The sequence below is a fragment of the Leguminivora glycinivorella genome, chromosome 17, assembly GCF_023078275.1.
Source record: "Leguminivora glycinivorella isolate SPB_JAAS2020 chromosome 17, LegGlyc_1.1, whole genome shotgun sequence".
In the NCBI taxonomy this organism is placed as follows: domain Eukaryota; kingdom Metazoa; phylum Arthropoda; class Insecta; order Lepidoptera; family Tortricidae; genus Leguminivora; species Leguminivora glycinivorella.
Window position 1 is genome coordinate 19,962,727 of NC_062987.1, and position 56,842 is coordinate 20,019,568.

Sequence of the window (56,842 nt, forward strand, 5' to 3'; positions counted from 1 at the left end):
GACTTTATCTGACTATACGGAGTTAGTCTTTTGCTAAAACTTTAAGTTTAGTTAAAAAAAAATACCTACGGCTTTGTTGGAGTAGGACTGGGCTGGTCAGGGTCTGCTGTATGTGATGACTTTTGGGACAAAATAACCACGAAGTTGTAACTCCTTGAGTCTAATCGGGGATACGGGAGACCATATAGGCATGGCGGGATAACAAGCGCGGATTCAGCTTCGTGCCCAGGGGGGGCACGTGGTAAAGGGACCGGGGCCCCAAGGGGGGAGTCACGTGGTCTATTTGTATGGCCAACCCAGGCTCTGGTGGGGTCATGGACCCCCATGATTCCTTCTGGATCTGCGCATGCGGAATAACTTGGACTTCTTTTTGAGTGGATAGACCGAACAATTAACAGAAACGAATGGCAATTTGGGGGCGGCCATTGCTCAGCAGTGGGATACAGTGGAATACTTTATATTATTTTTATAATAAATATCCCAAACACACGAATTCGTTTGCTATTCATAGCAAAAAAAATAAATCACATTATAGTATTTTTCCCTCACTAGCTCGGAAACACGTCTTTTGTCCTTTAATACCAGCGGGTAAAAACGTATTTTATCCACTAGTGCATAAAGTAATTGGACCTTGAATATAGTAAAATTTTCTGCTTTAACATTGATAAAAGTGGATGTATTTAGAAGATGATTTACCCCCTGTGGAATTACTGGAAGCAGTGATAAACGCGTTTTTTTACGTTGTAATATCCTCGCTATAGTGAGGGGAAAAGTTTTGTATTACAATAATGGTGCAAATGTATTTTACGCTCGTGTAAGCGAAAACTCGCCAAGTTCAGGATTCTATAGCAGAAACCAGGAGTTAAGCGGACTTTTTCACTTGCTCGTTTTTCTCAATTCCACGCTCGGCGTTAAAATACAACTTTGCCCCCCTTGTATAACGAATAACTATTATGCAACAGGCGTTTAAAGGAGGTCAATAAAGACGAGTGGCGTGGGTAACAATTTGAGGCGAAGCCAAAAATTGTTATTGAGACTCCAAGAGTATTTTTTGACCTAGCGCAAAGTTTTCTTGAGTATCTTTCGTGAAATTCACACTGTTTCCTTTATTTTGACGCAAATGTTTGCACCGTCAGCTCAGCTGCCCAAAGCCTTCCCGCGCACGCGCACAGTATCGGGCAGAACAATGCGTTGCCATGGTTACGGAGCCAAACAATGCGTTTTCAGTTTTTTTCGGATACTGCGCGCATGCGCTGAAAGCCGTCGGACGCTGGCTAAATAGACTTGCGTAGGGTTTTAAAGATCTATGCACGACCCTGTAAATGACGAATAACAGTTCGGGAGTAGAAAAAACAGTTTAAGTAGGTCCTTACTATTATAATCAGGACACATCAGAAAATTTTAATGATACCAAAGGATTAATTTTACATAATATCATCCGCATCAGATTAAATAAGTACTTAGAATCATTAACAGTCTTTAATCCTATATTTTGGTTAATTAACATGTTTTGGAAAATCAACTTGAAATATTTAAAACGTTATGTTTGATAATGATACTCTTGCGTAACCTTCGCTAGATATATTGCCACGAAATTCATTGTCATGTTACATTTATATTGTGACTACATTTTGCCCGCGGCTTCAGCTCGCGTTAGAAAGAGACAAAATGTAGCCTATGTCACTCTGGGATAAGCTCGCCTTTGTATATGTGTACCTACAAATTGTATATAAACTTTTGTACACAATAAAGTGATTACTACTACTACTACTACTACTACTCTACTCTCCATACCTTTAACTATCTCCACTTAAAAAATCACGTCAATTCGTCGCTCCGTTTTGCCGTGAAAGACGGACAAACAAACAGACACACACTTTCCCAATTATAATATTAATATGGATAAACGTGAAACAACGTAACGAAATTGTTTCGAAATTTTTTGACCCGTTAACAAGTAAAACTTAAAAAAAATATTGAATTCAAACCTTTATCGCCATCCGATAGTCCTAAAAATTTTGTGCAAAAAAAAGCAAATGATAATTCACAGGTGGTACTTTTGAGACCTGTGCCAAAGGGTTTTCCCGTGAAAACACTAATTATCCACTGATACTAGACATCTCTGTCAAATGAAAATAACCTTTACCTTTATTTCAGTCTGCACCATAAAAACCCACACTGTTCCAAACGGAGTATGTGCCAGTAAATTGAAGTAGCTTACATGGGCAACAGTGCCGGCAGTCCTGGCCAGTATTACTTCAACACAGGCTGGTTCGCCCTTTGGGCTCAAGGCGGCTGGCAGTGGGATTATGACTATGAAATACTGTAATAATATATAAAAGTAACATTATAAGCTTTTATTTTGATTTCACGTTTCATTTTAACACTAAACTGTGCAAAATCCACTCTGCGACCACTGATACGCCGGGTCAATCTCTGAGAATATGCTTCCTTTCAAGCATTTTCTATTTCCAGAAAAACGGGTTTGAATCCCAGTAAGGGCATTTATTTGTGTGATGAGCACTGAGTCATGGATGTTTTCTATGTATTTATCTATTTATGTATTGTCGCTTAGCACCCATAGTAGGTATGTACAAGCTTTGCTTAGTTTGGGGCTAAGTTTGGGCTAAGTTGATCTGTATTTGTCCGCAATAATTATTACTTATTTTATTTAAGATATATAGGTAAAATTTAAATTATCCTCCCTCAGTCCTCTTGTACAATTTTTTGTACCTATTTAAACTTTGGTAAAGTAACAAAAGGTTCCAAACTCAAAACAAAACAAATGCTGCCAGGACGGTTATAAGAGCTATGCAATTGAAACTTTTGTAGTTATTACTCTGAAAAATTTTTGAACACGTAACTCAGACTCAAGGTTGGTTCCAAGAAGGTGAGAGTAAAGTGGTAGATAGCATGGTATGGGCATATAATGCGGAGGGATGAAACCAATGTTATAAAACGAGTGGTAAATATGAAGGTGGATGGATACAATGGTAGTGAAAGGCCTAAGAAAAGATGGAAGGAATGTGTGAACAATGATATGAGAGTGAAAGGTGTTAGTATGGAAATGACGGCTGATAGAGAGAAATGAAATGGAGGAAGATGATTCGCTGCGCCATGATCTCAAACAATGGGAACGGCAAGGGAATGATGATGTTGATTACAAAAAGAAGATGACACGCTTCATTGATAGGTAGATAGGTCTTTGTGGCTTCGTTTACGGAGTTCGGGGGCGGGTATTATACGGAAGTTTGGATATAGTCAGAATGTGACATTTGGTAAAATCAGAGATTATAGATTTAGTATATATCCATCCCATACAAAAAAAATGCGACCGCCTAAATGCACGGCAAATGTAGATGGCGTTACTAAAAATTTCGTCCTTATGTTAAAACAACCTGGTACCTTTATACACTGAGAGAAATTTGTGATTCGCGTAATTTAACAAGTTCGACTTGTTAGTGGCTTTATCGGTTTGAATCAGTACTAAACGTATGTTTAAAACAATATGTGTCAGGTTGTTTTTATAAAATCGACTTGTTGATTCAAATATATTGCCGATTCAAATGACAAGTAGCTTGTTGTTTGAACCAAAGAGCACGTAGGCGCTATTTTAACCAAAAAACTTGTGAACGAACATGAAAACTGATTGTTTTTTCTCTCAGTGTACTGCCACACCGGATTTAATACTCGATCCTCTTTGGAAGTGGGAACTTCAAGCTTGGCAGCAGATAATATGCTACAGATACAACCTGGTACATTTTACTTAAGAACACCACATTTATACCCTATCGCGCATAATCAGAAGAAACCTTCGAAGTACCCTGTTTTTAAATCGTAAAATGAAAATGTCATTGTTGATTTATTTCCAGTAAAGATTGTGAAATATTTTCCTACTTGGAACGTTGTAGAGCTTCTGAGAATATTTGCTTTAGAAATAAATTCTTGATGTAAAGTTTCTGAACTCCTGTTGGGAAATCGACGATTCTAAGTATTTACTTTGAAGGGAACTTTCTAGGTTAGATGTCCGTTTTCAATTTGCTGAAAACAAATCAAAAAAATAAAAATAATATGTATTGCTAAATTTTACATATTAGAATAAAGTAAAATTAAACTGAGTAAATCTAAAATTAAACTTAAAATAAAAAATTAAACTAAATAAATCTAAAATTAAAAGTGCAAAATAAATCTAAAACCGGCCCTCTGTGGCATAGTACCGAAGACCTGGCATCATTTCCTCGCTGATTGTCAAGCTTTCAATACGCTGAGCAAGGAAGCTGCCAGCTCTTCGGTCTCCGGCGGGGCGTCTCTTTAGTCTCTTCGATAAATCTTTGAAGAGACTCAGAGCGCCAGGGCCCCACGGACCAAGCTGGTCTCGACGCCGAATGGAATAAAAATATATTCAGCGCCGAGACCGCTGTATTTTCCGACCTTCATTTTCTCGGCCGCATATAATAGTTATTTGTTATACAAGGGGGCAAAGTTGTATTTTAGCGCCGAGTGTGGAATTGAAAAACGAGCAAGTGAAAGGATTCTATAGTTGAACCACGAGCGAAGCGAGTGGTTCGAGAATAGAATCCTGAACTTGCGAGTTTTTTAACACACGAAAGTAAAATACATTTGCACCCGAGTGTAACACAAAAACTTTCCCCTCACTATAGCGAGGAAACTACAACGCAAAAAATGCGTTTATCACTGCTTCCAGTAGTTCCACAGGTGGTAAATCATCTTTATTACTTGATTCACCTACTTTTATCAATTTTAAAGCAGTTGATTTGACTTTATTCAAGGTCAAATTACTTTACCCACTAGTGGATAAAATGCGTTTTTACCTCGCTGTTATTAAAGGACAAAACATGTGTTTCCGAGCTAGTGAGGGGAAAAATATATTCAGCGCCGAGACCGCTGTATTTTCCGACCTTCATTTTCTCGGCCGCCTATAAAATAATATTGAAGGATGGGAAGGATATTCGATCGTGTTTTAATTTATTGTTCTGTACTTCTTTTGTAATGTACTATTATGGATTTACATTGAAATCGAAATCAAGCATCTACAAGTGTATTTATATAATTATATAGGTAAGAAACTAAGACTAAGCTTAAAAGCTAGCTTATAATTATCTAAAATTGGAAGGTCGGATGGCAGTTTTCGTAAACTAGGTAGTGCCTACGCCAAATCTTGGGATTAGTTGTCACAGCGGACCCCAGGCTCCTACACGAGCCGCTGCGAATGCCGGGATAACGCAAGGAGGATGATAAATTATCTAAAATAGGCCCTTGAGGCATTGTACAAGTTCACATCCCGGCCCCGTAGCCGAATTTCACCTGTGCGACGCGAAACGCCACCGAAACGCCGCAGAAATGTAGTCTGTCTCTGTCACGCCAATACGCAAGAGCGATAGAGATAGACAGCTACGAAAGAGATATTATCGTGAGCGTTTGTACATTCGGCTACGCACACTGAGGTATCATTCTTATTTCTAACAACACAGTACAGAGTTGTCCACTGGCTAAAAAAAAACTAAATCAAAATCAGTTCATCCATTCGAGAGCTACGATGCCACAGACAAACAGACAGACAAACAGACAAACAGACAGACAGACAGACAAACACAGAGACAGACACGTCAAACTTATAACACCCCTTCGTTTTTGCGTCGGGGGTTAAAAAGGAGGCGGCACACATGCGTAATAGGCTACTTTACTAATCAAATCACATTCTTTTTAAGAACTGTCAAAACGATTCCCTATTAAGGAATTAATAAGAAAACGAGTCACGACCAATTTATAATTATCTGATACTTTATTTCGCGCATGATATAATAGTACATTACGATACAAGTGCGTAAAAAAGGAAGTTCGAAACGAGTGGCGATAAATTAAAACACGACCGAAGGGAGTGTTTTAAATCGACACGAGTTACGAATTTCCTTTTCGCACGTGTATCGTACGACGTTTTTCAGTACAGATGAGCTCTCCAAAGTTTCAACCTAGCAGATAATGAACCACTTCTCGCACTAGTGCGTAAAAAAAACACCATCTGTACTGAAAAATAATTTTATTTTTAGTATAAGCATAAATTAAATATAACAAGATCATACCATCCCATACATTAAAATGCGACCGCCTAAGACCGCGCTTACACTCCACCACACATAGATGGCGCCACAAAAAAATGTCTTGTAGCTTTCGATTATAGTTGTAGATGGCGTTAAGTGTCACTTTTGACATAGATTTACGGCTCGGAATTGACACTTACGGCCCAGCCACGACATTGGTCTAAGCGTGACAGCGGTGAGCGGCAGCCATACGAGCGAATGAAAAATCCCATCGCTGTGTCTCGCTCCAATGTATGGCCGCCGCTCACCGCTGTCGCGCTTAGCCCAATCTCGTGGCTGAGCCGTTAATGCCAATCTACAAATAATCGGTGGCAACAAGGCATTTTTTGTGGCGCCATCTATGTGTGGTGGAGTGTAAGCGCGTTCGTAGACGGTCGCATCTTAATGTATGGGATGGTATGATCTTGTTATATTTAATTTATGGTATAAGAAAGTTCCCTATAAGTATCTTGTTAGTTATAGAAAGCAAGAAAGTAACGTGGGGTTGGGGTGGTAATCTGCGCGCCTGCGCTCTGCAGTTCCGCAATTACCATGGCAAGACATGGACAAACAAAACTTGTCTCGCGTTTTTCTCTTTGGTAATTCCTTTAAAATATTACAACATAGTTTGCTATGTTTCCGTGTCTGTGTAAATGTATTACGTACAATACTTTTATCTATCTTTTCTCCTACAGGTTGATAATGATAACTCAGTCTACGTTTTAACTATACAAACAGGATAAAATACTTGGACTTCCCATTTTAGATTTACTTACAAAATTCGGGCATTTCCGAGCATAAAATATATTACTTTACGTCATAATATATTAAGATAAGCGTCAGAATTTAAAATCGTGTATAATTGTCCGCTGTTTATTTACGAGATACCGCGTGACTAAAATATACAAATAGACTTATCTCGGGTTTATACTATACTACTGCACAATATAAAACTATTATCACCCGGCAGTTCTCCGCTAACACCATAAGTTCATCGCACGAAGCAGAAATGCAGAAAATGGAAACCCGAGGAGGGCGACGTAGACCGACCCTGTCAGATATAAAAGAAAATGAATCCGAAGATGTCACCTACGACGACCTTTTGTCATCAGCTGGCGAGTTCGGCCTCTATCAGAAGATCCTGTTCATATCGACTTTTCCCTTCTACGCTTTCGGAGTAGTGTCGTATTTCCAACAGTTGTTTATAACTGAAGTTTCGCCGAACCATTGGTGCAATGTCCCCGAGCTGGCGAACCTGACTGCGTTGCAGCGGCGAGCGCTGGCCATCCCCGCTGACACGGACGCCAGGTTTGGCTACTCGCAGTGCTCGGCGTACGTCGCCAACTGGAGCGCCGAGCTGGTCGCCGGCCGCACCGCGCCTGACCCCTCCTGGCGCACCGAGCCCTGCCGCCACGGCTGGGAGTTCAACTCCACCGAGATCCCCTACCCGACCATCACCAGCGAGCTCGGGTGGGTGTGCGACAAGGACAGCTACCAAGCCTCTGCGCAGTCCATCTTCTTCGTCGGCTCCATCGTCGGAGGCTTCCTGATTGGCTGGATCGCGGACCGCTACGGCCGGCTCCCCGCCGCCGCTGTCTGCAACGTGATCGGAGGCGTGTCTGGCGTCATCACTATCTTCGCAAAAAACTTTGTCCAGTTCGCAGTTTGCAGATTCTTCATGGGAATGTCCTGGGACAACTCCATGCTGATGGTGTACCTCTTGGTGCTGGAGTACGTCGCACCAAAATATAGGACGATCATAGCGAATCTACCGTTTGCTATTTTCTATACTATTGCGGTTTGTGTTTATCCGTGGATAGCTCTCGCCTGCAACGATTGGAAATTATTTTCTCTAGCCACGTGTATACCGATGATATTCGCAGTGTTCGCACCTTTATTGATGCCGGAGAGTCCCCGGTGGTTAATGTCAGTCGGACGAGTGGATGACGCAATCATAAAAATCCAGAGAATTGGTCAAGTTAACAAGAAGGAAGTGCCGTCGAAGCTGATAGAACAATTTAAAGCAAGCCTCTCTAAACAGAAAGTGGATGCCAAGTACGGGGCAGTTGATCTTATAAAGCGACGACTTCTGAGGAACATGTTCATCTGTGTTTGTATGGGTTATATGTGTTGCACGATTACGTTTGACTCTTTGATAAGAAGCATAGGGCAGCTGGAGTTTGATTTCTTTGTATCATTTTCTGTTATTTCTTTTACTGAGTTTCCTTCATTGGTACTGGTCTCATTTATCTTAGACCTGACGGGTCGGAAGTGGTTGGCAGTGTCGACGTTCGCTATCGCTTGTGTGTTCAGTGTGCTGACAGCGTTTCTGGGCGGGGGGTTGTCGTCGGTGCTGTGCGCGGTGGTGGCCAGGTTCGCCATCAACATCACCTGCAACACGGTCATGCAGTGGGCCACCGAGATGCTGCCAACGGCGGTGAGGGGCACTGGCATGTCCATAGTACACATCTGCGGTTACATCGCTACGGTTATCTCGCCTTTCATAGTTTACTTAGAGATTTACTACACGTGGTTGCCCCTCGTGATCGTGGGTGCGGTGGCCGGGTCGGGGATTCTGATAGTTATAGGCCTTCCAGAAACGGCTGCCAAGCAACTTCCTCACACCTTTGAAGACGCGGAGACTTTGATCAGAACGTCTAAGTTTATTGAAATTCCATGTTTGATGAAGAAAAAGAACGATGCAGAGGGTCATGAAAACAGTTCTTTTGAATTGTAGCGTGCCAGAATTTTACAGTTTCGATACAAAGACGTTTGACAAAATAGCTTTTCAAATGTATATAAGTAAGTAACCTGGGGATCGATTTTTCGGACGCACAAAAGGACGACTAGTAATTTTAAAACTAGTCTTTGCCCAGCAGTGGGACACTATAAAAGGCTAATTAAGAAAGTGGTATTTACCACTAGTTTTTGATTCTGTTAGTAGAATTTTATTCGCTAGTAGTGGAGATATTATTGAACGAATTTCACGAAATCGAATGGCCGAGATTTAAAAATCGGCCCCCTGATCGATATAACGAAGTCATCTAATGGAGAGAGGAGAATTCGGTGTGGAATGCATGTCACCTGGGTGTGTCTACCGATCGATACGACCTTCAAATCGAACCATTTGGGTGGCAGCCCACTTTCACCCCTGGCGGTCTTTCCGCTCGTTTATCCATAAAAATATGTGAGTGTGTTTATACCATAAAAATATGTGAGTGTGTTTAGTAAAATGTCCCGCTTTGTCGGTTACCATCAAGGAGAGATTTACTTGTATCAGGGGCGGCTCACTCCGCGATCCTTTCGCCTCGCTACAAGTACATGCCGGCGGCCGCGAGTTCGCGGCCCATTCAGTGGCGACGACCTTCGCGCGGCGCAATAGAATTCAATGTCGTCTGCACGCGTGCGGTCCGTTTGTTAATGTAGGTAAGAATTTAGAATGGCGGTGTTTTGTGAACATCAAAGGAGTGAGCCTTCTGTACTTGTACTATTATATATTCTGTGCTTGTATCTTTATATGAATAAACTGACCAAGCGGCTTTATAGCAATCGACTAAGTGGGATAACTATGTAGTAACTTATGTTTCTCTGAATTTTTCTTAATTTCAAGACTTCACACGTACTTATTTATTTTAGGTTGGTACAAATATGAATTACCACTGTGTTGTGAATTAGTTATATAAGTGAACTACTCATAGAATAGTATTATTAATAAATACGTTATTTAAAATTGTTTCTTTTCTCCTTCCTTACTAGTTCAAACAATATTACAGTCAAACATTGTGTTCCAAGCATTTCCTCCTATACTTCTTGGACTTTATAATATTAAAGTGATAATATGAGGTAAAACTTAATAGTTATTTGTTATACAAGGGTGCAAAGTTGTATTTTAACACACGAGAAATAAAATACATTTGCACCCGAGTGTAACACAAAACTTTTCCCCTCACTATAGCGAGGAAAGTATACAACGCAAAAAATGCGTTTATCGCTGCTTTCAGTAGTTCCACAGGTGGTAAAACATCGTCATCACTAGATTCACTCACTTTTATCAATTTTAAAGCAGTAAAAATTACGATATTCAAGGTCAAATTACTTTATCCACTAGTGGATAAAATGCGTTTTTACCCGCTGGTATTAAAGGACAAAACACGTGTTTCCGAGCTAGTGAGGGGAAAACAATATTACGATGTAATTAATCTTTATTACTACTTTGAGGTAACCCTGAAAAGATATCTTGTAGAAAACCCACCAACCAAAAATAAGTGCCATATAACTCTACTCTACTACTAATTCAGTTTTATCTTTCAAACAAATAAAGATATAATTTATTACTATAGTTTATTATAACAATTAAGTCTATTTACATGAACTAATTTAGATATAGGTAGAAACTAAGACTTGACATATATCTAGCTTAAATATAGCCTGTCAACCAAATTTTGGCAGTAGCAATGTACATCAAACTAAAGTATGGTATCCCTATGAAACGAACAAAACCAGCAATGTACGTCGAACAGCCACAGATATATTTTTTTTAAGGGGCTCGCTCCTTCCTTACGAATTAGATAATGTATTAAAAAGGGACGGATATGTGCTAGTTATTTCTCTTTTTGGTAGGACGGAGATTTCCACAGATAAGATACAAATAACACGCGAACTTCCACCGATTTTCAAAACTAGTGTTGCTAGCCCGCGATTTTTCAAATTTGGCGCCTTTTTCTAGTGACAAGATTTGGTTGACGGTCTTTAAATACGTTATTTAAAATTGTTTCTTTTCTCCTTCCTTACTAGTTCAAACAATATTAGAGTCAAACATTGTGTTCCATTCCAAGCATTTCCTCCAATACTTCTTGGACTTTATAATATTAAAGTGATAATATGAGGTAAAACTTAATAGTTATTTATAAATAAAAATAAAAAATAAAAATCATTTATTCATGTACCAAAAATAGCAGTTATAAACAGGCCATAAACTATATTAACACAAAAATAGGCTTCACCATGTCCGTGCCTGAACTAGGGAGATCCTGTATCTCAGGCAGAAAAAATAACTTACAAACTAAAACAGAGAAATTATTTGATAATATCATGTGCATTGCATAGGTATTCAACTAAAAAATAAATAAATTACATTACAGATTTATAAATAGAGTAGGTTACCTACTTAAAACTATCATAATTCTAAAAGTACAGCAAAAAAAGATTTGTTATACAAGGGTGCAAAGTTGTATTTTTAACCGACTTCAAAAAAGGAGGAGGTTCTCAATTCGACTGAATGTTTTTTTTTTTTATTTTTTTTATTTTTTTGTATGTATGTTCCTCGATATCTCCGAGAATTGTGGACCGATTTTCAAAATTTTTTTTTTGATCGAACGGGTATAGCCCCGAGATGGTCCCATTGGCACCAAGTCAAGGTCTGATGATGGGATCCTGGAGAAATCGAGGGAACTCTTCAAATGTTATAGGCACATGTAATGTTTTTAGTGTATTTTTCAAAGGTAAACCAGTATTTACGCCTGATGGTAATAATTTTATGTGGCTGAGCTGATGATGGAAGGTCAACTCCTCAATGGTTAGGAGTTAAAGGATAATTCTTTCACTAGTGTACATGTATTCGGACTGATACGTATAATATCAATAGGAACCACTAAAAATCAACAAATAAATAAACTTTTTAACAAAAAATAAAACCGCCTTCAAAAATAAGCGCGTTACAAAACACGGAGAAACTAAAAAGCAAAAAATAATAAACCTTTGAATTCAGATTTCTTATCGTATTGCAATAATCTAAACATCCAAATTATAAACAAATCAATTATTTTTGGAGTCGGTGCCAGCCTGCGTATGGTTGGGTGGGGCAAACAGGCAATAGCAAGGCGACGAACAGGTCTGGTACCGACTGCAAAAATAATTGATTTGTTTATAATTTGGATGTTTAGATTATTGCAATACGATAAGAAATCTGAATTCAAAGGTTTATTATTTTTTGCTTTTTAGTTTCTCCGTGTTTTGTAACGCGCTTATTTTTGAAGGCGGTTTTATTTTTTGTTAAAAAGTTTTAACACCCGAGAAGTAATAGTTATTTGTTATACAAGGGGGCAAAGTTGTATTTTAACGCCGAGTGTGGAATTGAAAAACGAGCTAGTGAAAGGATTCTATAGTTGAACCACGAGCGAAGCGAGTGGTTCGAGAATAGAATCCTGAACTTGCGAGTTTTTTAACACACGAGAAGTAAAATACATTTGCACCCGAGTGTAACACAAAACTTTTCCTCTCACTATAGCGAGGAAACTACAACGCAAAAAATGCGTTTATCACTGCTTCCAGTAGTTCCACAGGTGGTAAATCATCTTTATTAATAGATTCACCTAATTTTATCAATTTTAATGCAGTTATTTTGACTTTATTCAAGGTCAAAATACTTTACCCACTAGTGGATAAAATGCGTTTTTACCCGCTGGTATTAAAGGACAAAACACATGTTTCCGAGCTAGTGAGGGGAAAAATACATTTGCACCCGAGTGTAACACAAAACTTTTCCCCTCACTATAGCGAGGAAAGTACAACGCAAAAAATGCGTTTATCGCTGCCTTCAGTAGTTCCACAGGTGGTAAAACATCGTCATCACTAGATTCACTCACTTTTATCAATTTTAAAGCAGTAAAAATTACGATATTCAAGGTCAAATTACTTTATCCACTAGTGGATAAAATGCGTTTTTACCCGCTGGTATTAAAGGACAAAACACGTGTTTCCGAGCTAGTGAGGGGAAAACAATATTACGATGTAATTAATCTTTATTACTACTTTGAGGTAACCCTGAAAAGATATCTTGTAGAAAACCCACCAACCAAAAATAAGTGCCATATAACTCTACTCTACTATTAATTCAGTTTTATCTTTCAAACAAATAAAGATATAATTTATTACTATAGTTTATTATAACAATTAAGTCTTTTATTTACATGAACTAATTTAGATATAGGTAGAAACTAAGACTTGACATATATCTAGCTTAAATACATGGAAATTCTTGTGTAATAAAATATTATACATACCTACATACAATCACGCCTGTATCCCACAAAGGGGTAGGCAGAGCACATGAAACTACTCAAGTTTCAGTGCCATTCTTGGCAATTAAGCGGTTGAAAGAAAACGAAATTGTGACGAATTGTGAAATATTATACAAATAACATAAAAAAATGGACCGTGGTTCGTGGTACAGTTAACGTTAAAGTATACGTCGTTCAGTAAGTTACTGGACTGGATACATAACCTAAGCACAAAATTAAAATTTTGAAAAAACCCCCGACCGCGACATAGTAGACCGATTTTCATGAAACATGGCTAAGAACATTCCCGACTAACTCAGATTTCAAACCAAAAAAACTCAATCTAAATCGGTTCATCCGTTCGGGAGCTACGATGCCACAGACAGACACACACACAGACAGACAGACAAACAGACAGACAGACAGACATACACGTCAAACTTATAATATTTTTGCTTCGGAGGTTAATAAAAAGAGACATATCGTCACTACTTTTAAAAAACTTGTATCTTCGTCTGTCAATGAAAAGAAAATTGTAGTACCTAAGTGTGTATGGAATGTATATAGACTTACTGCGTTTTAACTTTGAGAAGCAGCGTGAGATACGAGATTTTTTAAAAGTAGTGACGATATATCCATTACGTATACAGAATATTTTATGCTGGCTGTATCTATGATATGTGATGGAACTGACAGGCCTTTTGCTGGGCAGCCATATGTCATGTACACCTGACTGCCCACTTGCCCAGGCCCCGTAGCCGAATGGCAATTCTGCTAAACGAAACGCCATCGAAACGCCGCAGAAAGGTAGTCTGGCTCTGTCGCGCCAATACGCAAGAGCGATAGAGATAGATAGCTACGAAAGAGATATTATCGTGAGCGTTTCGTGAGCGTCTGTGCATTCGGCTACGCACACTGACTACCTAAACGAAACGGCAATCGTTGACGACTGGGTGACAGGCGTCTAGCCTGTCGAAACGCAGTCTGACTCTGTCGCGCCTATATGGATGATAGAGATAGCTAGATTACGATAACGATATCATCATAAGCTTTTGTGCGCTTAGCTGCCTCCCTGAACCTGGCAGGTATTACGCTGTCAATTTAAATCTTTTTCCCCTCACTAGCTCGGAAACACGTGTTTTGTCATTTTAATACCAGCGGGTAAAAACGCATATCCACTAGTGAGTAAAATAATTTGACCTTGAATAAAGTCAAATAAACTGCTTTAAAATTTATAAAAAGTAGGTGAATCTAGTAGTAAAGATGATTTACCACCTGTGGAACTACTGGAAGCAGTGATAAACGCATTTTTTTGCGCTGTAGTTTCCTCGCTATAGTGAGGGGAAAAGTTTTATGTTACACTTGGGTGCAAATATATTTTACTTCTCGTGTGTTAAAAAACTCGATAGTTCAGGATTCTATTCTAGAACTATAGAATCCTTTCACTTGCCCTTTTTTCAATTCCACACTCGGCGTTAAAATACAACTTTGCCCCCTTGTATAACAAATAACTATTAGAACACTGCCGAATTTTACATACCTGCGGAAAGTAGCACTTACACTTAACTAGTCGTATAAACTATATCGCATCGGTGCGTGCCTATTGCATTTTTTCAAGTAGACGTATTATGCAAAGCAAGTAGAGTTACTTTGCTTAATAGGCCTACTTGAAAAATAAATATTTCATTTTCATTTTTCATTTCATTTGCAAATAGTGCGAAAAGGACGGCCTGACGTTATACCGGTGCTTGCCTGCTTGGTCTACACGTAAGGTAAATAAGTGCTGTAAAGGGTTATTATAAAACTTTAGTGAGACATATTTAATTGTACGGATAAAGATATACTCACGTTAATATGTCGCGATTGGCGACATGATTCGAGTCATAGTTATGTACAAAGATTAGATCCAAGATGAGCAAAGCGAGGACCAAGAACTTGTATTTTAGTTGCCTATTAATAGTGCATTACGATGATGCAAGTGCGGAAAAAAGGAAGTCCGTCTGTCGTACGACGTTTTTCAGTACAGATGGCCCTACGAAGTTTCGACCAGACAAGTAATGAACCACTTCTCGCACTAGTGCGTAAAAAAAGCACCATCAAATTCTACATTATAATGAAATTCGCAAAGGAGACCTCGTGCCACCTTAAACAGCCCTTTAAATTCTGCCAAGTACCAAGGCACGTGTCTTGTAATTTGGTAAAATAAAAACAAAAATCTAAACAAATGAAGCAAGACGTTAAAAATGGTATTGGGAAAATTTGCAACTTTTTATGTTACGCCAATCATAACATTTCACAAGATTCCCTTGAAATAAATTTTATTAAAAGAAACAACATAAAACATGTAAGGTTTCAAGGGAATTTTTAACAAAGTTTTGAAATTTTCTTGCAATATTTGATAAAGAATATATTTTTGGCTTTAGAAAGGCTCTAGTCGTTATAAAGGTTATTTTACCTTCGTGATCGTTGGCGTCGTGTGCTTTAAAACGTGAGAGGTTATTTCAAAATATATTCCTCAATTGTGGTAACTTTTTCAAAAGAACCTTTTTACAAGAAAGTTTCCTATGTTTACTACAGAAATGGTTAATGCGTTTAGGATGAGAGATTGTGCGTTTGTTTGTTTGTTTGTTTGTTTGTTTGTTTGTGCAAACGAATGTTACCGATTACCTCCTAAACTATAACTAAACCGATTTTAATGCGGTTGTCAGCAATGGGTGTCTGGTTGATTGGTGCATGTTCTTAAATAGATGTTACGGTGATAACTCACTAAGAAGCGCTGCAATGAAACATGTTTTTCAGAAGAACTTTTTTAGTTCCAAGAAAGTTTCTATGTTTACTATATAACAAGCGCCATCCAGCCGAGCATACGCCACCTAGGCCGACCGTACTTTATGGTTCTTTTTCTTGTGGCCTTTTTAGGGTTCCGTAGTCAACTAGGAACCCTTATAGTTTCGCCATGTCTGTCTGTCTGTCCGTCCGTCCGTCCGTCCGTCCGTCCGTCCGTCCGCGGATAATCTCAGTAACCGTTAGCACTAGAAAGCTGAAATTTGGTACCAATATGTACATCAATCACGCCGACAAAGTGCAAAAATAAAAAATGGAAAAATATGTTTTATTAGGGTATCCCCCCTACATGTAAAGTGGGGGCTGATATTTTTTTCATTCCAACCCCAACGTGTGATATATTGTTCGATAGGTATTTAAAAATGAACAAGGGTTTGCAAAGATCGTTTTTTGATAATATTAATATTTTCGGAAATAATCGCTCCTAAAGGAAAAAAAAGTGCGTCCCCCCCCTCTAACTTTTGAACCATAAGTTTAAAAAATATGAAAAAAATCACAAAAGTAGAACTTTATAAGGACTTTCTAGGAAAATTATTTTGAACTTGATAGGTTCAGTAGTTTTTGAGAAAAATACGGAAAACTACGGAACCCTACACTGAGCGTGGCCCGACACGCTCTTGGCCGGTTTTTTCTTTATGGTTCTGAAGTACGTTTTTTCTTAGACTATATCTGTCTATACGGAGTTATACAAGGTGCTCGCGAGGAACCCATATAACTTTAACGGCATATTCTTGGTCACATTTTAAGACTAAAATGTCATATAAACTTTTCTAGATTTCGTCTAGTTTCAGAGTTATTGCCAATTTAAAAAAAAAACATTTCCGTATTGTTACTCAGTAGAAAAGGTTTCTTAACGGCGCTGATGCGCAATTGTGGAGCATAGTCTCACAGTAGTCATTGATAGATGTCAAAATGTGACAAGAAAAACTTCCAAATAATTTGGTTTTTAGAAAAATAAATGTAGGAACTCATTTTAATTGCCAACTTTATGGATAAAAAAATTTTTTTATGTGAAAATACGTCCAAAAAAGTAAAAAAAAAAATAAATAAAAAAAAATTTTTTTTGGCGAAAAATTTTAAAATTCATATAACATTTTTTCTTTCTTTTTGCCTCAGAAACGCGTGGTTCAAGTTATGCGGGTTCCTCGCGAGCACTTTGTATATTATTATGTCTTTGGCAACACTGATACTCAACATCAATTTGTTGAACTGGCAATGAACGGCGAAGTCCGTTTTCACATTATCCGATCCGATATCGGATGTCGAAAGGATTTCTATAGAAAAAAATCCAAGATGGCGCCTGTAATGTATGGGATATCGGTCCTACATCCGATATCGGATCGGATAATGTGAAAGCGCACGAAAGGTTACTGCCGCGCGACAATTGCCATTGCCAGTATTGCCACTGAGTTGAACTGATTTAAAAGTTCTTTGACAGATCTAGTTTTTTCAGTCGAATTGGAATAGTTTGAACAGTTAACTTTTTCATTTAGTTTTTTGCGCGGATTAAAACCAAATATTAATTGTTCATATATAGTACATTGTATATTAAGGACGGAAAGTGACGGATTACGAACGGCTGTTTGAATATACACAATGTTTTTCATCACACTCGCGAAATAAGAACCAAATTTTAAACTAACTGTACTGAAATACCCTGACATTTCGAACATTCGTCCGCTATCTTCTAATTTTTGACAGGTCGTGGAAGGCCCTACCCAGGTATTGACTTTACCGCGAAGCGGTAAAATAGCTCATTACGTATCAGTATATGTATAGGCATGTAATAACACCGTTTACGAGCGAGTGTGATGAAGCGCTGGTAGCCCAGCGGTAAGTACGTGCGACTTTTGTTCCGGAGGTCGCGGGTTTGAACCCCGGCTCGCACCAATGAGTTTTTCGGAATTTATGTGCGAAATGTCATTTGATGTTTGCCAATCGCTTTTCGGTGAAGGAACACATCGTGAGGAAACCGGACTAATTCCAATAAGGTTTAGTTTTACCCTTCGGGTTGGAAAATCAGATGGCAGCCGTTTTCGTAAAAACTAGTGCCTACGCCAACGGCTAAGTCTTGGGATTAGTTGTGAAAGCGGACCCCAGGCTTCCATGAGCCGTGGAGTGTGATGAATAGTATATTCCTGTGTTTCAGTCAATTTTCAACGAAATGTTAAAAGGGGAAATTGGCTTAAGCGAATCAGGTTAATTAAAAAGTGCTTAACGGCGCTAACGAGCGGCGAGGTGGATGCAGTTATTATATAAGTATCATCCATAGACATAGACATAGACATAGACACACACACATTCTATACCAAAGACATATATAACTCCGTATAAACGGATAAAGTCTAAGAAAAAAACGTACCTCAGTACCATACAGAAAAAGGTAAGGTGGCCTGGATGGCATTACACCTTTGGGTTACGCTCAGCTAGATGGCGCTAATATTCATATTGGACATTTTAACTCATGATGTGAAATACCCTATAATGGACGGTGATGGATAAAACAACACAAATCCTTAAAAATAAGTATCTATAGTTTCTAAAAACTGACGGCAATGTACTACCGTAAACTAGCATCATAGAGCTGTTTAATTTTGAAGTTTCATTTAATTCGGTTATTTATGAAGGATTTGGCGGCAAGATAAAAGTCACCAGTTTACTGAAAAAAATATCAAGACGAATTCTCAGTAATGTTGCTAAGAGAGTTGAGTTCACGTATAAAATAATAAAAAAATAGTATTCGGTATAACCTTCAATGAGTTTTACTTACTGCATTAAGCCTGAGATAAGGTATAAAACATGCTAGTTTGTTGCTCTCAAAGATATAAAGAAGTAGTGTTATTTTGCGAGTGTCCATTACTGGAACCGGAAAACTGCGTACCTCCTATGATGGACAAGGAACAATTCACGAAACCAAAATTTACAAGAAACAATGGTAAAATAACCCAAACTAGCTTTATTTGGGGTATAGTTATAAAATTGACTCATTGAGTATCAGTAAGCTTTAAAAGTAAAATTCCAAACTTATTTCACTGTCCATAATGGGGGATCCATTACTAGAGAACTGCCGTCCATGATTGGAGAAAAAACACCTAGTTTTAATTTGTTAATTATGAAGAAACCAATCGGAGTATCTTTTCTCCAATACGCTTGAAATGTAAAAGAAGGATAAGACATTCAAGTTTTAACAAGCTTAGCGGTAGAGTTTTCACACGTATCAGTAAATTATTGAAAAAAGGCAAAATTTTATCTTAAACTGTCCATGATTGGGTCCGTTATCTTATCAAGCTAAGAATATGGGTCAAATTGTCAAAACAGGACTCGATAAGACTACATTACAACCCGTCTTCCTTATATTACTGTTCAGAATGAAACATGGGACTCTAATTAGTATTAAAATAATTTTTTACTTTTTGGTTCATTTTGGGGACGAAATAAAAGCTTTAACTTAAAAAACTTTTTTTATTTAATTTACTTTTACCTATTCTCTTTTAACTTAACCATAAATCTTTGTTTAATTGTGGTTTTATAGAAGATATTTACATTGTATCAGTAGGTACTTAGGTACACAATTTTTTTCATACACGCGTTTCTCTTTGGTCGAAAAAGAACAGCCGACGAACATAAAAAGGGTAATTAATTTGAAGAATTTTTAGAACATTGCCTTCTTTTACATTTTTTAGATATTACTCCATAATAGGGCACAGGATAATTCAAAAACCGAGTCGAACATTATTTGTTTGTATTAGAGATTCAATGATTATATGTACTCGTATAAGATGTCTAAAGTCTGACGAAAATTGTTTTAAAGCTAAAGATGGCGTATTCGTACAAAAGGTTCTTCAGTTGGTAATAGTTATTTTCACTTCTCATGCTCAAAAAGTGCACCTTTATGTCGTTCATAGACGACATAAAGTCGCATTTTATGCTCTAGAGCATAAAGTAAAATTTTCTTCTAAGACAGGTAATCGATCTCAACAGCCAAACATATCATGCACAATTTTACTGAGCAATAAAATTATGTAGATGACAAAACGTGTTAAGTAGGTATATTATTTTATTTTTGCAACAGTTTATAAGAATTCCGTATTTTCTGCAATTTTTAGTAAATCACATAAAATAGGAGTCGATTATCGTCCAAAAATGCTCCGAAATCTTTGACATGCATAAAACCAAATGTCTGAAACTCAGATCCAATGTTAAAAATTAAAAAGTTAGTTGGCTGGGATTGGTGTTCTTTTGCTTTACGACAATTTCGTGGTGTAAATTGCCGTAAAAAAATTATTAACAAAAAAATAAAACCACAGTTTACAAGGGCGTAAATAATCTCTATTTTTACCCTCGTCTACTATTTTGGTAGTAAAAAGGGTAAACATGCGTCACTTTATGCCCTTGTTGTACAATTTGCTATTGTTTTACAAGGGGGAAAAGTCGTTGATGTTTAACTGCACGTGCCAATATTGATATCCCGGCAAGCGAATAGTTCCAATATTGAACCACTCGCTAAAGTGGAAATATGAGCGCTGCGAGGATTTCAAGGCACGAAGGTTAAACAAACTTTGGCACCGAGTGAAACACAAAATTATTGTTCACTACACCAACACGAGCAAAATACTAAATGAATAACATCAAACTACTTAAATCAAATCCATCATTACAATATTTATGATTCAAAATCAATCAATCAATTAAGATAACATTTTTACGCAATTACTTTGCACTCTTGTAGATAAAATTCAAATTTGCTATCTTCGAAGAATCAGTAGAGCCTTTCAAATCAAATCAAAAATCATTTATAGTTAGTGTAGTGTGGTGTGGTGAAAAGTTATTTTTCTTATTAATTTATTGACTTTCTGAGACCAAATTTGTTAATCAATAATCATCCTGAACAGTTTTATGCAAATTTGACAACATTATACATCTAATACAGCGAATTAATCAAAGTCAAATTATTGGTATCAGGTAGATACTAGATATAAAAGGGTATCAACAAGCACCTACATTATATTTTATGGTTTTTCTTTGTATCAGGTATGGAGTTCATTGTTTTCAATAATGAGAATAATGGGTCAATGTTTTTAATAATGTGCCCATAATATAACAAAAGGGTTTGATTCTGTTCTTTGAAGTTAAAAAATGTTAATGCTATTGTTTTATTATACTTTTTTTTGTTAGGATTCCTCGTATCTTTAAGAAAACTGAAATGTAATTTTCAATATTTTAATACAGTGTTTTCAGGAGATTTTCTGAAAATATGTTTTTCTACTCCCGTACTGTTATTCGTGAGTTACGAGGTCGTGCATAGAACTTTAAAACCCTACATAAAAGATGTCAGGACAAGTCTATCTAGTCTATACCCTGAAAACATTTAGTAGCAGTAGCACGATATAGCTGTTACAGTTCAGTAAATACATTGCTACCAACTTAACAAACCAATTCGCAGAGTCGAGACTCCTTCGTTTTCTGCTGCGTTCATTGGCGACGCGTCGAATCGCATTCAAATGTATGAGAACTCGATTCAACTCGGCTCGATTCGTCTTAGTGGCCAGGCTTCAAAGAACCATACCATAGACAGTTTTATTTTCATGTTTGCACCCAAACTGCATATTCAAAATGGTAGGTGGTCCACCTAGATAACTAAGATGACTGAAAGTAGGTATTTGTTGAATTTATAATTTTCTTTCAAAATAAGTGCTTGGTCGTAGAAAAAGTATTGTATGCAACGGTGTTTAACTGAGTCAAAAAATGCTCGTGGCGTCTTTATTAACAATTTTCGGCTTCGCCTCAAATTGTTACCCACGCCACTCACCTTTTTTGACCTCTTTTAACCACCAGTTGCATAAAATACTATTATAGTTACAATGGATTACAAGAAGCACAACGAGTTTATGATAATAATTAATATGAATAATAAATAGTATTATCTTTATTTATTTTCTTTCTCTAGAATATGATTTTTACATTTCGTGTTTTAAATCGCCCAAGATTGCACTTTCTAAATATTGGAATCAATATCACAGAATATATAATAGTCCAAGTACAGAAGGCCCACTGCTTTGATGTTCACAAAATGCCGCCTTTTTAAATGCCTACAAAATTCTAACAAAGAAACGAGCCGCACGTGCGCAGCGTCGGACGATAGGGTTGCCTATGGATTAAAAGGAATTAATACTCAGATAAACTGTTATAGGTAGCTAGTTAGTAGCTATTATAGTCAAGTTTTGGATACTCTCTAGGTATATATACAGTAGGTATTCATATATTTTTGTTCAAGTCCCAACATCGCAAGCCTTCCGTGGGACAATAAATAGTAGATCTGTGTAAGATTGTCCTATTTTATTCATGATGGCTATTTAACTAAGCATTATTAGCCATTCCACACCCGGACATCCCATATGAACCTTAAAAAAGTATTTGCGACGTAAAGTAACAACGGAAAGTACGAACGTGCGTTCCGTGAGCACGCGCGCCACCCCTGATTAGGCCGCGAGCTCGCGGCCGCCAGCATGTACTTGTAGCGCGGCGATAGAATCGCGGAGTGAGCCGCCCCTGTCAATATGGAACTATGTATTTTTCGATTTTTTCGCTTGCTCAATGCTCGGCGATCTCCTGTGTCGGAGGCCAAGATCTTTTTTAACCCCCGACGCAAAAACGACGGGGTGTTATATATAAGTTTGACGTGTCTCTCTGTCTGTTTGTCTGTCTATCTGTGTCTGTGTCTGTCTGTGGGATCGTAGCTCCCGAACGGAAGAACCGATTTAGATTTAGTTTTTTTTTGTCTGAAAGCTGAGTTAGTCGGGAGTGTTCTTAGCCATGTTTCAGGATAATCGGTCTACTATGTCGCGGTCGGGGTTTTTTCAAAATTTTATTTGGTTCGCTGAGTCAGTGAAGTAAGTAAGTAATGCTCGGGTATTTTGGCACGTGCGGTTAAACGGAAACTTTGCCCACTTGTAAAACAAATAGCTATTTATGTTTATTTTTCAGGAATACATGTCATTTTTTGACTGAAGTTGGCCTTGACTATAATTGTATAGACTTAGTTTTAATTGTAGTTGAAGATATTTTTGCATGCCCGATGATGGTGAAATATGTGTTACCTATTTATAAGTAATATTGCCTGAAAAACTTTTGTACCATAATTCAAGCAAAATAAAAAATATTTCATTTCATTTGAAAATATTTCATTTCATTTCATTTTATTATTATTTATCATCGCTATATAGGAAAATTATTATAATAATCGATATTAGTAAAAGTGTCACATGACTGTGTAAGGTCTGAGAGGAGCGACGCTCGGAGAGGAGCGTTACGGCTCAGCCACGACATTGGTCTAAGCGCGACAGCGGTGAGCGGCGGCCATACATTGAAGCGAGACACAGCGATGGGACTTTTTGTTCGCACGTATGGCTGCCGCTCACCGCTGTCGCGCTTAGACCATTTTCGTGGCTAGGCCGTTAGGCGGAGCGTGCGGCGGGGCGGGCGAGCGCGCATACAACCTGTGCAGCGTCGACTCAGGACACTTGTATGAACTTCAATTGTTTGACATGCACGCCGCACGCCCCGCCTTGCTGCACATCAGGCCCCGTAGCCGAATGGCATTTCTCCGACGCCAAACGAAAACGAAACGTAGTCTGGCTCTGTCGCGCCAATACGCAAGAGCGATAGGGATAGATATCTACTAGCGTTTCGTTTCGTGAGCGTTTGTGCCATTCGGCTACGCACCCAGGCCCCGTAGCCGAATGGCATTTCTCCGACGCCAAACGAAAGCGATACGCCGCTGGCTCTGTCGCGCCAATACGCAAGCGCGATAGAGATAGATATCTACTAGCGCTTCGTTTCGTGAGCGTTTCGTGAGCGTTTGTGCCATTCGGCTAGCCACCCAGGCCTTACACTTTAGAACGGCCAGGGTTAGAAACAAACAACGAAAAACAAAAAAGTGTCATATTTATCCATGTCGTAGTTTTATGTATTCGCTGTTTGCCCATGTTTCGTCTCTTTCAACTCCTTCCAAAATCCAAAGATCACCAATACGCCGTACACGAGTATAGCTGGAACAAACAATCATTCAATGTATTTTTTTACACGGCAGCGACTATTTTTCATCGCCGATAGGTCATCGATTAATTGTTTTTGTTTCCAGTGACCCAATGTATGTATATCCATTTCACTTTTATATACTTAAAACCAACATATTATATGTAATTCCCGACAAAAAAGTCTTTGTTATATAATTTTTTTTAATGTTTTCATTGATTTACTTACAAAACTCACCTGCAACACCTCTAGTGTTTCGGGTGTCCATGGGCGGTGGTGATTGCTTACCGTCAGGCGACCTGTCTGCTCGTTTGCCTCCTATTATCCCATAAAAAAAAATTGGTGTGTGAAAACTGTGAGTGGATAAAGCCTACCCAGACGTTTTGACGAGTTCGGGCTCAGAAAAAAAAATATGCAAAATTAAGAGTAACTCAACAACACCTTTTACTTTAATCAATTTAATGATAACGCCAATATATTATTTATTTAGTTTAATGTATCGCCCTCATATGGTGTACACACTGTATACATTCATCTCAAAAGTACTTCGCTGAACCTTGTGGCTTATATTTTATTCGCTAGTAAATATTTCGTATTCTTATCTATTAGTTTAATTATTATGAATGCAATGATACTGAGGTTTACTACATTTCCTTACATTATGTAAGTTTTTTGTTTGTTACGTCTAGAGGGACGCTATTGCACAACACCCTGCATTTTATGATTAAGCACTGAGACTTAGCACAGGTTGTTCCTTGGGTGGCCCTGAGTAGATAAAGATCGGGAGGCATCGAGAGCCCCCCTTAATTTAGGAGGGAAGAGGGGGGGAAGGCTGGCGCCACCGCGCTTCCTTTGAAACCATATTTCTCTAAAACTATACAAAATAGGGCAAGCGATATATCTTTTTCGGATAAATGAAGGACGAGGAATTCATTTTTGGAACAAAAAAAATGTACTTCAGAACAAAAATACAAAAAAAAATGGGAAAATCGAAAACGATTTTTTTTTTTAATACATATTATTGCACTTTTTATAAAAAACTTAATAGTTATTTTAAAATAAAAAATATTATTTAATAGCTACATTTATCTAGTTTTAGAAAATGTATAATTTGTTATAGAAATATATTATAGAACGAGTGATAAAAAATAATTTACATCGCCCGATAGGGTGATTTGAATGCTCATTTCAATAAGTTTTGCAATGATTTCAGGTATAATCACTATTTTTAACACACGAAAGCCGTAATCATTGTAGTTTATGGCTATTTTAGTGATTAATGTACTTAAAATAAAAAAAATACAAAAATTAAAAATATATTAAAAAGGTGATATTTTTTTAAACATTATCCTATTTTGTTCTTTCTACACAATATATATCTAAAAGCAATAAATATCAATAAAAAGCCACATTTATGCAGTTTATAAAAATATATAGTTTGTTATATAAATATGTTACGAAACGCGAGATAAAACATAATGAAAATGAAAATTTTAATGTACGGGTCAGCTTGCATTATTCGATGAGGTGAGATAAAGGTACTACCCGCTATGCAGTGGAGTTTGTCTAGTAATACAGAAATATACTTATTCTAATAACGTTTACACATAATATAGGTATATCACGACCCAGTACAGAAAATTGTAAAAGTCCTATAATATAGTTTATTTTGATTGTAAAATAAAATTGCATGTGACTTATATTGTAAAAAAAAATGTCTTAATCGCGTTCTGCTCTCCTAAAGCAGTTCTGCATGCATAGGCTTGAAGATTTTTTAGTTTACTAGTAGAACTTAAGTTACTTCCTTTGGGCCCCCTTAAATCGGTTTTACCCATCCATAAAAGATAAAATAAAAAGTCATATTCTTCCTTTCAGTATCAATGATAGTTAGTTATTGCGCAATAGTGCCATAAAAAATATACTAGATTCGTATTAGCATTAAACATTAATGATTTTTGAACTAAGACGTTGCTTTTGTACAAAGGAGAACATCAAAAAATGGTCTGACTAGCTAGACGAAAACATGTGTATCGGGGCTAGTACTCAAGGCTCTCAAAAAGTGTAGCTATTTTGAGTTATTCAAATATAACAACATGAATAGTCTGAATTTAATTATGTATATATCACAACATCCACTGCATAAGCACATCAGCTCCGAACATTTAATTTAAAAAGTCTTTTTTTACGGTTGCACCTTACGCGGCACTGTTTTTAGGGTTCCGTAGTCAACTAGGAACCCTTATAGTTTCGCCATGTCTGTCTGTCCGTCCGTCCGTCCGTCCGTCCGTCCGCGGATAATCTCAGTAACCGTTAGCACTAGAAAGCTGAAATTTGGTACCAATATGTATATCAATCACGCCAACAAAGTGCAAAAATAAAAAATGAAAAAATATGTTTTATTAGGGTACCCCCCCTACATGTAAAGTGGGGGCTGATATTTTTTTTCGTTCCAACCCCAACGTGTGATATATTGTTGGATAGGTATTTAAAAATGAATAAGGGTTTACTAAGATCGTTTTTTGATAATATTAATATTTTCGGAAATAATCGCTCCTAAATGAAAAAAAAGTGCGTCCCCCCCCCTCTAACTTTTGAACCATGTGTTTAAAAAATATGAAAAAAATTACAAAAGTAGAACTTTATAAGTACTTTCTTGGAAAATTGTTTTGAACTTGATAGGTTCAGTAGTTTTTGAGAAAAATACGGAAAACTACGGAACCCTACACTGAGCGTGGTCCGACACGCTCTTGGCCGGTTTTTTTACACCTGCATCCGACAATTTCGAGGCATGTTTCTGCAGCAACAGGCAACGTTGCAGGCAAGGAGGCTCCCAAATCCCAATTGTTACAGACTTTCGTCCAGCCACAAGTAGCAAATAATGGCAAATTTTGAATTGGGTTTAGTTGACCCCATACATGGACACCTTGATATACCTATAACCCTTACAAAAATGGTGCAAGGCAGCTTTTGTCGGCGAATTGCTGTTAATTTGGCGGTCTTTTTTGGTTAATAACTATTTTCGGCACTCGTTAACCAAAGTACAGGACGCAGATCTGGAATAATAAATATGTCAAGTATGAATTATCCATAAATTATGCAAATCATATAGATAACTACTATTTCACAAGATGTATTAGGATCAGATGTATATATATATCTGACCTATCATATCAATCGATCATTTCATGTAATATAAATAGTTAAATTCAGACTATATAGGAGTATGTTGTTTCATTTTAAGTATAAATAACTACTTACACTTTTTGAGAGCTTTGAGTATCTTTACCTCACCTCATCGAACCATACAAGCTGACCCGTACCGTACATCAAGATCGCCCTGCCACGTCACTTTCATTATTTTTTATCTCGCGTTTCGTAATATATTTATATGACAAACTATATATTTTTATAAACTATATAAATGTGGCTTTTTATTGATATTTATTACTTTTAGACATATATTGTAGAGAAAGAACAAAATAGGATAATGATATAAAAAAGTTATCACATTTTTTTTTAAATTTCTGTATTTTTTTTATTTTAAGTACATTAATCACTAAAATAGCCATAAACTACAATGATTACGGCTTTCGTGTGTTAAAAATAGTGATTATACCTGAAATCATTGACAAAACTTATTGAAATGAACATTCAAATAATCACCCTATTGGGCGATGTAAATTATTTTTTATCACTAGTTCTATAATATATTTCTATAACAAATTATACATTTTATAAAACTAGATAAATGTATTAAAAAATATTTTTTATTTAGAAAAACACATTACAGTTTTCATAAAATGTGCAATAATATGTATAAAAAAAATCTCGTTTTCAGATTTTCTCATTTTATTTTGTATTTTTGTTCTAAAATACATTTTTTTTGTTTCAAAAATGAATTTCTCGTCCTTCATTTATCCGAAAATGATATATCGCACGCCCTATTTTGTATAGTTTTAGAGAAATATGGTTTCAAAGGAAGCGCGGAGGCACCAGCCTTCCCCCCTCCTCCCTCCTAAATTAAGGGGGGCTCTCGATGCCTCCCGATCTTTATCTACTCAGGGCCACCCAATGAACAACTGTGCCAAGTCTCAGTGCTTAATCATAAAATGCAGGGTTCCCATACAAAACATAGCAACAGCGTCCCCAGTAGATTGACATTTAAGTATTTAATTAGCCTACATAATGTTATTTGTTAAATAGCGCGTTATTTTTATTTTACATCATATTTACTTGCACACTCAATGTTCATATTATATTGCACGATAGAACAGTTGCGATATTGGTTTTTTTTTTTAAAGAAAATGCTTCAGTTACTACTTTAAACACACACTGAAATCCCCAACCCCATTCACGTGAATCCACGTGAACCATTCAAAATTGAGGAGTTTCCTCAATTGCTTATGGGTTCCATCGTCTACTACTCAAATCTGATCACGGGGTGGTGCCGGAGTACACTAAATTTTAATAAAAATAATTTGCCACTAAAAATTTAGAGTTTCCCCTTTTCATGGATCCCTTCATCAGAACAGCACCATATTAACATGGGACTACTTTGAAGGTAGCTCCTTTCGAACAAAAAAAAAATTAAATCGGACCACGGGTCTTGGAGTAATCGGAAAATATAAAAAAAAAATCGAATACAGAACCTCCTCCGTCTGGGTAAAGAAGACGGTTAAAAAATAAAACCGAATATAGAACCTCCTCCGACTGAGTTTAAAGAAGTCGTCAGTCGTATACTCGAAACGTATTTTAATTAAATGTCGCGAACTTCCCCGTTTTAAAGAAAATAAATCACATTTTGCGACTCCCATTTGATTATATCGTGTTCCGAGAAACAATAAGTAAACAGGGCTTAAAATTGGAAACAAACCAACATATCTTACATTAAGAGGCAACAGGAGCGAAAATTAATCCCCTTTCAATTTAGAAATTTTAGTTAAATATAAGTACGTTAATTTTATTAAGACCCTTCTTACTCCTTAGAGCGCTCATCAATTTCACGAAACGGCCATCGATAGATGGCGTTGGCGCCTCGGTACGCGAGCACCGGCAACTCAACGCGCGTTTCAACGCAGACACGAATAATCTTGATAGTTTTGAATTAAATTGCTAATAACATAATTTTCAATTTTATATGGGCTCTTTATTTAATTTCATATTCATGGTATGGTAGTAGTAAATAAGGTATATGAATGTAGTAAAAGTATAGTATTAGTCTACATGTACATATATAAATTCAGGTTTCCTAATTGATTGATTCAACAACCAACACCGCTGAGCCGAAACTACGAAAGCTAGAAAGTCGAAATTTATATAGATTGCATTAACAAAATTTCGAAGAGATAAGAATCGATTATGAAAATTTACACCCCTAGTAGAGGGAAAAAGGGGGTGAAAGTTTGTAGCGGGATCAATTTGTTTTTTTTTTATTAGGAAAATTTTAGTTAGGAACTTGAAATTAGAGAATAGTTTAATAGTGATTTCTGTTTTTTAGGGTTCCGTAGTCAACTAGGAACTCTTATAGTTTCGCCATGTCTGTCTGTCCATCCGTCCGTCCGTCCGTCCGTCCGTCCGTCCGTCCGTCCGTCCGCGGATAATCTCAGTAACCGTAAGCACTAGAAAGCTGAAATTTAGTAACAATATGTATATCAATCACGTCAACAAAGTGCAAAAATAAAAAATAGAAAAAAATGTTTTATTAGGGTACCCCCCCCCCCCTACATGTAAAGTGGAGCTGATTTTTTTTTTCATTCCAACCCCAACGTGTGATATATTTTTGGATAGGTATTTAAAAATGAATAAGGGTTTACTAAGATCGTTTTTTGATAATATTAATATTTTCGGAAATTATCACAGTTATAGTGACTTTCATATTTTTATAAGAACAGCATGCACGTCCAGAACAGTGACATTTGGTGCATTGGAACTGCTCATGATGTGTCACTTTTTAACCGTCGCCTCAAATCTGAGAGATTTGAGGCGAGGTTCTCAATTCGTCTGTATGTTTATTTATTTTTTTCATTTTATGTTTGTTCCTCGATATCTCCGTTGTTACTGGACCGATTAAAAAAAAATTATTGAATGTATATGAATACAGATAAAAAAAAAGTAGTAGATAAAAAAAAATATCTGCCCCCTCTTTACATGTAGGGGTACCCTAATAAAACATTTATTATTATTAACGACCTTCCACATATTTATAATGAGCCCAAACATGATGGGGTTATGATGAGGAGAATAGCAGTTCTGTTGACCACCTCCTGACTCCATCATGAGAACTTGGACCTCGTCTAGTTCGATGGTGCTCGTCAGCCCAAATCTAATGAGCCCGAACATGATGGGGTTATGATGAGGAGAATAGCAGTTCTGTTGGCCACCTCCTGACTCCATCATGAGACCCTGGACCTCATCTAGTTCGATGGTGCTCGTCAGCCCAAATCTAATGAGCCCAAACATGATGGGGTTATGATGAGGAGAATAGCAGTTCTGTTGACCACCTCCTGACTCCATCATGAGACCTTGGACCTCATCTAGTTCGATGGTGCTCGTCAGCCCAAATCTAATGAGCCCGAACATGATGGGGTTATGATGAGGAGAATAGCAGTTCTGTTGGCCACCTCCTGACCCCGTCATGAGACCTTGGACCTCATCTAGTTCGATGGTGCTCGTCAGCCCAAATCTAATGAGCCCAAACATGATGGGGTTATGATGAGGAGAATAGCAGTTCTGTTGACCACCTCCTGACTCCATCATGAGACCTTGGACCTCATCTAGATCGATGGTGCTCATCAGCCCAAATCTAATGAGCCCAAACATGGTGGAGTTATGATAAGTAGAATAGCAGTTCTGTTGAACATCTTCTGCCTGACTCCATCATCATGAGAACCAGAACCTCATCCTGGTCCCAAAATATAATAATAATTCAAACTCTCAACAAACTTCACGTATAACTTAAAATCCAAAATCATATGAAAAGCATGTCGAATGCTAAAATTGCATAAGGTGTAAAAAGGATCAAGATTTGTTTAGTCGCAGTTTACGGCACTTCTCGGAACTATCGCGCTGCTTACGAAAGCCAGGTGCGCCGGACGATCAAACGCAGGACCGTTGTCTTCGAGCGCTCGGCGCAGACTGAGCGGGCTCGCGTTAGCACAGTGTCTTTTATTCGAATTTTAGGTGTTTTAAAAACATATCTATCGACAGAAAGGTATGTCTTATATGTATGATTTTTTTCTTATAGGTCAATAAGAAGTTCTAGTTTAGGATAATATTATTTAAGAGTTACAAAAAATGCAGGAATCGCAGGAAAAATACATAATGTAAACCTCTTTTTATCGAAAAAATGGGGAGGATACGGAAGGTTATTTATCCACCATTTCAAGTAAATCTTAAAAATCGGAAGTATAAAAAGACATATTTTAAAGTAGTACCAATTGACTTTCTAGCTTAAGATATGTACTTTTAGGAACATTATCATTTTTTTAATAATCATTTAAAGTTTCTTTATAATTTTGAATGAAAAAGGTTCTATTTTGCAAAAAACGCTCGTCTTTAGGAATAAGGCCTCTTACGAGCGGTGATAAATGTCACAGTCAAACTCAAGTGACATCCCAACCGGAAGATTTTTTTGATTATAGTGGCAGCTCTGAATAGTCTGAATTGACTATGTGACGTCACTTCTCTTTTAAACTATTTTTCAGAATTTTTTACTAAAAAAAGGGAAAAAAAATGTAAAAAAATTATTTTTGTGATCTACAGGCGTATGTCTCGAAATGGTTTTCGATTTAAGGACATTGAAAATTTTGAAACGTTGTCAATTGCCGCTCTTCTCGAACATTTGACATGAACATCAATTTTATTGTTTTACTTCATTTACCTACCTTTAAACAATAATAAAATTGTTTTCTCTGTCCAGTTATGATAAACTGAAAACAAATATTGTTTCCTAGTTTTAGGTCTAGGTACATATTGTATTATGTAGGTACGAGCAAGGATGATTTATATAGGATTTACAACCTCCATACTAAGAATCATACCTCATTTTTTAGCGCTACTTATTAAATACTATCATGACATGACTACATTTATTTGTATTGACGTGATAATATATCATGATATTAAAATAAAGAAGCATGTCATTTGTAAAAAAATAAAAAACACGCAAAAATATTTGGGGAAAATATGATTTTAGTCACTCCCAGGCTGCAAAACAGCGCCATCTAGTTTTAAGGCTACAGTTTTACATTTCAGTGGTACACTTTTTTGTATGGGCTTTGTCTATCCCGTATTATATGGTCCTTGGTATTATGAGTACGAGTATATTATGATTGTTTGTGAATTACATAATTATTATATGGAAATGTGCATGAACTTAGAGATAATGTTTTGGATTATCTTGAGTTGTATGAATAGTTCTATATTCATGAATTATTGCTAGTAGATGTATTATGTATGTTTCTGACTTCATTATAGTGGACATTAAATAAATGTCATATACAAAGAAACCGGCCAAGTGCGAGTCGGGCTCGCGCACAAAGGGTTCCGTAGCAGCAAATATAATAAACCAATAACTTAACCAAAATTACAGTTAAATCAACCTATCTCAAAAACTATAAGAGATACTTTGATCAAACCAAAAATCGTTGAAAGAGTTAATTAGCATGCATCACCTCTATTTTTTTTAGAATTTTATACCCCGTAGTTATAAAAATAGAGGGGGGGGACATACTTTTTACGACTTTGAGAGCTGATATCTCAAAAACCGTTCACTTTAAGAAAAATGTTTTTAGAAAACTTTATATCATTTTAAAAGACCTTTCCATTGATACCCCACACGGGTATGTACATCGAAAAAAAATTTTCATCCCTCAGTTACATGTATGGGGGGCCCACCCCCAATTCTTTTTTTTACTATTTAGTGTCATAATTTTGTAGCGGTTCATACAACACATATTCCCATCAAATTTCATCACTGTAGTACTTATAGTTTCCGAGTAAATCGGCTGTGACAGACGGACAGACGGACAGACGGACAGACGGACAGACGGACATGACGAAACTATAAGGGTTCCGTTTTTGCCATTTTGGCTACGGAACCCTAAAAAAGTGACCAAGGCCTCCAAGTGTTCCGAGCTGGAATCGAACCAGCGTACTCCGTTAACCGGACGGATGCCTGTAAAACCACTCGGCCATCGGATCACGAAAGCAAGGGTCGAAATTTCCAAGTATAAAATAAAAATAAGATAAGTAAGATAAGTGTAAAATATTTTCAAATGAGAATAATTTAATTTGTTCTAAGATTCATTATAGTGGGTTCTTTAATCTTTTGGGTGTAAAATATAATTTTAAGTATACTTCTCTTAAGTAAAAAAGTTTATTTGATTTTAAAATAAGTAATAAAATAATGACTTAATATTTATTTAAGCAATTTATGAGGATGCTAACGAAAAAAGTTACTCATTACCAAGGACGATACATACCGGGACTGACAATCTCACAAAAAAAACGTAGGTACCTCTGAAATGGCCTACAATTCTACATGGCGCTCTTTCACAGCCTGGAAGTGGCAATAATCACATTTTCCCCTCACTAGCTCGGAAACACGTGTTTTGTCCTTTAATACCAGCGCGTAAAAACGCATTTTATCCACTAGTGGGTAAAGTAATTTGACCTTGAATAAAGTCAAATTAACTACTTTAAAATTGATAAAAGTAGGTGAATCTAGTAATAAAGATGATTTACCACCTGTGGAACTACTGGAAGCAGTGATAAACGCATTTTTTGCGTTGTAGTTTCCTCGCTATAGTGAGGGGAAAAGTTTTGTGTTACACTCGGGTGCAAATGTATTTTACTTCTCGTGTGTTAAAAAACTCGCAAGTTCAGGATTCTATTCTCGAACCACTCGCTTCGCTCGTGGTTCAACTATAGACTCCTTTCACTTGCTCGTTTTTCAATTCCACACTCGGCGTTAAAATACAACTTTGCCCCCTTGTATAACAAATAACTATTTCATCAACATTTTCGCGTTTTTTAAATTTATTTTAGGAAGAACAAACGACATACTTAACTCTTCATTTTGATATCATGATATCACTTCAATAAACATTTTGAAAAAAAAAAAAAAAACAGAAACTTGTAGGTCTCATTAGTGTAGTTATGATAGTATTTAATAGATGGCGCTAACAAACGGAGGTACCATGCTTAGTATGAAGATTGTAAATCCTTTATGTCATTTCAAATCATTGTTGTCATTACAAAGCGACAGATGACAATTTGTTTTTTTTTATACTACGTCGGTGGCAAACAAGCATACGGGAGCAATTCCCGAAAAGTTTGTACATTTCGATCACGTCTCCGATTTTGATAAAAATTGGTAGGCTGATAGAGTCCATGATGCTGAGCAAGATCCACTAGGTTTCCCAAAATGTCCTAGGTTGTTTGTATGAAACTTTCCTTTTTTGTTACCAGATTTCTATACATTTTCGGTAACAAAAAAGGAAAGTTTCATACAAACAACCTAGGACATTTTGGGAAACCTAGTGGATCTTGCTCAGCATCATCGACTCTATCAGCCTACCAATTTTTATCAAAATCGGAGACGTGATCCAAATGAACAAACTTTTCGGGAATTGCTGACGGTCTGCCTGGTGGAAAGCGGTCACCGTAACCTATGGACGCCTGCAACTCAAGGAGTATTACATGCGCGTTGCCAACCAATTAGAAACGTGTACACTCCCTTAAGTGCACAGCAAAAAGGAGGATGTACAAGTTCCAAGGAGGGTTCAGGTTGCCAACGACTCAGAGGACAACAGACCGAACAAATAAGTTCCATAGGTCCTTCCGTCACCAGCATACGTTGAGCTCTGGCAGCCTTACTCACCGGCAGGAACACAACACTATGAGTAGGGTCTAGTGCTATTTGGCTGCGGTTTTCTGTAAAGTGAAGGTACTCACCAATAGCAAGAAGTCCAAACACTAAGGCACAGATGGCCTGAACAGAATTATTGACTTCAGCCCCGTGCAGCCATATTAATATGATCATTATAACGAAGGCCAGGACCAACCACATCGAATAAACTATGAGCCAGCTCAGGACCACTGATGGTTTTTTCTAGAAAGAAAAATAAAGAAATATAAAAATTTTGAAAAATCCCCGACCGCGACCTAGTGAACCGATTTCATGAAACATGGCTAAGAACACTCCCGACTAACTCAGCTTTCAGACAAAAAAAAAAAACTAAATCAAAATCGGTTCATCCGTTCGAGAGCTACGATGCCACATACAGACACACACACAGACAGACAGACAGACAAACAGACAGACAGACAGACATACACACAGACAGACACGTCAAACTTATAACACCCCTTCGTTTTTGCGTCGGGGGTTAAAAATTGGGAATATTTAGACGCTCGGCTGGTTTCCATTCTCTTGGGAGATTATTCCACGAATTCGCTTGAAGCGCTTTGCTTTTTCTTTTCTGGCCCCGTAGCCGAATGGCATTTCTCCGACGCCAAACGAAAGCGATACGCCGCTGGCTCTGTCGCGCCAATACGCAAGCGCGATAGAGATAGATATCTACTAGCGCTTCGTTTCGTGAGCGTTTCGTGAGCGATTGTGCCATTCGGCTAGCCACCCAGACATGCACTGCCAAAGAGTGGACTTCCTTGCCGGCGTCTATACATTCCCATCTCGTACAACCCAGCAACCTTCAAATCAAAGGTGAACAGGCACCTTCTGAGCGAGCTCCATCGTAGGCCACGTCTTCACCTTGCCTAGTCTGTGGCAGAGTAAGCCCATGTAAAAAAACCGGCCAAGAGCGTGTCGGGCCACGCTCAGTGTAGGGTTCCGTAGTTTTCCGTATTTTTCTCAAAACTACTGAACCTATCAAGTTCAAAACAATTTTCCTAGAAAGTCTTTATAAAGTTCTGCTTTTGTGATTTTTTTCATATTTTTTAAACATATGGTTCAAAAGTTAGAGGGGGGGGACGCACTTTTTTTTCCTTTAGGAGCGATTATTTCCGAAAATATAAATATTATCAAAAATCGATCTTAGTAAACCCTTATTCATTTTTAAATACCTATCCAACAATATATCACACGTGGTAGTTGGAATGAAAAAAAATCTGAACCCCACTTTACATGTAGGGGGGGTACCCAAAAAAAACATTTTTTTTCCACTTTTTATTTTACCACTTTGTCGGCGTGATTGATATACATATTGATACCAAATTTCAGCTTTCTAGTGCTAACGGTCACTGAGATTATCCGCGGACGGACGGACGGACGAACGGACGGACGGACAGACAGACATGGCGAAACTATAAGGGTTCCTAGTTGACTACGGAACCCTAAAAATAAAAATAAAAGATCTTGGCTGAGACGAACTCACAACCCTTGTAGGATCACTGTTCCAGTGCTCGGCCAACTGAGCCACCAAGACCTCATCACAAATCATTGAAACATACCACAGTCTGAGGGACCCTAGTGACATCTACTGGTAAGAGCGTTGTACTTCTACCGGACTTCTACGGCTACCGAAGGTCCAAGTCATGGTAATAATTACCTGGTGTAAAATTTCAATGGCTTGGTTGAAGTTGACAGAGCGCTGGAGTATCGATCCAAATTAGGGATTGCAATCCGGTCTGATATCCAATCCGGCCGGATCCGGCCGGATTTTGGTCCCAATCCGGCGGATCCGGCCGGATCCGGCCGGATTGGCCTTGAGGATTAAAAGTGCCCAAATAGTAACTTTTTTTGTATGTTTTCAGCATAATATGAGAAATATGATGGTATTTTGCTTCACGATTAATAAACCAAAAGTTGAATGCTTAGAAATCAACATTTTTACCAGGTAACAAGTAAATTTTCTAAAATAATCAGTCGCAAATAAAATTCTTTCGTTATTTTCAAACTTTCATAGGATAACAAAATTATTTTTACTATATTGCTTTACAGTAATACCTATAGAGCTTTTAAGATACAATTAAGAACGGACATTATAACATTACCTTCATGCATTATGAGATAACTATTTAAAAAAACCGGCCAAGAGCGTGTCGGGCCACGCTCAGTGTAGGGTTCCGTAGTTTTCCGTATTTTTCTTAAAAACTACTGAACCTATCAAGTTCAAAACAATTTTCCTAGAAAGTCCTTATAAAGTTATACTTTTGTGATTTTTTTCATATTTTTTAAACATATGGTTCAAAAGTTAGAGGGGGGGGACGCACTTTTTTTTCCTTTAAGAGCCATTATTTCCGAAAATATTAATATTATCAAAAAACGATCTTAGTAAGCCCTTATTCATTTTTAAATACCTATCCAACAATATATCACACGTTGGGGTTGGAATAAAAAAAAAATGTCAGCCCCCACTTTACATGGTAGGGGGGGTACCCTAATAAAACATTTTTTTCCATTTTTTATTTTTGCACTTTGTTGGCGTGATTGATATACATATTGGTACCAAATTTCAGCGTTCTAGTGCTAACGGTTACTGAGATTATCCGCGGACGGACGGACGGACGGACGGACGGACGGACGGACGGACAGACAGACATGGCGAAACTATAAGGGTTCGTAGTTGACTACGGAACCCTAAAAAGATAATTATGTTTTGTGTTATTTTACAGTTAACTTTTCTCACACGCACAGAAGAACTGAAAAAACTACAGTAGCTAAATTAAAGTCATCCAGAGTAATTGACCTTAGTATTATTTGATATTGCTGAAACCACAATCTTACTGGATTGTGTGGATCATGGAACGCTCATTTTGAAATTAGAACACTATGGTTTGTCTATAAATGCCCTAAACTTTATGTCTTCTTACCTTAGCAATAGAACACAAACAGTAGTTGTTAACAAAACTCGCTCTAGCGGGACTGTTGTCCAATTAGGAGTGCCACAAGGCTCAATTTTAGGTCCATTCCTGTTTTTGGTTTATATAAATGATTTGCCATGTACAGTAAAAAACTTTTGTGAAATAGTACTTTTTGCTGATGATACATCACTGCTTTTTAATGTTGACCGAAAATCTACGGATTACAATGTAATTAATAGCACGTTAGCTGATGTACTGCAGTGGTTTACTGTCAACAATTTACTTCTTAATTCTAAGAAAACCAAATGTATTCGATTCTCTCTGTTCGATGTTAAACCAATCGATACAAAAATACTTTTGAATGATGAATGCTTAGAGATGGTAGATACAACACTGTTCCTTGGCTTAACATTGGACAAAAATCTACAATGGAGTCCTCATATAAGGAAACTAGCAAGCAAATTAAGTTCAGCCGCATACGCCGTTAGGAGAATCAGGCAACTGACTAATGTTGAGACAGCTCGCCTAGTGTATCATAGTTATTTTCACAGTGTAATGTCATACGGTATTCTGGTGTAGCCGACGTGTCCGTCCACTACAATATTTTTAGATTATAAATATAGAATAATTTAGTAATAAATAAATTAAACATTCAGGTAAATAAGCAACAGTTAGGTTAGCAAGTTGGACCCGTACACGGTCATTTATTGTATAGCCATAAAGTTACATTTATTTTATTGCGTAATCCACGACCGCTACGGTCGTCTAATGTTTACCCGTTAGGTTCCTGTAAAGTATTGTTTTAGTTTATTAGGGTTCATCTCTGTGTTGCACCGCTCTGTCCGATAATGCCGGCAGAGTCAAAGGAGTATTGTTTGTTATTATAGTGTAATATTGTGTAATTTGTAGTTGCGTGGGAAACTTTTGGTACCGTAACTTCTTCCCGTTATTTGGAGAAGTGGGGATGTAAAGTTTAACAAAAACGATAGAGGATACAGTCCCAGTCTGCACTCGCTCACTCACTGACTCGTCGTCATTCGTTGTTCCGACACACGCGTTTGCTCAGTCAATATCTCTGTATAGTACTGTTACGCTAGTTGAGCCAAACCGTGTTGCTCCTAGCCGCGCTATTGTGAATAAACGATTTACAACTCTACAAGATATCTTCTTAGGGAATATACCTATCGCTACGCAGCATCCATACCCTAAACTGGTTTGGGGCAAAGCAGCTGACATACAGACTATCTTTGTATTACAAAAGAGAGCCATTCGTTCTATTTACAACTTAGGAACACGTGAATCAGTAAGAGAACTCTTCAAAGAAATTAATATCTTAACTGTAGCTTCCCAATACATTTATGATAGTATAATTTATGTTGTTAAGAATTTAGACTGTTTCACTAAGAATTCTGATATCCATAATTATAACACTAGAAACAAAAATAAGCTTGCCATAAAGAAGTTTCGTGTCCGTAAAGTACAGAAGTCATTTGTTGGGCAATGCATTCATTTTTATAATAAGTTACCTGACACTGCTTTGAGATTACCCCTCCCAGCTCTTAAGAACTATTTAAAAAAATCATTGATGTTAAAGGCTTATTACAGAGTCGAGGACTATTTGACAGACAAACATGCATGGCCCGAATCAGAAACTACAAAAAACGAATAGCAATTAAAATAATTGTATTATGTATAGAGGACACAGTTCAGATAAGAAAGCACATCAAATATTTTATATTTTATGCTGTGTAGGTAAATTACATATTTAATGATATTGAGATTCATATTATCTTTTTCTTCTGTGACAATTTGATATGTTTTCTCTGAAGAAGAACGACGTATTATTAAGCAATAATATAATTTATTGAAATTAATTTCCATAGAGTACCTAGTCTGTTCATATTCTTTGATGAATACTTTTGCATGTTAAATTGTATCTTGTTATTTAATGCATGTTAGTTATAAGATGTAATGTTTTGAAAAGAAGTTGCCCGCCGAGTTTCTTGCCGGTCCCATAGTGGATACCCCCCTCCCAACTGAGGGGGGACTGAAATCTTCTCGAGGCTGAGGCGTAGGGTTAGAGCCGGCGTAGCTTTATTTGACGTTCATATGCGCATTGTAATATGCCTACTTGAAAAATAAATATTTCATTTTCATTTCATTTCATTTTCATTTTCATACCTTTTAAAAATGTTCATATTTAAGCTTTGATTTTTTTTATATATTTCTGGTAGCAATGTGCCTTCATACTTCTTATATCATGCTGAAAACGTTGTTGTTCTTGTAGTCCTACGTCACCACAGAGATGCAAAGGGCCTTCTCAAGCTCGCGCCATGCCTTCCTATCTTCGGCTACCCTCGTGGCCTCGCTCCAGCTCGACCCGGTCGCTCGTAGTTCATCCTCAATAGACCGCTTCCATGAGTTTACAGGTCGCCCGGAGCCAAGGCTCCTTCCAGCGGCAGGCGATTTCCAGCCGAAAGAAATGGTTGCGTTATTTCATTAGAGGGAACTCTTGGAATTGTGTGCTACCAATGTACTTTTTGTGTCGCGGTTTCCTCACTAATGGGTGTTTGCTGGCATATACTCAATAAGTCTTGATTTCGGATAGTGTTTGGCCAGAAAACGTGAAGGATCGACCTCAGTGACATGTTAACGAAAAGTTTTGTAGTATGGCCCTTTGTCACTCTCCACTATTCCACATTTTGCATCCAAGCAAACAATTGCACAGATTTCACTACAGATTCAAAGACGGAAAGTTTGACACGTCACTTGAGCACATTATTTTACTTCCAAAAGGTCTAGTAATGCAAAAAACGTACGTATTAAATTATTTCTTCATTGGAAATCAGACCGGATTGCAATACCCTGTTGAGCTACGTTCAAATGTTAACGTAAATGTTATATATTTTTGCACTATTCTAACATATTAAATTACATTACCGGATCCGGTACCGGATCCGGCAAATGTCACCGGATCCGGTAGCATGAAAAAAGCACCGGATCCGGCCGGATTACCGGATCCGCCGGACCGGATTGCAATCCCTAATCCAAATGCCGTGATTTGAAGACTGACCCAATTCAGTAATATTTCACTTTTATTTCAAACTAGCTTCTGCCCGCAGCTTCGCTCGCGTTAGAAAGAGACAAAAGTAGCCTATGTCACTCTCCATCCCTTCAACTAACTCCACTTAAAAAATCACGTCAATTCGTCGCTCCGTTTTGCCGTGAAAGACGGACAAACAAACAGACACACACACTTTCAAATTTATAATATTAGTATGGATTTATTCTTATCATGAAGACTTTATATTAGAATGTTACCTTTTTAATTCCGTGAAAGAACCACGCATTCAAAGCAATCATGCCAAGAGTGTAAATTAAGCCAGTGACGCTATAAGCGTAGCAGTTGATCAGGGCGAAAGGGTGGCAAGAGTCATGGGTGGGGCAATCATCGATGAATACGATTTGTACTATCATTGTGATGGCACAGATTATCAGGAGGCACTGAAAACAAAACACAAGCAGGATGGTTAGTGTGGAGTACCTATGGTTAGTTTGTTGTCTAATTTTCCTAAAAGATGTCGCTGTCCCGGACGCAAACTGGGTAACGGTAGTTTTTTTATAGAACATGTAATAAACTTTCTGTCAAAGAGTGTAAATGAAGCCGGTGATGCTAAGCGTAGCAGTTGATCAGTGCGAAAGGGTGGGAAGAGTCATGGGTGGGGCAATCATCGATGAATACGATTTGTACTATCATTGTGATGGCACAGATTATCAGGAGGCACTGAAAACAAAACACAAGCAGGATGGTTAGTGTGGAGTACCTATGGTTAGTTTGTTGTCTAATTTTCCTAAAAGATGTCGCTGTCCCGGACGCAAACTGGGTAACGGTAGTTTTTTATAGATCATTACTTAGCCGTTAAGTGCGTTAAGCTTAGTTTACTGTAGTAATATAAGTGTCTTATCTATATTTTGAAGAGTTCTCAGTGAGAGCGTCTTAGGAGGTAGGTGCACATCTCTTGAACAGTGTATATCGTATCTAATGTAATTTTGTTTGTGCTTACTTCTGTTGTTTCTCCAATAAAGAAAATAAATAAATAAATAACATGTAATAAACTTTCTGTCAAAGAGTGTAAATGAAGTCGGTGACGCTAAGCGTAGCAGTTGATCAGTGCGAAAGGGTGGCAACAGTCATGGGTGGGGCAATCCTTGATGAAGACGATTTGTACTAACTATCATTGTGATGGCACAGATTACACTAAAAAAGAAAACACAAGCAAGATGTTTAGTGTGGAGTATGGTTAGTTTGTTGTCTAAATTTTCGAAAAGATGTCGCTGTCCCCTAATGGCTGAGTGGACGCTCGGAGCCGAGCGTTTCGCGAGGCGGGCGAGCGTGCGTCCACCCAAACTTTGCAGCGTCGACTCAGGACACTTGTATGAGCTTCAATTGTTTGACATGCACGTTGTACGCTTCGCCCCTAGTTGCACGCCCAATACGAGCGTGCAGAGTATTACACTTATGTACAGTCAACCAATTGGCCTACCACTGTAGAACTATGTCATAGTGACGTTATAAATCAGATTGTAAGAAATCTCTTACTGCTTCTCATTTTGACATGGTTTTAGAGTGGCCTGGGGTTCCAATTGGTTGACTGTACATAAGCAACCTTCTCCATACTTCGTAATACAGGTGCAATATGAAGGCACCACCATCTATTCAGGAGACCCGAGCTTTTGGTGTATGTTATTTTTCCACTTACTAACGTAATGACTCCAAATACGAATGCTCCAGTACTCAAAGAGAACTTCAATAAAAAATGCTTGGGCACGCACGACATTTTGTGCGTCAAACTGGAGCTTGTCAGTGAATCGGAACCAACTAGATTCAAAAGGTAGTTATCGAATTGTTTAATGGTATTTCATTCCCGTCATGGAGATTTTGAGGTTCAACTTTTACCTACTACGAGACCAATTACCAAATTGTGTCGAAGCAAAATATCAAATGTAGACCGTGTGATACTTATTACTAAAAAGAGTTTTGAATGATTCACGGTTATTTCAATTAGACATATTAACCAGGATATAGACCATGATTACCTTTATATTACAAAAATTAAAAAGGTAATCGCGGTCTATATCCCGGTCAAAATAAGTCTAATGATACTTATTATAACTAACTTTATTTTTAACGTAGAACAGCAACTTGAATCGATCCCTTCCAAACAACCCTTAATTATTTTTTGTTATCATTTATTAATGCGACTTCGAAATGTCAATTTACTTGAATTCTCTTTTTTTTCAAAACGTATTTATAAGAGTTTCTGTTAGTTGACTACGGAACCCTAAAAAAGACCTAAATTACCCATTTACCCAGTTTTACTCTCTGCTGGCTCTTACCGTTTTCAATTGTTTCCACGAGCGATAAAAACGTCTACTGAACCACATGAATAGGTAATACGTTTCAAGTGGGTACACTGAGTGAGATCCCTACCATCAGTTTTTAACGCGAAATACGTAACTCGTGGGCGAAATGTTAGGAAAATTACATGTAACTTTTGTTTCTAGTAAGTTTTGGGGTGCAGTTGTCTTTATACATCCATACTTGCGGTACCTATCCCGGCTTTTGGGTCTTGGGAGAACTGAGTCCGCTTTGACAGGTAATCCCAAGGCGGAGGCACTAGTTTTTACGAAAGCGACTGATATCTGACCTTCCAACCTGACGGGTAACTAGGCCTTATTAGGATTAGTCCGGTTTCTTCACGATGTTTTCCTTGACCGAAAAGCGACTGGTAAATATCAGAATAGAATAGAATAGAATAGAAAATATTTATTTGGCATACAGATACATAATAAAAACAAGTACATAATACTTAATAACTAGTACACCAAATAGGATGCCACTCAGCGAATATCAGCGAATATCAAATGACATTTCGCACATAAGTTCTGAAAACTCATTGGTGAACTGAAAACTCCTGGGTACCTGCGGGCCTTGAAAGTCGCACGCTCTTACCGCTAGCCTACCAGCGCTTTTTGCAGTTCTTTTTGTAGTCTGTTCGGAAAGAGGAGTCGTCGTCCAAACAGACTCTACAGGATGTCATTTTCCGCGACGCATCTGTTTATACGGAGTTATACAATTATATCCTACACTGAGAGAAAATACAACCAGTTTTCATGTTCGTTCAACAAGTTTTTTGGTTAAAATAGCGCCTACGTGCTCTTTGGTTCAAACAACAAGCTACTTGTCATTTGAATCGGCAATATACAGGGTGTAAACCTAATACGGGCGAACCTCTAAACGGTGGTGAGTATAGGACATAAAAAATGGAATTAGATAACTTTTACTTAAAATAGAAATATTTTTTTTATCCATACAAATTAATTCGGCCCGCAACGTAATGCAAACACACTCGCGTTAAACGCTCGTTGACAGTTGTCATTGATTGTCATCGCAACCACATTTACAAGTACATTGCTGCTGGAAAATTTTTCAAAAATTTATTATGGCCTGAAAATTAGGAGTTACTTAAAAACTCCTTTTAATTAATGATAACAATATTGAATTGTATGCCTGGTTTCATTTATCGCCCTTATTAAGTTTACGCACTGTATTTGATTCAACAAGTCGATTTTATAAAAACAACCTGACACATATTGTTTTAAACATATTTTTTTTAGTTTGAATTCGTTTTTATGTTAACTCTTTTTGTTTTGATTATTATTATTGATATTATACAATAGAATGAATGCATGTGAAATATGTAATTATATTGACGATCATAATGTAAATTCGTATAGGTTAACATAGCATAATTTATAATGTAATTTATCATTATGAAATAAATAAAACTAAACTAAACTAAACTAAATATACGTTTGGCTGATTCAAACGGATAAACCGCAACAAGTCGAACCTGTTAAATTCACCATGCAAATTTCTCTCAGTGTACGTTGCGTTATTTTAAAGTTTCTAAAAGTCGTTCCTGGTTGAGGCTGTGAGCCAATCCAAGATGGCGGACAATGAACCAGTTTCTTCCATTCGTAAATGACGTGGAAATTTTCCACGATTACTGGATAAAAAATACTTTGCACACACGTGTGAATAAAATGCAATTTCATCAATCGTTTTTGAAGTAAGTATTAAAAGAGCCTTGTGTGGCAAAATAGTACATTACGATACAAGTGCGTAAAAAAGGAAGTTCGAAATGAGTGGCGATAAATTAAAACACGACCGAAGGGAGTGTTTTAAATCGACACGAGTTACGAATTTCCTTTTCGCACGTGTATCGTACGACGTTTTTCAGTACAGATGAGCCTCCGAAGTTTCGACCTGACATATAATGAACCACTTCTCGCACTAGTGCGTAAAAAAAAACACCATCTGTACTGAAAAAGTAATAAATAACTCCTTACACGGGTTAAATGCAAATATTTACATAATTAAAATAAAATTGGTCTACTGACATACAAAATGCTTTAACGAAGTGTTTTAAGGTTATTTTAATACAAAGTCAATATTTGAAGATCTTTACACGAAAGTTTGGAAACATTTGGCTGTTCACACGATATTCCATGCAGGATAATCTGAGGTTAACTTTTCAGTTTGTAAATTGCTTTGGATTAAAGAGAAACGAAATGTATTTAAAAAAAATCTAATGTTCTAACATTTTTACGGCTTCACACTTAGAGGTACAATCAAGGTGACACATCTTTAAAAACAGTGAAATCTTTGCGGCGTTTGCTGTAAAAATGTCAAAAACTGTCACAGGCTCAGGACTAATGATGGAAACTTTGACTGTGGCGTCGAAACTTGACTGCTTGACAGTGCTTCAGGAAGATCATAACGAGGACTACGTCTGGCGTGAGACGCAGGTGGGCTGCAAGGTTCTGCTGCTGCTGCAGGAGATGCTCAGGTTCAAGTGAGTACAAGACGTACAAGTTGCTGTGAGAGTAACAGCTCAGCCACGACATTGGTCTAAGCGCGACAGCGGTGAGCGGCAGCCATACGTGCGAATGAAAAGTCCCATCGCTGTGTCTCGCTCCAATGTATGACCGCCTCTCACCGCTGTCGCGCTTAGACCAATGTCGTGGCTGGGCCGTAAATGTAAGGTCTGAGTGGAGCGTTCGGCTGGGTTTACAGCGGGGCGGGCGTGCGACCCTATGCAGCCTCGACTTAGGACACTTCTATGAGCTTCAATTGTTTGATATGCACGCCGCACGCCCCACCGATCGCTCCGCTTCAAGCGTCCACTCAGACCTCACACTAAAGCTAGTGTGCGTAGCCGAATGTAAAAAGAAAGAAAGAAAGAAAATATTTATTTGCTTAAACATGGTAATTGCATAGAGATGTTTAAAGTAATTACTAATTAAATTGTATCACATGCTTAGCCAAAACAAATATGTACTCTATCGCTTTTGCGTATTGGTGCGACTGTCGGCGTCTGGCATCGACGATTGCCATTTGGCTACGCCGGCCGAATGGATGCTCATAATGAAATGAAATATTTATTGTGCAAGCAGGCATATCACAATGCGCATATGAACGTCAAATAAAGCTACGCCGGCTCTAACCCTACGCCTCAGCCGAGAAGATTTCATTCCCTCCTCAGTTGGAGGGGAGTATCCACTATGAGACCGGCAAGAAACTCGGCGGGCCACTTCTTTTCAAAACATTACGTCTTATAATTAACATGCATTAAAAAACAAGACACAATTTAAATATTATACAGGACTTACACTTATTGTAGATTAAGAGCCCAGGCCCGCCAGACCTTCCTCAAATTCTTAAGGATGAAACTTTGGGACAATGTAGAGTTCACATCGGCGTTTAATGTGTGCATATTTTCCAGTTCGGCCCATCGGCCAATTTTTTGCTATCAAGTGATGAAGGTGAAAAAAAAAGTGCTTACTTTCCTTAACACTTTCGAAACCGGGCTCTACGCGGCGCTACGACATTTTCGCTACATACGGGTTTCCCCATGTAATCGGCTACGCTTCTACGAGCGGTGTGCCCGACAGTCGGGTTCTTGGTAGCGAAAGTGTTAAATTCTCAAGGCTGATTTTTATATATGTGTTAGAGCACGTTGTTAGAAATTGGTTATCATCAATGCCAGACCGCTTCCGCCGGCCATAACTTTTACCAGACGCGACAAAGTTGGCAAAAAACGACTCTAACTTACCTCATTTTCTCAAGCCTGATTTTGATATATGATACGCAGGGACCTGTAACTAGACCGTTTGTAAGCAGCCAGACCAATCGGATGGACCCAACCATCCGCCAGACCGACTTAAAGTTTCGATATGAGCATTAGTAGAATTGAAATATTCCGGGTCTATAAAAGCTAAAAACTTGAATTTTCTACATTAAGCTACGTGTATATTGTATACTTGACGTAATAAGCGACTTTCAAAAATTTTACTTCTAAGGAAATAAAAAAATAAAAGTTTATATGTGGTGCAAGATTAATTTTGAACTAGAAAATATGCACACATTAACCGCCGATATGAACTCTACATTGTCCCAAAGTTTCATCCTTGAGAATTTGAGGAAGGTCTGGCGGGCCTGGGCTCTGGGTCTATTGTTACACATTAGCGATTATTATATGCTCCAGGGATTTTTTTACAGCATCACCTATATAAGCAAAGTGAGCATAAATGACGTCGATGGAGTGGACATCTTCGCCAAGCCCCACTCTCTATGGTCTACCGTTGGATCGAACTGCGCGCCTATCGCGCCTATCCTCGATTGGAAGTAATAAATCAATGTTTTGTGTACTAAGTTTGGCTTTATAACACTGTTTATGGTTCACTGCACTTAATTCAGTCACTTAGTCTTCCATTACCCTCCATCGCCGTCATCTTATCATTAATTTGCTTTTGTTTCATATCATGTTTCACACAGTCCATCCACCTCTTTGTCGGTTTTTCTCGCCCGTTACTTCCTACATATATGTGACGTTATCTGGGTAAAGGGACCTTACTGTCGATGGCGCTTACGGCGTTATGAACGATGATCGTATACAAATACGACCCCGCGAGACGTAAGCACCACCAACAATAAAGTCCCTTTACCCAGGTAACTGCACATATTCATTCGTAATTCTTTTCCCATCACATGACTTTCATACCTTCGCATAACATTTCCATACCATGCTAGTCGATTCGACTACATGGAATCCGAATCCGGTCGTCGTACATACATACATACATACAATCACGTCTGTTGCCCAGAGGGGTAGACAGAGACCACGGATTTCCATTTACTATGATCCTGATTAACCAATTTCGCTTCACACATTTTCATAACATTTCTCATACACGCTCGTCGGCTTCGAGTACTTCTGACTTGGCCTTTTTGCATTATTTCCCCGATTTGATCAAGAAAAGTTCGCCTAGGTCTTCCATTTCCACTCTTTTTTCATATACAGAATCTTCGTTAATCTCCTCTCATCCATCCTCTCTACATGCCCGAACCACCTTAACATACCCATCTCAATCTTAGTCACCACATCTACATCCACTCCACGCTTGTATCTAATACGGTCGAAATAATATCCTTTATTTTCTTGCAGGTTCGGCTACATCCTCCGTCGCCCATCCTCCGAACCACAGCATTTCTACAGCCTCTCCTTCTCAGCCACAGTATGGCAGTTCGTAGTCGCCATGACACTGCTGGTTTCCGTGCTGTTTTATATCCTCAACCGAGCTGAACAGAAGCTGGCCGGAGAAAACCTTAGATGCTACTTCTGGAATGAATTTCTGATTGCGCTTGGGATCATCTGTCAGCATTGTAAGATGCTACAATTACACACAAAACCCATAATTATCTGATGATTTATTTCGTGCATGGTATACAAAGTAAATAATAAAAGCGCTGGTGGTTTAGCGGCAAGAGCGTGCGACTTTCGATCCGGAGGTTGCGGCTTCGAACGCCGGCTCGTACCAATGAGTTTTTCGGAATTTATGTGCGAAATGTCATCTGATACTTGTCAGTCGCTTTTAGGTGAAGGAAAACATCGTGAGAAAACCGGAATAATTCCAATAAGGCCTAGTTACCCTTCATTTGGAAGGTCAGATGGCAGTCGCTTTCGTAAAACCTACGCCTACGCCAAATCTTGGAATGTAGTTGTCAGAGCGGACCCCAGGCTCCCATGAGCCGTGGCAAATGATTATAACACAAGGAGTATGATGATGGTATATAAAGTAATTTAAGGATAGTCAAGTTCTTTATACAAGGTGCTCGCGAGGAACCCGCATAACTTGAACCACGCGTTTCTGAGGCCAAAAGAAAGAAAAAAATCTTATATGAATTTGATATTTAAAAAAAATGTTTTTGTGTTTTTTTTTTAACTTTTTTGGACGTATTTTCTCATAAAACGTAATTTTTATCCATAAAGTTGGCAATTAAAATGAGTTTCTTAATTTATTTTTCTAAAATCCAAATTTTTTTAAAGTTTTTCTTGTCACATTTTGACATCTATCAATAACGACTGTGAGACTATGCTCCACAATTGCGCATCAGCGCCGTTAAGAAGACCTTTTCTACTGAGTAACAATACGGAAATGTTTTTTTTTAATTGGCAATAACTCTGAAACTAGACGAAATCTAGAAAAGTTTATATGACATTTTAGTCTTAAAATGTGACCAAGAATATGCCGTTAAAGTTATATGGTTTCCTTGCGACCTTGTATAACGAGGCTATGACAAACACAAAAAGAGCTTTTATCTCAAACGGAGTAAGGCCTCAATGCACGCTCATATTGGGCGTTTGGCCTGCATGTCAAACAATTGAAACTCATACCAGTGTCCTCAGTCCACTCTGCTGGGTGGACGCACGCTCGCCCGCTCCGAGCGTCCAGGGTGCGTAGCCGAATGGCACAAACGCTCATGAAACGCTCACGAAACGAAACGCTAGTAGATATCTATCTATTTCGCTTGTGCGTATTGGCGCGACAGAGCCAGACTAACTGGCGTGGCGTTTCGTTTTCGTTTGGCGTCGGAGAAATGCCATTCGGCTACGCACGCTGTTAATATACGAGTATTATTTTACCAGATATTTCAATCAACGTAATGGAACTATCTTCTCGGCGTATCGCGTTCATAAGTTTCTTCCTATTCTCCTACATAATACACTGTCATTATACGTCTACCCTGCTCTCGGATCTGGTGCATGACAGAGACAACGATATGGATTTGGGCACTTTAAGCGACAGTGATTATGAACATGTTGTGTTGGATACAGTGGCTAGTATAATCCAGGTAAGAACAGTAACTGAAAATGTTGTGTTCCCTTGTATAACTATTTGTGGCCTTAAATTGAATCCGCATTCTAAACCGTGAGTGTAGCGAGTGGAATCCTTCGCTTGCTCGGGTATCACTGGTATCAGTATTGGCGCGTGTGGTCAAATGTCAATATTTAGGGGGGGGGGGGGAATTAGATAATTTGTATGGACAGTCGAACATCCCCTTTCCGCTTATTTTAGAGGATTTTGTTATGTTGTAACAAGTCACTATCTAGGCTCATTTATATTCCTAAAGCGTTTTTAAAATTTCATTTAATTTCAGGTTATTGTTGACCAGCTTGGCGATAAAAATAATAAAGTAAGTTACGCTTTTCCGGCTTTAAGTTCCGTTTTTGGCTAACACTTTTTTTTTTTCTAACCTAACCTAACCTGACCACAAAATTAAAAATTTGAAAAAATCCCCCGACCGCGACATTGTGGACCGATTTTTATGAAACATGGCTAAGAATTTTCCCGATTAACTCAGTTTTCAAACATAAAAACTAAATCGAAATCGGTTCATCCGTTCGGGAGCTACGACGCCACAGACAGACATACACACAGACATACAGACAAACAGACAAACAGACAGACAGACACGTCAAACTTATAACACCCCGTCGTTTTTGCGTCGGGGGTTAAAAATGTAGGGCGAAGGTTAATTGTAGGTACATAAAAAAATTTTCTTTTGCGTCTTTTGAAGTGAAACTCGAGTGCAAAATGAGTTTATGTTTGTTTTTTAATAATTTGAACAAATAGCAATGTAAAATATTTAAAACAGTAAAACGATGGACGTAACTAAACGCAAAAACGTGATGGTCACTTGAAAAAATATTTTTGAGGTTATGTTGTTTGTTTCAAGTTGTTTATATTCAAGTCTCACTTCTTCCGCGCTTGTTACACGCACTGTTTTTTTGTGACAAGATTTGTTTGACCATCTATACTTAATTTCAGATGTCTCCTCAGCGTATGAGCTACGTTCAGAAGAATTTGATCAACATTCGGGTAGTGAATATCAGCGCGGGTCTCGAGGAGGTCAAAATGGGCAAATCAGCTCTTCTATCTGACTACGTATCCTTGTTTCCAGCTGCTATAAAGTGTAAGTTCAATATTTAATGAATGGGACGACGTTATTATAGAACATTGCTACACCCTAATCGCTATTTCTATCGCTATCGATATTGCTATCGCTATTGCCATCGTTATCGCTATCACTACACCCTTCGAAACGAAGTCGCCCGCCTCGTCTGTCTGTGTGTGTGTCTGTTTGCGATTAACTCAAAAGTACGGATTTTCATGCGATTTTCACCAACTAGTATAAATACAGAGATTTAAAAAAAACCGGCCAAGAGCGTGTCGGGCCACGCTCAGTGTAGGGTTCCGTAGTTTTCCGTATTTTTCTCAAAAACTACTGAACCTATCAAGTTCAAAACAATTTTCCTAGAAAGTCTTTATAAAGTTCTACTTTTGTGATTTTTTTCATATTTTTTAAACATATGGTTCAAAAGTTAGAGGGGGGGGGACGCACTTTTTTTTCCTTTAGGAGCGATTATTTCCAAAAATATTAATATTATCAAAAAACGATCTGAGGGAACCCTTATTCATTTTTAAATACCTATCCAACAATATATCACACGTTGAGGTTGGAATGAAAAAAAAATATCAGCCCCCACTTTACATGTAGGGGGGTACCCTAATAAAACATTTTTTTCCATTTTTTATTTTTGCACTTTGTTGGCGTGATTGATATACATATTGGTACCAAATTTCAGCTTTCTAGTACTTACGGTTACTGAGATTATCCGCGGACGGACGGACAGACGGACGGACGGACGGACGGACGGACGGACGGACAGACGGACGGACGGACAGACAGACATGGCGAAACTATAAGGGTTCCTAGTTGACTACGGAACCCTAAAAAAGGATCAACCTTGTTTTTTACTTAGATTCCTTAAAAATCTCTCTTCCAGTACCTAACAGAAATAAATATACTTGGAAAAATTCGACCCTAGTCACCTGTCTGTGTGTGTCTGTCTGTGGCATCGTAGCTCCTGAACGGATGAACCGATTTTGATTTAGTTTTTTTTTATTTGAAAGGTGAATTCGTTGGGAGTGAAAATCGGTCCACTATGTCAGAAGTTTTTTCAAAATTTTTATTTTAATTTCAGCATTCACCAAGGAAGAAGCCTGCGATTTTATTAACGTTGATATGATTTCTCACGTTCTCAAGTATCTTGTTGCTTCCAAAAACTTCAAATACACTGAGGAGTTCAAAATGAGGTAATAAGCTTTTTTTGCAAAAACGCCCCACGATAAAACGAAGGGATGTTATAAGTTTGACGGATTTGTCTGTGTGTTTGTCTGTCTGTCTGCCTGTTTGTTTGTCTGTCTGTCTCTGTGTGTGTGTCTGCCCGTGGAATCGTAGCTCCCGAAGGATGAATCTATTTAGATTTCGTTTTTATGTCTGAAAGCTGAGTTAGTCGGGAGTGTTCTTAGCCATGTTTCATGAAAATCGGTCTAATATGTCGTGGTCGGCGGTTTTTTCAAAATTTTAATTTTGTGGTTAGGTTACTGAAACAAGCTTTTATCGCCGACTATACCTTTCTTTCAACAGTCATGTACTGCTCTCCGATATCCGAGACGTTTCTAAAAACCCCTTACTCGATGGGGATACGAAGTTTCATAACAAGTTTCGAAGTGAAGTTTCGAAGTTTAGTTAAGATTAGTAGTAAACATTAAATAAATGTCATATACAAAGAAAAAGTGACCAAAGCCTCCAGTGCTCCGAGCTGGAATCGAACCAGCGTACTCCGCTTACCGGGCGAATGCCAGAACCACTCGGCTATCGGTCCACGAAAGCAAGGGTCGAAATTTCACGAGCCTTCGGAAATGTCATATACTTAGAAATTTCGACCCTTGCTTTCGTGGACCGATAGCCGAGTGGTTCTGGCATTCGCCCGGTAAGCGGAGTACGCTGGTTTGATTCCAGCTCGGAGCACTGGAGGCTTTGGTCACTTTTTCTTTGTATATGACATTTATTTAATGTTTAGAACATAATAGTAGTGTTACTACTTAAAATAACAAGTTAAAATATTTTTTCTATGAAAGTAATTTAATTTGTTCTTAGAAGATTAGTAGTTAAGAAAAAACATGTTATTTGTAATTATTTATAGAAATAAACAGTTTAATTTTTTTTTAACAGAGTTCTTATGACCACCTTTCTACTCCATCATCAGATGATACCATAATATTGCATTGTCACGTGATTTACAGATGTGTGCATAATTTCAGCTCATTCGGAAACTAGGAAGTGGGTCAAATTTAGCTTCTACGTTTTGACTCAAGCTAAAATACAAACAGGCAAGTTGAATAAAAGCTTGTAAAAATGTGGATAAAATGCGCTTTTACCGTTAGTCTACCGACCTCCCTCTACAGACTAAGTAGTCAGCAGGCCCTTTTACTCCGGAAAGGAGGAATTTCCTCCCGCGGACGCTACGGCTGTGGAATGAGCTCCCTGCCGAGGTATTTCCGATGAGCTACAGTATGGGGTTTTTCAAAAAAGGATTGTCCAAGTTTCTAATGGGTCGGCAACGCGCATGTGACACCCCTTGAGTTGCCGTCCATAGGTTACGGTGACCGCTTTCCATCAGGCGGACTGTATACCTGTTTCCCACCGACGTGGTATTGAAAAAAATAGAAAAATCACACCTCCGGCAGGACTTGAACCTGCGACCTACTTTGGCGGAGCAGTCGCTATGACCAACTAAGCCACGGAGACTTTTTTAAACCAGGTCGGTGGCAAACAGGCATACGGTCCGGCTGATGGAAAGCGAATGCGGTAACCTATGGACGCCTGCAACTCAAAGGGGTGTCGCATGCGCGCCTGCTAGATCTCCTCCAATATTTATTTTCTGTCTGTCTGTTCTATCTGTTGTTGTAAGAACCTTTTCTGTATTTTTAATCTTTTTTGACCCCCGATGCCAAAACGAAGGGGTGTTATAAGTTTGACGTGTCTGTCTGTCTGTCTGTCTGTCCGTCTGCCTGTCTGTCTGTGTCTGTTTGTCTGTCTGTCTGTGTGTGTGTCTGTCTGTGGCATCGTAGCTCCCGAACGGATGAACCGATTTAGATTTAGTTTTTTTTGTTTGAAAGTTGAGTTAGTCGGGAGTGTTCTTAGCCATGTTTCATGAAAATCGGTCCACTATGTCGCGGTCGGGGGTTTTTTCAAAATTTTAATTTTGTGGTTAGGTTATGTTAATACTTACTTTGATTAAAATCGCTGAACCGCTGATCGAAGTTCTGGTGGCCCAACGGTAAGAGCGTGCAACTTTCGATCTGGAGGTCGCGGGTTCGAACCCCGGCTCGTACCAATGAGATTTTCGGAACTTATATGCGAAATGTCATTTCATATTTGCCAGTCGCTTTTCGGTGAAGGAAAACATCGTGAGAAAACCGGACTAATTCCTCCTAGGTAACCTTCGGGTTGGAAGGTCAGATGGCGGTCGCTTTCGTAAAACTAGTGCCTACGCCAAATCTTGGGATTAGTTGTCAAAGCGGACCCCAGGCTCCCATGAGCCGTGGCAAATGCCGGGATAACGCCAGGAGGATGATGACGGACGACTTTGATTAAAATAATTCAGTACATTTTTGGACGTCATCGTTATTTTTGAAATCAAACGTTCTCCTTTGTTGCTTTCTGTAAAAATATCGTTCAATGGATATTTTAGAATTATTTGTATTTATCAAAAGAAATATAATGTGGGTCTGATATCGTTCTGAGCGGTCGATTACAATTTAAAATCATATTTTTATATTCTCTTGGGTTAGGCTCGTTCGCTGATCAATCTTAATAAAATGTATTAAGTTTATTTTTAGAAAACACTTTATTTAATTGAGTACTTACGACATTATTGTTAGTACCAATTACATACTAAGAGCGGTTTAGCAGTACAATCCGAAATATTCCAATACTTTGGCTTTGGCTAGTCTGTGGCCAAGAGTAAGACCATAAAAAAAAACGGATCCGTGAAAATAAGATCCATCATTCATCATCAAGTGGCGCGGACGGGTCCACGACTCCACGCGGACGACAACATCAACTTCAAACAAATTGCTCTTGCAGATCGCTCCGCGCGGTCGGTCCGTGTGATACTAACGCCGTGTCTTGCGTGGGCGACGGTCGCGCGACCGTCGCCGTCACGTCTCATACTTCCATATCGATAAGGTTTGATTTCGTATGCGTCGCATCGCCGTCGCGCGACCATCGCGCGACCGTCGCCCACGCAAGCCACGGCGTAAGGGCCCATTTAGACGGTACGAGAACTTGCATACGAGTTTTATTACATTGCGGTATTTGATGGATCTGAAAAATTGTGTGACCTCAACAGCCCGCAATGTAACTAAAATCGCACGCGAGTTCGCACGCTGTCTAAATCTGGGGGGCTACCATGAAGTGCTAAAGCCGTTCAGTTTAGGTTGAGAGAGAGAGGGACGGAGCTATGGAACTGCTATAGCTTCGTCCCTTTCTCTCAACCTAAACTGAACGGCTTTAGCACTTCATGGTAACCCCCCAGGCCTAAAACCAGCCTTGACGTGAGTATGGGCATTTTCAGAATTTAGTACCCTCCATTTAGCGTAAGTTGTTAGCGAAAAAGTAACTCACTGTCAGTTTTGTGACGATAATTAAGCATGAAATTTCAATCAAAATATTATTTTTGTGTTAATTACATAAACTTTAAGCGATAATCTACATTCAGGATGTGAAAAAGTAAATTTTTATACAGATTCTATGCTTAAAATTGTCGTTACACAACTGACAACTAGTTAACTTACGCTAATTGGGGGACCCAAATTCTGAAAATGACCGTATGGCACTGGTCCCATCGCGAGCTAGTAAGCTATGAGCTATAGGCTATAAAAACGAACAAAAGATAAGCACTCCCGTGCAAATAAAAGAGACACGGCGATTTTGATAGCTCACCGCTGGGCGAGTAACTATAAAAATCGCCGTGTCTCTTTTATTTGCACGGGAACGACTATCTTTTGTTCGTTTTTATAGCCGATAGCTCATAGCTTACTAGCTCGCGGTGGGACCAGTGCCTATATCCGTAATTCATAATATAACTTTTTTTTTACAGTACCCTACGTGCTCACGAAACCGGTATTCTGCAGCGATTACTCAGCCCATACAGAACCCCGGTCCTCCACACTTGCGTCAGCTCTCTTCAAGCCCACATAGGACTAGTAAGAAATCCTCTCATACTACTGGCATGCTGCTATGTTCTGTGCGGACTTATGTTAGTCGCTGAACGAATGCATTACAAGAGGTATAAGGTGTGGCCGTATGTGAACTAGAATAAACTAATTCTTAGAACAAATTAATTTATTCTCATAGAAAATAATTTAATTTCTATTTTTAGTAGACACACTTTAAACTGAAATAAATGTCATATACAAAGAAAAAGTGACCAAGGCTTCCAAGTGTTCAAAGCTGGATTCGAACCAGCGTCCTCCGTTATCGCGTGGGGGCGCCATAAGCCTTCGGTAATTGTGTCATATACTTGAAAATTTCGACCCTTGCCACCGTGTCCGAATGGCCGAGTGGTTTAGGCATCCGTCGCGATAACGGACGACGCTGGTTCGAATCCAGTTTGAACACTTGGAGGCCTTGGTCACTTTTTCTTTGTATATGACATTTATTTC

At 38.2% G+C, this 56,842-nt stretch overlaps 3 protein-coding genes across 3 annotated transcripts; 2 read left to right on the forward strand and 1 right to left on the reverse strand.

Annotated features, from left to right (window-relative positions):
- The first annotated feature begins 7,079 nt into the window (after positions 1-7,079).
- Positions 7,080-9,379, forward strand: LOC125235383 (carcinine transporter-like). The gene has a single exon (XM_048141934.1). The coding sequence runs from the start codon at positions 7,108-7,110 to the stop codon at positions 8,833-8,835; it is 1,728 nt and encodes a 575-aa protein (XP_047997891.1). The 5' UTR covers positions 7,080-7,107; the 3' UTR covers positions 8,836-9,379.
- Positions 9,380-23,915: 14,536 nt separating this feature from the next.
- LOC125235654 lies at positions 23,916-42,641 on the reverse strand. Its single transcript, XM_048142262.1, has 4 exons — positions 42,623-42,641; positions 41,180-41,362; positions 34,991-35,147; positions 23,916-24,048 (listed from the first exon to the last, which is right to left on the reverse strand). The coding sequence occupies exons 2-4, from the start codon at positions 41,333-41,335 to the stop codon at positions 23,963-23,965; spliced, it is 399 nt and encodes a 132-aa protein (XP_047998219.1). The 5' UTR covers positions 41,336-41,362; positions 42,623-42,641; the 3' UTR covers positions 23,916-23,962.
- Positions 42,642-45,607: 2,966 nt separating this feature from the next.
- LOC125235631 lies at positions 45,608-56,494 on the forward strand. The gene is made up of 8 exons (XM_048142227.1): positions 45,608-45,777; positions 47,484-47,609; positions 48,430-48,647; positions 49,912-50,117; positions 50,424-50,459; positions 51,095-51,239; positions 52,312-52,423; positions 56,278-56,494. Exons 1-8 carry the CDS (start codon positions 45,608-45,610, stop codon positions 56,492-56,494), a joined length of 1,230 nt encoding a protein of 409 aa, XP_047998184.1.
- The last annotated feature ends 348 nt before the right edge of the window (positions 56,495-56,842 follow it).

Excerpts from the sequence above, each read along its gene's own strand:
- LOC125235383 (XM_048141934.1), top strand. The coding sequence starts at position 7,108 with ATGCAGAAAATGGAAACCCGAGGAGGGCGACGTAGACCGACCCTGTCA.
- LOC125235654 (XM_048142262.1), bottom strand. The coding sequence starts at position 41,335 with ATGATAGTACAAATCGTATTCATCGATGATTGCCCCACCCATGACTCT. Across the intron at positions 35,148-41,179 it reads TCTTTCACGGAATTAAAAAG|AAAAAACCATCAGTGGTCCT; the intron begins GTAACATTCTAA and ends TTTTCTTTCTAG. Across the intron at positions 24,049-34,990 it reads GTTTGGACTTCTTGCTATTG|CTATACTCGTGTACGGCGTA; the intron begins GTGAGTACCTTC and ends TGTTTGTTCCAG.
- LOC125235631 (XM_048142227.1), top strand. The coding sequence starts at position 45,608 with ATGTCAAAAACTGTCACAGGCTCAGGACTAATGATGGAAACTTTGACT. Across the intron at positions 48,648-49,911 it reads TGGGATCATCTGTCAGCATT|ATATTTCAATCAACGTAATG; the intron begins GTAAGATGCTAC and ends TTATTTTACCAG. Across the intron at positions 51,240-52,311 it reads GTTTCCAGCTGCTATAAAGT|CATTCACCAAGGAAGAAGCC; the intron begins GTAAGTTCAATA and ends TTTTAATTTCAG.